This window comes from Macrotis lagotis, chromosome 3 (assembly GCF_037893015.1).
Source record: "Macrotis lagotis isolate mMagLag1 chromosome 3, bilby.v1.9.chrom.fasta, whole genome shotgun sequence".
Classification (NCBI taxonomy): Eukaryota; Metazoa; Chordata; class Mammalia; order Peramelemorphia; family Peramelidae; genus Macrotis; species Macrotis lagotis.
This window is the reverse complement of record NC_133660.1, coordinates 194,639,474-194,711,562: the sequence shown is the minus strand read 5'-3', so window position 1 is coordinate 194,711,562 and position 72,089 is coordinate 194,639,474. Positions and strand designations below refer to the sequence as shown.

The 72,089-nt window shown below is 37.4% G+C and overlaps 1 protein-coding gene across 1 annotated transcript; it reads left to right on the top strand.

The window, feature by feature from the left end:
• Positions 1-41,608: 41,608 nt before the first annotated feature.
• LOC141516379 (heterogeneous nuclear ribonucleoprotein A3-like) lies at positions 41,609-43,217 on the top strand. Its single transcript, XM_074227485.1, is given in 4 exon segments — positions 41,609-41,680; positions 41,682-41,765; positions 41,767-42,691; positions 43,136-43,217. Coding segments are annotated over 4 exon segments (1,149 nt in total). The 3' UTR covers positions 43,204-43,217.
• Positions 43,218-72,089: the final 28,872 nt, after the last annotated feature.

The following is a 72,089-nucleotide window of genomic DNA, read 5'->3' as shown; positions in this document are numbered from 1 at the left end:
ATTCAAAAATCTTACAAAAATGAAATTGAAAACTATCTTTATATGTAATTGGAAAAAATAAAATACTATTAATTGAAAAAATACAAGAAATCCTTTTTACCTTTTTTTTCCAGGAAATGAACAGCAACCATTACAGTTCTTTCCACATAGTAGGTTCTAACTATATGTTTATGAAATTAGAATTGAATTTATTTGAAGTAGTAATAGATTGCCTGTGAAAGTGAGAGCCTACCTGTGTATATGAGAGTCAAGAATGTATTCCAAATTTTCTAGCCCATTGGGAATCACTAAAAGTTTCCATTGTAATATCATCAGGGAATGTTTCATAATGATAGTCAAAGAGCTGTGTAGAGGAGGTGGAGCCAAGACAGCTACAAGAGTGGATCATGTCTTAGGTGCTCTCTCATAAATCTTTGAAACTAAGGACTTTAACGAAATTTTCGAGAGACATAACCCACAGAGGGCCCCAGTGAGGCAGTTCTCCTACTCAAGGTAACCTGGAAAAGAGCAGAAAGGCTCTGCTTCCCAGGTTGGAGGGGTGGCCTGCTGGAGGGGTGGCCTGCCAGAGCAAAAGAACTTCAGCCTCCTGGAGGCAGCCCCAGGGCACTGGGAGCTGCGGCTCACAACAGCGGGGCAGTTTCCTGTGCTACGCCCCAGGGAGCACCGGCAGATTGGGGGAACAGCGGGTGGAGGGGGGACCTCTGCCAGAGTGAGCACATGGAGCCCAGTCCTCAGGGCACACAGAGAGCAGTGTGGCCAGCACAGCCAAGTTCCAGGAAACAGAAGCAGGTGGAGCGGTAAGCATGAGCCCCCAGGGCATGAGCCCATTGAACCTAGGGAGGGGAGTGAAGAGAGAGAGACTGCTGAGCTCTGTCCTCTGCCCCTGGAACAGGACTCTGGGGCTCTGACCACATTCAGATCCTGATCCCAGTCTAGGCCCCCCAATAGAACAGCAGGGCCCCCCCCCACATCAGCCCCTTGGCAGAGGGGGGCGCTTATGGTCATTAACAGACCAGGAGGGAGGACAGAGCCTCACACACTGAGACCCTTGTGGGAGTGTCCCAAAAGCTCAAGAAATACCCCCAAAACAGGCTTAGGCTGGGAAAATGAGCAAGCAGAGAAAAAACAGGAACACCGTTGAGAAATATTTTGCCTGTGAGCCCAAGAAGGATCTAAACACTCAGTCTGAAGATGAAGAAGCACAAGCTCCTGCATCTAAAGACTCCAAGAAAAACAGAAATTGGGCTCAGGCTATGACAGAGCTCAAAAAGGACTTTGAAAATCAAATGAGGGAGTTAGAAGAAATACTGGGAAAAGAAATGAGAGAGATACAGGAAAAATATTAAAATGAAGTCGGCAACCTAGTCAAGAAAATCCAAAAAAATGCTGAAGAAAATAGCATGCTAAAAACCAGCTTAGGTCAAATGGATAAAACAGTTCAAAAAGTTATTGAGGAGAAGAATGCTTTAAAAAGAAAAATTGGCCAGATGGAAAAAGAGATAAGAAAACTCTCTGAGGAGAACAAATCCTTCAGACAAAGAATAGAACTCAGGGAGATTGATGAATTTACCAGAAATCAGGACTCGTTACTTCAAAACCAAAAAAATGAAAAATTAGAAGAAAATGTGAAACATCTCATTGAAAAAACAACTGATATGGAAAACAGATTTAGGAAAGATAATTTAAAAATTATTGGAATACCTGAAAGTCATGATCAGGAAAAGAGCCTTGACATCATTTTCAAAGAATTACTACAGGAAAATTGCCCTGATATCCTAGAAGCAGAGGGCAAAATAGAAATGGAGAGAATCCACAGATCCCCCCAAGAAAGAGATTCCAAAAAACCAACCCCTAGGAATATTATAGCCAAGTTCCAGAGCTCCCAAGTCAAAGAGAAAATATTAGAAGCAGCCAGAAGGACACAGTTCAAATATCATGGAGGTGCAGTCAGGATCACACAGGACTTAGCAGCAACTACATTGGAAGCTCGTAGGGCTTGGAATATAATATACCAGAAGGCAAAAGAGCTTAGAATGCAGCCAAGAATGAACTACCCAGCAAGGCTGAATGTCCTCTTCCAGGGAAAAAGATGGACTTTCAATGAACCAGGGCAATTTCAAAGGTTCCTTTTGGAATGGCCAGAGCTGAACAGAAGGTTTGATCTTCAAATACAGGACTCAGGTGAAGCATAGAGATTGGAAGAGAAGGGGAAAATAAGAGGGACTTAATGATAATGAACTACATGTATTCCTGCATGGAAAAATGACACTGATAATACTCACATGAACCTTCTCAGTTAATAGAGCAGGTAGAAGGAGCTTTTATAGTTGAAACACAGGAGAAAGCTGAATTTGAAGATAAAATATGATGTAAAAAATGGAGTCAATAGAAAGAAAAGGGAAATGTGATGGGAGAAAGAAAAAGGAGAGGGGGGAATAGGCCAAGATATTTCATATAATAAGATTTTTCTTTATTACAATGAGCTATTGCAATGATAAGGAAGGGGGGAAGGCAAGGGGGAATGAGGGAATCTTCACTCTCATCAGAGGTGGCTGGGAGAGGAAACGGCATATATACTCAATGGGGTATAGACATCTGGAGTAAGAAGGAGAGTGGGGGACAGGGGGGAAGGGGTGGGGATTTGAATGAAGGAGGAGAGGATGGACCATGAGGGGAGAGTGGTCAGATATAACCCATTTTCTTTTTCATTTCTTGCAAGGGGCTGGGATTGGATGGCCTGTCTGGGACCATAGGGCCAGGTAGATGTTGGCCCTAAGGGGTGGTATGGGAGCTCAGGGCCTCTTGGCCCCAGAACCAGGGATCTGTCTGCTGCACCACTCAGCTGCCCTACAGCAGAGTCAGAGTGAAAGGAGAGAGAAAATATAGTACATGGTAGTGGAGAAATATGAAACGAGGGAGTTGCGATCAGCAATGGCAATGGTGGAAAAATATGGAAGTAACTTTTGTGATGGACTTACCATAAAGAATGCCATCTACCTATGACAGAGTTGTTGGTGTTAGAACAAAGACTCAAGCACATTTTTTATTATTATTTTGGGGGGGGTGCAGGGCAAATGGAGCTAGGTGGCCTGCCTAGGGCCACATAGCAGGGTGATCTTTGGGTGTCTGAGGCCAGATTTGGACCTGGGTGCTCCTGGCTCAAGGGCCAATGCTCTGTCCGCCACCCAGCCACCCCTACTATTATTACTATTTTATTTTATTTTGGGTCTTTTTTTTTCCTTTTTTTTTGGTTTTTGCAGGGCAGTGGGGTTGGGGTGGTTTGCATGTCACACAGCTGGGTGATTGTTGGGTGTATGAGGCCGGATATGGGCTCAGGAGCTTCTGGCTCCAGGGCTGGTGCTCCATCCATTGTGCCACTTGGCCATACCTACAATTACTATCTTTTAATTTTAATTTTTTCCTCTCCCCTTTACTTTATTGCTCAAGTGAGTCTATATTTTTTGGGGGGAGGGTGTATTTTGTTTACTCTTAAACAAGAATATTTTATTAATGTATGAAAAACATTATTTGTAAAAAAAATGTGCATACCTTTTGATCCAGCATACCACTCCTCAGTCTATACCCTGGAGAGAGATGATGAAAAAGGGTAAAAAATCACTCATACAAAAATATTCATAGCATCCCTGTTTGTGGTGGCAAAGAATTGGAAATCGAGTAAATGTCCCTCAACTGGGGAATGGCTTAGCAAACTGTGGTATATGTATGGAACACTATTGTTCTATTAGAAACCAGGAGGGATGGGAATTCAGGGAAGCCTGGGGGGATTTGCATGAACTGATGCTGAGTGAGATGAGCAGAACCAGAAAAACACTGTACACCCTAACAGCAATATGGGGGTGATGATCAACCTTGTAGGACTCACTCATTCCATCAGTGCAACAATTAGGTACAATTTGGGGCTGTCTGCAATGGAGAATACATCTGCATCCAGAGAAAGAACTGTGGAGTTTGAACAAAGACCAAGGACTATTACCTTAAATTTAGAAAGAAAAAAAAACCCTGATATCTTATTGTCTGATCTTGTTATCTCTTATACTTTATGTTTCTTCCTTAAGGATATCATTTCTCACTCATCACACTCAATTTGGATCAATGTTTACCGTGGAAACAATGTAAAGATTGACAAACTGCCTTCTGTGGGGGTGGGGTGGAGAGAAGTAAGATTAGGGGAAAAAATTGTAAAACTCAAAATAAATAAAATCTTTAATAAAAAAAAGGGCTGTGTAGCAAAAGTTACCAATGACCCATCATGAATCTCTTCATTGTTTGTGGGCCTCTGCCAAGTGTTAGGACTATAATGAGGACTAGATAAGAACTTGGTTCCTATGGGGGTATTATGGAAGTAGGGAAATGGGAGAGTTTATTTTGAATGGTGAGATCAGGCCCTTCTCATGTTTCTTATTGCTCTATTTCTTCAGTGACATATTCATTTAGAATCATACTTATAGAATTTCCAGACTGGAAGGGACCTTTGGGGTCACCTAACTCAACTCATACATTTTACAGATGAAGAAATTAAGTCCCAAGAGATGGAATGACTTATTTACCCAAAGGTGACAAATTCAGCATTAAAATCCAAGTCTCCTTTAATTATTCTCTCTCCACTGTATCACACATTTCAATATCCATTCCAAAAACTATACAATGAACAGAGTTACAATTTAAGGAAGTTACCTTGAATGGCATTAGAACACAGTCAAAAATAATAAAAATCTCCCCCCCCCCCCCGCTCTGGAACTGGGAAGTTGCAGTAGTCTTCAAAAGTCTTCAGGCTCTTGCTCTAAAACTATGAATTGTCTCTTTAACCATGTGCTTATTTATTTGTTTGTTTATTTGTTTATTTATTTATGGCAATGGGATTAAGAGTGACTTGCTTAAGTTCGCATAGCTAGGCAATTATTAAGTGTCTGAGGTCAGATTTGAACTCAGGTCCTCCTGACAGGGTCAGTGCTCTATCCACTGTGCCACCTAGCTGCCTCCATGTACTAATTTTAAAAAAATTTTTTCAAAAATTTAAATTTTCAAAAATTCTAATTTAATTAGTGCCAAATGTCTAATTAAAGAAAAGTAGAATATGTACTGATCTGGATGTCAAAAGACCTATCTAGTTGTCCCAGCTCAAGCAAATCATTTAACTTCTTTTGGATCTTCCTGTTCTCATCTGAAAAATGGATATCATGATAACTGCCTTCCTAAGCTAAGGGTTTTTGCATGACAATATAACACAAAAGCATTTAGTAAAGTTGGCTTTTATTCTTGTGATTACCGTCATTGCCCACCACCTACTGGCTACTCTCATACTGCCCACCCTAACACCAGGAATCTGCCCTCTGCTGACCAGAAGAGGGGCAGTGAGAACATTTAGGCAGCATGGCTAATAGAGTAGATGGGTATGAGTCTAACAGAGAGAGACTAAGTTAATAGTGAATGAGTACTTGAAAATTATAAGGTATAGTTTATAAATTAGGCGAAAAAAATGGGAATATAGATTACAATGATTTGATTCCAAGTTCTTAAGCAGTTTTAAATAAACACAATCCCAATCAGAGAGGCACAGCCTGTTTCCAGGAAACAACTAGAGTTTTTTAAAAATTTAAAAGTCAATTATTACAGATTTACACTTAGCCTGTGCATGACAGCAAACAAACATTTTGGGCCAGGATTAAAATAGTGCAAGCAGGTGTGGATAGCAGTGTCTTAAGCCCCAAACCAGTTCTGCCATGTTTTTCCACCTGTGTTTGCATCTCAAAGCCCTCTGGATGATTCTCAGTGAACCAGCTTTATAGACACCTAGATTTAAAGCTGTAATGTATCTTAGAAGTCATCTAGTGAATGCTGTCCCCTTTTAGAGATGGTGAGGTGGTGTAGTGGATAGAACATCAGGAAGATGAGGTCAGATGTGGTCTCACCTATTGACTAGCTGTGTGACCCTAAGCAAGTCATTTAACCTCAAGTGGGGATGACAATAGAATCCTCATCCCAGAGTTGTTTTGAGGTAATGACTGTAAAAATGCTTCTTTTTACAGATTGAAGAACTGAGTCACAAAAGGATGAATGAATTCAGAGGTTAGAAAACAGCATGGCATAGTGGGTAAAGTGCTAGCGCTGTGTCAAGTTAGGAAGACTCAGATGCAAATCCTAGAAAATAGGTGGCACACTAGATTGATGTTGGATTTTAACTCAGGATTCCCTGACTCCAGACTCAGAACTCTGACCCTTAGTAGCTGTGTGACCCTGGGTACACCCTGTTTGCCTCATTTTCCTTCCTTATTTGGAAAAAAGAACTGGAGAAGGAAATGTAAAATAAAATCCCAAATGGGTCATGAAGAGTCAGATTGAAACAACTAAACAACACTGATTCTTAATTTTTCTGTGGTATAAATAAAGCAGGTGTTCTTACTCTCTTTTGTATTATGGACTCCATTGACAATTTGACAAAGTCTTTGAATCCTACTCATGGACAAATGTTTGTTGCCCACAGATGTATCTGAAGGAAATGCTAGTTTTCAGTTAGGAATTAATAAAAAAATGAAGTATTTTTTTCCCATCCAAATTCATGGACCCCAGAAATGTTTCTGAGTATCTGCAGACCCTACAATAATAATTTGTAATTTAAAGAAAGATAGATAATGCAGGCATGGGAAAAATATTTGGGATCTTATGTTTGAAAATGTCCACTCGATATAGACAGGAGTGAAGAACTGATATCTTAAAAAAAAAATGTTCTCGTTTTTTAGACTAATGCTTACAAACCAAATTGGAAATCTTACCAAAATGAAGTATTTGATTTGCAATTCTTATTTATTTAAAAAAATATTTAGGAACCAATTTCTGTGATTCCAAGCTTTCTTGAGAATTCACAGAGTTCTCTGCTTTATTGGGTTCTGATTTTTTTCCTTAGTCTTATAAGATTTATTCATAAAAGTCTGGATCCTTTAAATTGATCTGGAGGGTATATTTCTTTCTGTTATTAACATCTTTCCTCTTAGTTTAGCCTTCTACTTAGTGTCTTTTAATTTTCTTTCTCCTTAGATGTTTAGAAATTTCAGTATTTTAAAAAATGTTTATATTCTCCTATTGGTCACTTTCTGATTCTTTCCCATTTGATGGTGGTTTTCCTGGGGCCAAAACCTCAAGGTCCTCATAGCCTCGTACACACTGAGCAATTCACCTTTCACAGGCCTCAGTCTATGTCCCAAATGACTTCTTGGCATTAAATGGGTGCTGGGCATTTTCCCAGTCTTAGAGGAATACCACAATTACCACTACTCTCTCCCACCCTGCACACCCATGTACACACCACACACACACACACACACACACACACACACACACACACACACACACGCATTCTGCCCCAGTTTACTTTGTTCCTTAGTTCTCTGCCTTATTACAACATCTGTTGTAGTATAAAGTATTGATAAGATGCTACACCATCCTTTGCAAACTTTTACATTTTGAATTTCAGAGGCCCTGGGAAGAGGGTCTGAAGTTGAACTCTGTTCTCTGGATGGGCCTGTGCAGTCCTGATGCTGGAGTGTGATGAATGGTGGGGGAGTAGGGTTCCGAGTGATCACATTGGTAAAGACTATTTGCTGTCTCTATTGTTAGTGAATTAAATTCTTACCTCATTTGAGTTCTTGGTGTCCTAGACCATGGAGACAGCTGAAATAGATTTCTCTCCTGTGCATAATTTTGAGAAGTTATGAGAATCACAGAAAATTATGTCTAGGCCTCATCTTGTTGATCATGTGACTAGGTCTCAGAAGGATTCAGTGCAAATCAATTCAGCAAACTTTAATGATGCCGTTACTATATAAATGCAAGGCATTGTGCTAAAATGAATAAACCTTCCTCCCCAAGGAGCTTGCATTCTAGTAAGAAATATAAGGGATGTATCCAAACAAAAGGGAAACTAGATAATACTGTCATTAGAGTGGCAGGCTTGGAGTCAGAAAGACTCATCTTCCTGTGTTCAAATCTAACTTAAGGCACTTACTAGGTGTGTGACCCTGGACAACTCACTTAACCCTATTTACCTCAATTTCTTCATCTATAAAATGATTTGGAATGACAAGCCATTCCAGGATCTTTGAAATTGGGATTCTGAAGAATTAGACATGATTAAAATAATTGAACAACATCCAGATAAATATACTCCAAGAGGGGTCATATATAAGCTCTTGTCTTATGAAAGGAAAGGAGAAGTCTTGGAAGGTTTAACTCTTGATTACATGCCAGACCACATACTTGGAGATGAAAAATGCAAGTAGTCACAATAAAAAAAAAAGAACTAAGTTTTGGCAAATTGGATTGAGTGAGATAGGCAGCATAGAACAAGGGAAAAAATACTGACTGAAGGGTGAGAGGTTCAGTCTTCAAATCCTACTTCTGATACTAATGCGGTCATGGGCAAGAAACTTAACTTTCTTGGATCTCAGTTCCCTCATATTTTATATAAGCAGGTTGAACTATGAATCTGTTCAGGTTTCCTATATCTAGAGGTTAGTACTCTTTATTCAGGCTGGGACTGCTCTCGTTTTTTTAAATTTATGCTTATTGTGTCCAAGCTTGGACTCTATTTCCTTTTTCCTGGTTGATGATTGCCTTCTCTCACTGGGCATCTGCCCAATTATTAAAACACGTTGACCCTGTTGGACAACATACTGTATGGCACAAGTAGCTGAAAAAGTTATGTTGGATCAAATTCATTGCTAAGCTACCAAGTTCTGTCTCTATTTAGTAGGTAATGGAAATGAGTACTCCCAACCTCCACTCTTTTCCCTATCTTCTGATTAGCATTCATGCTGAAGGATTCAGAAAGACTTCAAGAAAATTTATCACTTCTAGTTTAGTTCTTGAAACCACTGGAGAAATATTATTCATCCAAACCTCAAAAGACATTTGGTTTAAGTGGTTGCAAATTAGATTCTCTGGGGGTAGAACAAAGGTCATGTTTACCTCAGAGGTTTGCCAAGCCCAAGTTGACCACATTACCTCAACATGCCATTCTTTCATTGGCTGCTGATCAATTCAAGAAATCATTCATGGCTTACCTTCCTTTTTCCTTCTTTCATGAGTCCTGAATGGTAGTAAGTATATTTAACCTGGGATTCACTCTAAACTTGTAATTCACTTTATGTAATTTTTTTAGAAACTGTATAACAGGACTCTGGAGAGATTTCCGGATGAACTCTTCAAGTAAAGTAACCTCTTCAAACTGCCCAGGGACAGTGGGTGGGTTTCTGTTGATCCTTTTCTTCCTCTTTCTTCCCACTCTACCCTTAACTCTCAACCCTTCATCCATAGATTCATAGCATCATAGAATCTCAGAATTGGAAGGGATAGCATCTACTATGTCTCATAATTGGAGTGGATGAGAAGAAGTGCAAACAAACATGGAGGAAGGGGAAGAGATGAGATGACTGAACCAGATAAAAGATTGAGCACAAATATGTAATACATAGACACACACAAGGAATTTGTATAATAATACTTTAAACTCATCAGGGAAATAGACAAATGGTCTATATGCATGTGTATCTGTACTTGTCTATATATGCAGGAATATACATATATGTGTATTTGCATACATATAGTTGTGTTTATACACACACACATATAGATGTATAGTTAATCATTATTCATAGACTCTGTACTTATGAGTTCTCCTACTTGTTTAAATTTATTTGTAATCCCCAAATCAGTACTTTCTGAGCTTTGGCAATCATTTGAAAACGTGCAAAGAGCAGAGGGAAAATTGAGTTGCCCAATAAACATTCCCCACTGAGGTCAAACCAGATGACACTCTACATTCTTGTTTCAGCTCTCACACTGTAAACAAGTGTCATTTTTCAGTCCATTTAGTGCCATGTTTTCCACATTGTTGTGCCTTTTATGGGTGATTTCACTGTTTAAAAATGGTCTTCAAGTGTAGTATTGAAGTGCTATCTAGTTAGAAGGTCAAGATGTACCTTATGGAGAAAATACATATGTTAAAGGAGCTTCATTGAGGCATGAGGTATAATGCTATTGGCCATGAGTTCAGTGTTAATAAATCAACAACAGGAAACATCCAAAAAAAGGAGAGGAAATTTGAGACCACTCCAGAAAGTGTTCAAGGAAATGTTATACCTCGAGGCTCACAGGAACCTAAACCTTTATTTCCTCTTAGGAATAATGACTCAATATTCACTAATTTTGGTATTCACTGGGACTTGGTAGAGTATAACCACCACAAATGATGAGAACAGGTACTCTCTATGGATAGATCGATCAAAAGATACATAAAGATATCTATCTATGTATCTATATACAATTATATATACACCTATTGTGTGTATATACAAATATATACACATACCACTCTGTATGTATTTGTATATATTGAGGATATGAACAACACAGAAGAAAATGTATATATGTGTGAAAAATATGGCAATATTTACACTCAAAAAAGCTTTCTAGTTTACAATGTGAGAGCTGAAACAAGAAAATGGAGCATTATCTGATTTGATCTCAACTGGGAATATACATCAGGTGACTCAAATTTTCTCTCTGCTCTGTGCATGTCCTCAGTCTGTGTGTGTGTGTGTGTGTGTGTGTGTATTGTAAATATCCACACATATGCATTGTATATATCTAATTGTATAATTTTTTGCACATTGCCTCATCCAAAAGAATGTGAATTCCCAGAGACCAAATTCAATTTCTGCCTTTCTTTGTGTCTGTGGCACTTATTACACACAGCTTGGTGCATAGTAAGTATTTAATAAAATGCTTGCAGTGAAATAACCCATAAAAAGCACAACAATGTGGAAAACATGGCACTAAATGGACTGAAAAAGGACACTTGTTTTCAGTGTGAGAGCTGAAACAAGAATGTAGAGTGTCATCTGGTTTGACCTCAGTGGGGAATGTGTATTGGGCATCCTCATTCAGAGGATGTCTAGTCCAGCTGTACCTGAACCTTACCAACCTGTACCATTTCCAGGAAGAGGTCATCCAGTCTCTGATTGCACTCCTCCAGTGAAATAGAATCTACTACCTCTTTTAGGTAACCCACTTCACTTTTAGACTGCTCTAATTCTCAGGAAGATTTTTCTTTACATAGAGCCAAAAACTTTGTCTTTTTCTCACATTATTGTTCATACTTCCCTCTTCTGCCAAGTTCACAAGTAAATTTCAAAAATATTTGAAACTATCTATCCATATCAGTCTTCTAACTCTTTCCAGTCCCTGCCAAGCCTTTTCTTTTCAAGGGGAAACATCACCTCTTACTTGGACCAGTCCTCATATGACATGACATCTAGACTCTTCACCATAATGGTTACCCTTCTCTGAATGAGCTCCAAGTTGTCAGTGTCCTTCTTAAAATGTGGTACTGTAGTACCATGGATGCTATCTGACCAGAACAGAGTATATTAAAGTTGTTATTTCCCTCCTTTTGCCTCTCATCACAGGCTAAGATTTCATTAGTTTTTTTTTTTTTCTGGCAGCCACAGTATAATGCTGATTCATCATGGAAACTATAATCTATGGCTGCATGCCTCTCCTGCTTGTGCGATTGATTTTTTGAACCCAAATGTACAACTTTATACATGATAGTTACAAAATTCCATCTTATCAGATTTAAACCTCTCTTCTATACTAGCCAAATATTTGTGGAAAACAGAAAGCCTCTGAGATATATTTGAACTCTCCTGTTCAAAGCCAGGGATGTGCAGGTAAATGTTTAACAATAAGCTACATACACTTTTAAGTTGAATCTGCATTCTTAGCTTTTTCTCCATAACTTTCTTAAGTCCAGACAACAAGCAAAAAAATAAAGTCTTTATTTGTAAGTAATTTCTAAGCTGTGGGTGCTTACACTGAATTTAATGATCACCGTTCCTGAGATGGTTAGAGCTGGTTCCAGCACACTTCTGCTCCCAACTTTATGTCATACAAAAATACAACAAGTATGCCATCTATACCTTTATCTAAGAAATTGAAAACAAAATTAATAATAAAGGACAGAGCCTACTAGGGACCCCCCTCCAAGTTGGCTATTAATCTATTAATAACCAGAATGCTAAATTCAGATTTAGGGAGACCTAGATTTAAATTCTACCTCTAACTCTTACTAAGTATCTACATGAAAATCCCTTAACCTCTCTGAATCTCAGTTTGCTTATCTCCAAAATGGGGCTAAAAAATATTTGTGTACTCTATCTTAATGAAATTGTAAGATTCAAGTGAGATAATGTGCCTAAAGGTCTTTATAAATCTGAAAGTGCTTTACAAATTTCTACTAATGTTAACACATGGTTCTAACCATTAACCAGTTTCAAATCCACTTAAATATATTATCATCTAACAAATATCTGACTTGTTCACATGATTTTATGAAAGGTTTTGTTTTATAGCATTCCATTGATCTTCCAATTCTAAGAATCCTGACTTTTAGTCATCACGTCCTCCTTTTATTTTTTTTAGGTTTTTTTTTTTGCAAGGCAAATGGGGTTCAGTGGCTTTCCCAAGGCCACATGGCTAGGGAATTATTAAGTGTCTGAGACCAGATTTGAACCCAGGTACTCCTTACTCCAGGGCTGGTGCTTTATCCACTGTGCCAACTAGCTGCCCCTACCTCCTTTTCTTAATACACATAAATATTCCTATAATAATAATATGGTCTAGGGGGTGGGACACTTAATAATTCCCTAGCCATGTGGCCTTGGGCAAGCCACTGAACCCCATTTGCCTTGCAAAAAAAAAAAAAACTAAAAAAAAATAATATGGTCTAGAATTTTACAAAGAAACACATTCAAAATTACCAGGCTATAATTTGTGGACTGCTTAAAAATTAGTCCTGTGGTCCCTTTAATGTTCTGCCACCTTTCAACAATTATTAGCAGTCTAGAGAAGCAAAGACTTAAGGGACATCTCAAACTTTAAATATTTGAAGGATTAATTATTCTTCTTTGCCTCAGGAAAGAAGAATGAGTACAAATCCAGTGAAAGTCATATTGGTGAGAACTTCAGACAGGTGGAAATGACAGTTAATGAAATTAGCCAACTTGGGAGGTAAGAGTTCCTCATTACTGGAAATGCAGGAGAGACAGGATGATCACTTGTAAGCATATTGTAGAAAGGATTCCTGTTCTTTTAAGGATCGGAGACCTCTTCTCCAAAGGTAATATTCTATGATTTTTTTTTTCATTTGTCTTGTGTTCTTGCTACACTCAGCTTTAGGATAGAAAGTCAAGAGGAAAAGTCATCACCCTATTGCAGCCTTGTGATTGGGCATGGTATAGCCAAACTCCAATAGTGTTTGAAACTGGAGGAAGCTGGTGGTTCGATGGATAGATCACTAGGCCTGGAGAAAAGAAGATCTTGAGTTCAAATCTGGCTTTAGACTTTTATTAACTGTATTACCCTGGACACAATCACTTAAGCTCTGTTTTCTTTAGTTTTATCAACTACAAAATGGTGATAATAATAATAATGATATCTACATCATAGGGTTGTTGTGAGGTTCAAATAAAATAATATTTGTAAAAGCATTTAACATTTAACAGATGCTCCTTTCCCCCCCTTCTTTAACTGTCCTTAACCTGGAGCAGGCTCTCTGGGTTGAGCTACACTTACATAATCTTAAAGAAAAAACCCCTCTCTTGTGTTATCCATGTCTCCTAACTTTCCCTATCTTTAGGATGACACTACAATTCTTGTATCCTTTGCAGATCATAAAATCGTACAGATACATTCTGTAGGGGAGTGATCCATCATTACAAGAAGGGCAAGGCTATCTACCACTGGAATTAGTTTGAATGCCAGTAGATAAGAGCTGGACCTGAATGGATTTCATCAGAAAAGAGGATAGTTCTAAATCCCCAATCTTGTCTTTAGTGGGGGACACTTACTTTTGGTCAGATATAAACATGTACTTAGTTATTTTGAGAGTATTGAATTAACCTTTATCTCCTGCAACAGTATTTACCTTCCCTTGTGTATTGATATCTTCATCAGTCTTAAAAGACAAAATTCATGAAATAACTGCAATGAAAACTTTGGGGTGCTAGTCAGGCATTGCAGTGCTTTATGTAAAATACTAAAGGGGAAATATTTCTAATGTTTTCTCTGATTTTCATCACAAATTATATGAAAACACTTCTTCGAAAACATGGAGGCCTGAAAAGACAAAGCTATGTGGAAAGTTGTAAGCAGCAACTTTTTGTACCCAGAGTTGAGTAATAGCAGCTGGGAGTTCATCTGTCGTGTGGTTAACTGGGTCAGGAAAAAGACATCCTAATCTCCTGAATCATAAGGAAGTGCTATAAGCCTTCATTATGGTGGTATAAATGGGAAGGAAAGGGAATTGGGATGCTGTTGCCTACAGATTTGGAGCTTTGGAACAAAGTTCCAGGGACCATCCCCTAGTTCCTGATCTGACCATGTTCTGTATAATACTTGCCAATCTCTAAGGAATACACACTGTCCCAAGCTATTTGTCACTGCTCTCTCCCCAATCCAAGTAACTTGGGGAAATAATTTGTTTCTAGCAACATTTCAAAAGACATACATTGTTATGGGTGATGCTGGTGATTGGAGAAGATTAAAGAAACTGGAGAGGAGAAAGTGGAATGGTTTGTAGGCAAAGAACAGCTGCATAAGTAAGAGAAGATTCCATGGGTGTGTTTTTTATTGATTTTTATTTTTTCTTTTCTTCCTTTTCTCCTTTCTGGTGCTCATGGAGTTTCAGGATGGCTCCAAGTTTTTAGGTCAGGCATGACTGAATTTCTATTCAGTTTCCCAGTCTTATGAGATCATTATCTTACACCAGGGAAATGGAAATAAAGAAACCTCACTTGCCACCACACTGATCTTGTAACACAGGTATAAACTGGGACCAGTCAGTCAAGACTGCTAAGCTACAGGCCTTATGTCCATGGAAAGATCTTTACCAAAGGACTAAATTATAGAAAACAGGTGGCGTTGGAGATTTACACAGATCTCTGGAACTGATGATGACTCATTGAAATATTTCCATTTTGTTTTGGGAAGGGAAAAAGGAAAGGGAGGGAGGGAGAAAGAAAAGGGGAAGGGGAAAGGGATAAAGAAGGAAAAGGGAACAAAGAAAGGAGGCAGGAAAGGCAGGGGAAAGGGAAGAGAAGGGAGAAAAGAAAGGGAAGGGAAAAGGAAAGGAGAAATGGAAGGGGAAAGAAAGAAAAACAGAAGGGGAAAGGGAAGGGGGAAAGAAGGAGAAAGGGAAAAGGAAGGGGAAATGAAAGAGAGGGGGGAAAAGAAAGGAAAGAAAAGGGAAGGGAAAGGGAAGGGGAAAAAAGTTTTGCAAAATTGTGAACTATATGCTTGCTAGTAGAAAGCTTATCTTAATATATTTTACAATGTACCAGGTATATATTTCCCCAGTTTTTCTCACTAGTGACTGACCAAAAGGGTGAGAAGGCGCCCTAGCATATATTTGGACCCTTCCTGTCATAGGCTACTAATTGATGCAAGGGTAAGAATAAATTCAATTGTTTGCTGGACTCAGATTAATCAGCTCTGGAGAGCCAGTTGTTATAGTTTCATTTATACCTCAGAAATTGGCAAGTTATAAACCAGGGTTTAATTTATTGTTTTGTTCATTTCTTAAACTTAAGATAGTGATGGATACATATTAATAATTTAAATCAAAGTTAAATTTTTCTCTTGGATACTTTTTTTCCAGAGAATTGGTTGTTAAACATTTAGGAACCTGCCCCCTAGAAGCATTACCAATAAGATGAGGGATGAAACAAGTGTGCCCCATTATCACTGCTATTATTTAATATTGTATTAGAAATGTTACCTTTGAAAAAAAGAAATGTTAGCTTTAACAATAAGAGAAGAAAAAGAAACTGAAGGAATTAGATTAGACAATGAGGTAATAAAACTCACTCTTTGTAGATGATATGAAAGTATATTTAGAGAATCAAGTAACAAAACTTGAAACAATTAACAAAACTTTAGGAAAATTACAGGACATAAAATAAAATCACATAAATCATCAACATTTCCTTATATAAACAACAAACCACAGCAGCAAGAGATAGAAAGAGAAATTCCATTTAAGTTATAGTAGACAACATAAACTATTTGGGAGTCTCCTTGCCAGGATAAACCCAGAAGCTAAATGAACACAACTATCAAACACTTTTCACACAAAGTTAAATCTAAGAAATTGGAAAGATGTCAATTGCTTATGGGTAGACCAAGCTAATATAACAAAAAATGACAATCATACCTAAATTAAAATATTTATTCAGTGCCATACCAATCAAACTACCAAAAATCATTTTACAGAGTTGGAAAAAATAGTAACAAAATTCATTTGGAGGAACAAAAGGTCAAGACTAGCAAGGGAATTAATGGAAAAAAATGCAAGGGAAGGTGACCTGACCATAGCAGATCTAAAACTAAATTAAAAAGCAATAGTTATCAAAAGCTGGCTAAGAAATAGAGTGGTAGATAAGTGGTACAAAAGAAATGACTATAATAATCTACACTTTGATAAACTTGAAAAACTCTAGCTTCTGGAATAAGAATCACTATTTGACAAAAACTGCTAGGAAAACTGGGAAATAGAATGGCAGAAATTAGGTATAGACCAATATCTCACAACCTATACCAAAATAAGATCAAAATAGGTATCAGACTTCAACATATAGAGTGATATCATAAGCCAATTAGGAGAATCAGGAATAGTTAGTCAGATCCAAGAATAGGGCAGGAGTTTGTGACCAAATAAGAGATAGAGAACATTTGAAATTGCAAAATGTATCATTTTGATTACATTAAATTCAAAAAGCTTTTTGTACAAACTCTTTTTTGTAGTGGCAAAGAATTGGAATCTGAGAGTATGAAGAATGGTTGAACAATTTGTGGTATTTGTATATGATGGAAGACTATTGCTCTATAAAAATCACAATTGGTTGGACTTTAGAAAAGTCTGGAAAGACTTGCATGAACTGATGCTGAGTGAAATGAGCAGAATCAAGAGAACATTGTGAGATGATCAACTATGATGAACTCAGCTCCACTTAGCAGTTCAATGATTAAGGACAATCCTAAAAGGCTTGTGATGGAAAATGCCATCTACATCCAGAGGGAAAAAACTATGGAGTCTGAATGTAAAGCAAAGAATACTGTGTTCACTTTTTTAAAACTTCTTGCATGTTTTCTCTCCCTTTCTAATGGTTTTTTTCCTCCTTAGTTCTAATTCTTCTTTCAAACATAACTAATAAGGAAATACGCTAGCCACAATTGCACGTGTACAACCTGTCAGATTATTTGCTGTATGGCGAAGGGGAAGGGAAGGTGGTAGAAAAATTTGGAATTCAAATTGTAAAAAGATGAATGTTGAAAGCTATCTTTGTATGTAATTGGAAAAATTAAATAACATAACATAATAAAAGAAAACAATAGAGCTTATCCCCCCAAAAAACCCTCTAAATCCAGTTCAACTCGCACTCAAGACATCTACATTTCCTCACTAGCTTTACCCACTTAAGAATGACTCTGTCCTGGGGCCTGATCTCCTGATCAGTGAGCCCCTGGTCTAGATTCTTATTACTTTAGAAGCCTCAGCAATGCTCACTTCATTCTTAGTTCACCCAGCCCTGCCCCACTCCTCATTTTCAATTCCCTTTGATGTATTATCTTCTCTCATTAAAATGTAAGCCCCTCAAGAATAAGAACTGGCTTTTGGCTTGTATTTATATTCCCAACATTTAGCAGAGTGCCTAGTATACAGTAAGTAATAAATGCTTAATAATGCTTTATCCATCTATCCATCTATTTTCTAGTTGTGTGCAAGTCTGAAAACCCTCCTTGATTTTTACCTTGAGTTGGTTTTAAGCCTAGGATCAGAAGAGAATTTTCCTGTCAGAAGACAGCCACCAACCTGAGCAGAGAGAAAAACTGAAAACACTCAACTTTCAAGATTATAGATCATTCTTTACCCTCCATGACATGAAAGGGCCAGATGGGAAAACTGCATCTATTCTCTGTACCAGAAATAGCTGCACACTCCCTGTAGCTTACAATCTGAGAAAGAACAATTTTTATAGTTTACCCCAAAGGAGAAGTAATAGAATTCATTAATAATGTCTTGTTCTATGTTTGGAAATTTAAAAATCAAACACACACTCACACACAAACACACACACATAATCATAGGCTTTCATCCTGATCACTTTTACTTTAATATTTCTAAATTCAATTATTATAATTAGATTTTGCCAGAAAACCACAGAAATTGGTTGTCTTTTCTGCTTTAGGTGTAGAGTGCTATAAGATTTTTCTGACTTACAAACAAATAAAATATCTAAAACTCTGAAGGACTGACCAACTGACTATCCCTTAGCTGATTTTCTTCTACTCCACACAATGCATGTGTCCTACTTATGAGAAATGATGCCAGCCCTCAGGGAAGTCTCCCTGTGGAAACTGGTCTCCAACAGTGAAAAAAGTCAGGTAGAAATTAGTACTTGGTTGACTGACATGAACAAAGAGGAATTAAATTGGAACAAATTCAAAGTAGTGATAGGTGACTTTAACCATGCAGACATATGGTAGAGCCCCAACTTCCTCCTCCCTTGGTTAAAAGGGAAGTTGATAGATTCTTGAATTGCTTTAATGGCAATTTCATTCTTCAAAAGTGGAGAAAGTCACAGGTGAATTGTTATTCTGACTCTGGTACTGACTAATAATGACTAACTTGCTACAAATGGCAAGACCATCAGGAGGAAGAGATGATGGAATATTAGAGTTGGTGATAGAGTAAAAGGGAAGGAGAAAGTTAGTTGAAGGATAGTCCTAGATTTTCTAAGAGTGGAATTAAGAATACGGAGTAAGAGAGTGTAAGATCCTATGGTCTGAAATTTTTTGAGGGGGAATCAGATCTAAAGACGGGGAAGCTCTCAAGGGAGTTCTGAAGATATAAACACAAACAACTTCCAAGAGAAAGAAAAGGAGTAGCTTCTTTTTTTAATTTTTTTGGGGTTTTTTTTTTTGGCAAGGCAGTGGGGTTAAGTGGCTTGCCCAAGGCCACACAGCTAGGTAATTATTAAGTGTCTGAGGCCAGATTTGAACTCAGGTACACCTGACTCCAGGAGCTCCATCCACTGTGCCACCTGGCCACCCAGGAGTAGCTTCTTAAAGAAATTGGTATGAATAGAAAGAAACTCATCCATCACCTGAGATGGAAAAAAATTACAAATGATATAACAAAGACAGAGAACTGACAAAGAATCCAAAAGTGTTCAAGGGTCCTATTAAAATGGTATCAGATATGTCAAAGTTCAGAAGGAATTGATAATATTGAGGAAAAATAAAGATGACCAAAAAAAGTTTGTTTTTTTAACTAGAGTTAGATCAAGAGTACTTTTTAGAAAGGATAGAACTATTCCTAGGGGGAGATGGAGGTATTAACAAGAAAACAAAGAAGAAAGAATTATTCACCTCTTAATTTGTTTCCATTTTCTTTGCAAGAGACCAAGTCTCTTTTCTAAGAACCAGCCTACCTAAGTACAGACAAGGTCATCACCAGAATTGGCTGGCCACTTGGTGATGAATTCTTTAGCAACAAAAGAAAACTACAAAATGCCCTTCAATCTTGTGTGGAATTGCTCTCCTTTTCTACTTACACTATAAATAGAAGGCAGAGTGATGTTCCCCTTCTATCCCAACAACTAGTCTCTCATTTTCTCCATCTTCATATTCAGTTGAAATTCTCAGCATGGGCATTGCTATATTCTTCCTTCTTCCAGAAAGAAGAGGGATTCTTGCCCTAGAATGAGAAGAAATAACCTTTGTATGCTCTTTCAAATTCTTTGCTCCAAGTCCAAGATGTGGACAAGGCCTTCATGGCAAATGAACTGGAAACAAAGTAGATATTCATCAATCAGAGAATGACTAAATAAGTTGTGGTGCCTGAATATAATGGAATGTGCCTTGCCATAAGAAATTATGATTATGATTTCAGAGAATGTAAAGATATATTAACTGTGACAAAGTTAAGTAAGGAGAGCAAGGAAAACAATATTATATGACCACATCAATGTAAATGGATAGAACTACAACAAAACAATTTAAACTGCTACACAATTATAATGACAAAGTTTAGTCCCAAAGAAGAGAAATAAGAAACCAGTTTCCTACTTTTGCTGCAGAGGGGAAAAGAGATATATGTGTGTGACCCAATGTAGATAATGTTATACTTTATTAGTGTGTTGGTTACTTTTACTGAACTTCTTTTCCTCATTTGATTCATTGTGATAGGGATGGTTCTGTGGGAGAAGACTGTGGAAGATGAAGGAAAAAACAAACATATAAATAAAAATTATAATGGTAAAGTATTTATTCCAATGTCTGGTATATAGTATGAATAATATTAAAATATTTATTAGTGTCATGATTATTAATATTATGCCAAACTAATTTGATTTTTTTATCAAGATCACCAGACTATAATCTGGTGATCAAGGGGATATCACTGATTTTTGCAGGATGACAAAGTCTCTTGTGATGTTTGTAAGGACAAGAAAAAGATAACAGAACTGGAACAATGAACAAAGCCAAAAAATCATGAGTGTCAACTTCAATGGAGGTCTTCAATGGAGAACCTCAGAACTTTTGTCTCTGTTCTGTTAAAAAAAAATAGCAGTGGATTCTGTGCTTATCAAATTTATTGACAGCAAAGAGCTGAGAGGAATATCTAATATACTGAGATTCAAAAAGCTCTTGACAAGTTATTACCTCTAAGGTTCTTTTTAACTGGGATTCTAAGATTTTATAAATGACTATCTGTTTATTTCTGGTTCTAAAGGATATCTACACATACCTTCTTTCCATAAATTCATTCTCTAGGGTAGGGGGTGATAACATTATTTTGTTCTTTTCTTTCACAGTGCCTCTCTTGTGCTGCATGCCTGCCAGGTAAATTAGATAGACATCAACCATTTCTTTCTTTTTAAGAAGGTACTGTACAAAGGTGTGTTTAATTGGGGATGTTTCTCTTTAGCTTCATCAGAGTGAAGAAGAGCTGAAATGAAGAAGAGGATGAATATCCTGCTGTGGGAGGTTAGCACATCTTGTCTGAATGAGGACAGCAAGTCAATCTATCTTGAAACATTAGGCATGGGGTACTGCCAGGGGGGCAGGAATCCTACTGTTTAAATACATGATTCTCTTTTCCTTTCCATCCAAGGATACTTAGTTGATATCAAGCAGTTCTGAGAAATCTCATTGCTTCTGTAAAGTAAAAGAGAAGTGATTTTGAATCTAGGAACCTTTAAGAATATTCAAATATTGATTCACTGTTCCCTGATTGGGACCAGAATTCCATGTTATATTTATAAGCTAGGCTCTTTTGGTTCTTTGACATATGGGGTGGGATGGGGCACAAAATGTAAAGAGATTGGAAAGATGAAAAGAAGCAAGGTTGTGAATACCCTTAAATTACAGATGAAAGAATTTATATTTGACCACAAAGGCAACAGAAACCCTCTGAAGTTTATTAAGTAAGGGGTCAGACATGAACTTTAGGAAAATCCATGTTATTTGATGTGTGGAGAATGAATCAGAATGAAGAGAGATTCAAGGTAGAGAAACTAAACAAGAGCCACTTTGCAATGGTTGTTGTCCCTTGTGCTTGAAGAGGACCAAAATAACATCACCAAATAAAAATGGTAAAATGGTATGGATGATTTCTTTTGACTTAAGTATAAATTAGATTTAAGTGAGGCAGAGGCAGTTTCATGACATCTTCAGTCTTATTCTCTCTTCCAGAGCAATTAAAGTCCAGTGGCAAGACAAGATCAAGATGACTAGTGATGGCTCAGGAAGCAGAGGATAACCTTGGCATCTTTAATGTATGACCAAACTGTAAGTTCAGGCTTCAGTAGCCTTTATGGCTGTGAAGATTGCCCCCATAGCACAGTGTCTTCTGTTACATAGTAGGTACTTAATAAATTTGATTGAATATTGGAAATCTATATCATTGATTTCATGATATACCTCTCCCATCCTGAAGTGAAGTTTCTCTTGTAACAAATATTGTTAAGCAGCAGGAAAAATATTCTGTACCTTTAGTTTCCCACCTTCTCTATCCCCTAGATCAAGATTTTGTTAAAATTAAATCAGAGATCAGTTGCTTTTCAATATATTTTCCTTTCTATTAGTGGGGTAGGATAGAATATTCTCTTGGTTTTGCTTAATTCATTGTCCATTGGTCTATATAAGACTTCCTATGCTTTTCTGAATTCTTCATATTTATCATTTCCACTACATTTCTGTGGAATTTAAAATTCTACTACATTTATACGCCACAATTTCCAGCCATTTTCTAATCTACAGACCCCTGCTTTGCTTTGTTTTGCTTTCTTTGGAGGGAGGGGAAGTTGCTGTTTGATTTTTTTCTTTTATTATTATTATGTACTTCATCAATCAACAGTTAAAAATAAACAAAAACAGACTATATTGAAACTCTGAATTTCTGTTATATATAGTTCTTTCCTGTTTCAAACAAAAAATTCACTGAAGGCAGAGTATATTAACTACTGGTAAATATTAGGTAAGTTTTTGCAATTTCATTTAAATGATTACTAAGAGAGAAAACTGGTAACTTGAAATCACATTTAACTTGATTAGCAAGTCTATTTTATCCCCAATATGTACCAGAGTTGTTTGCATCTGCTTTTATTAAATTATTTACTTTAACTAAAGCCTTCAACTCATATATTATGTTAATTAGGTACTGCTTAATCTCATTTGATTTAGTCCCTTTAGAATTCTACATCCACAGATTCTCATTAGAGCATCTTTCAGATGTTAGCCATGGCTTTTCTAGATCTCACGGTGAGTAAACTGCCGTGGTAAACTGCTTCTTTCCCAAAGGAAAATAATGAAATCATATCTAGGGAGCACTTCCTTTGGATATAGAGACAGAATTTCTGAGAGGAGAGGAGAGGAGAGGAGAGGAGAGGAGAGGAGAGGAGAGGAGAGGAGAGGAGAGGAGAGGAGAGGAGAGGAGAGGAGAGGAGAGGAGAGGAGAGGAGAGGAGGGGAGGGGAGAGGAGGGGAGGGGAGGGGAGGGGAGGGGAGGGGAGGGGAGGGGAGGGGAGGGGAGAGGAGGGGAGAGGAGGGGAGAGGAGGGGAGAGGAGGGGAGAGGAGGGGAGAGGAGGGGAAGGGAGGGGAGGGGAGGGGAGAGAAAAAAAGAGAGAGATAAGGAGAGAGAGAGAGAGAGAGAGAGAGAGAGAGAGAGAGAGAGAGAGAGAGAGAGAGAGAGAGGAGGGAGGGAGAGAAGCTCCTATGTGTGCCAAGTATTGGGAATATAAATGCAAAAAACTAAGCTGCTCATCCAAGATTATCTAAGTTACAGTATTATAGAATATCGAACTGAATGGCACCCTAGAGATAATTTACTCCAAAACTCCTCATTTTATGGTCCAAATCTTCGTAGTCAAGGAACAGAAGTACAGAAGTTTTGTGACTTTCTCCACTCCACTCCCTAACTCCACCTACAGCAAGTAATCTGTGAAATAGCCAGGATTTACTCCCAGGTCCTCTTACTTCAAGTCCAACTCTCTCTCTCTCTCTTACTTGTACCACCCAAGACTAGAATTCAGTTCTATTCACTCTCAGATTCCTTCCATAATTACTAGGGTGGCATGCTTACTTGCTCTGAGTTCATTTAGCTAATATGCCTTTTTTCTTTTTGTTTTTTTTCCCCTTCTATCTTTGGAATTCTCATTTCTCAAAGATGTCAGGCCTGTTGTAGAAACAATGAAGAATGGACCTGAAAGGGAACTTTAGACTCCTCTTAGTGTAAAAATAAGGGATGCTACACATGTACCCAGGTACAGCTCCATCTTAGATATCCAGGCTACAGAATAAATGTATTTGGACATCACAGATGTTGTCATTATTAGGAGGGGAGGCTAGGATCTTGATCCTTGATAACTGTCAGATCAAGTTTCCTATCTTGCTACTCTCCCTTATGAATTAATTTCCACCTAACAGTCTTTATTCTCTACTATTGCAAAGAATCAACACTGTTTCTTTTCTTAAATCTAAAGGGCAGATTTACATAATATTTTCATACCTCAGTTCCTTATCCTTTGTGCATCACACTAAGTTCAGGATATGCTGAGAATAGCATGAAGATCTCTGCATGTCCTTCATTGACTTAACCAGAGCCTTTGATCTACCTGTCATCCCAGGCTCTGCCAATTGTTTAAAAGGTTTGATTGCCTGTCTGGCTTGAAAGTGGATGGCTTATGGTCTAACCCATGCCTTAATACCCACTGAGTGAAGCAAGGTCATGAATTTCCCTTTGATAAATTTTACTTAATGATGTCCAAGGACGACTGTAAAAGTTCATTATAAGTTATATGCCCAATGCTCTTGACAACTCTTCCATCTCTATATTTGGGGGATCACCCAGAGTTCTAAATATAGTTCATGAGCTGTCAAATATCAGTGACTGGGCTCTGGGAGTATACTCTTCAGAGTGCAATACACTCAATAGAGTAGGTTATTGAATTATAATACTTTCTATTTGTGCATTGAGAGACAGCATTACATAGCAGATAGGGAACTAGCTTGAATCTAAGAAAAGTTCAAGTCTCATCTTAACACACCTTGGTTGACTCTGAGTAAGACACTTATGAGCCTATAACTAAGCTCCACGTAGTTCTAAGTATAAGTTGTAGAGAATGTGCCAACCTGTTTTGGGATTTCCTCATCTGAGAGTTCATAATATCAATAAAATCATGGACCCAGGTCCTATTTGCCATATTTGAATAAAGTTCTTCAGTTTCCAAAGTACTTTTACCTACATCATCTCATTTGATTTTCTTCACAAACTTACAAGGATTGCATGACAGATATTATTACTACAAAACAAAAATAAAAACAAAAATTGAAGACCAGAGAAGTGTCTTTAACTTGCTAAATGTTACAAGACAATGAGTATAAGTGATATAGCTGAGATGGGAATCCAGGTTTTTTGACTTGTATTCATTAAATGGCTTAAGAAAACCACTACTTCAGCCCTCTCATGATATTAAACTTCTAGTTCTATATGTACTGAAACTCAGTTGGGCAGATAAGGATGTGCTAAAAAGTTCATATGTTTTTTTATAAACACACACATATGTATATCACATGCACATACATAAGTACAAACAGAACCTGTTAAATGGTGATTTAAGATGTGGAAAGCATAGCAAAAAGAATACAAAAACATTGCCATGAAAATTTATTTAAAACAGCTAGTAAGATGGGAGGAGTGTTGAAGGAAAGCTTGTAGGTTGATGTTGTTTGTCCTTCAAACTCAACCCTTGATGTTGGGGTCAAAGTATAAAGTGTTTGACTTTGACTAATCAGTCCAATATAAACTCAGAAACTTTACCACAGATCAGTCACAAATAGTCTATTTGAACATTTGGGAAGGAAATTTCTCTAGATTGGTGCATTTCATGTTTCCTTTGTACTGCTTTGTACTTTGATTCTGCTTTGCTTGTGGAGCATAGTGCCATCTTTGATGTGGGTATCCCATGCTGCTTGGTCTCATGCCAAGGTCTTCCCTTTCTCACAATAGATACTAAAGTTTTTTGAAGAGACCTTGAGAGTGTCCTTGTACCACTTCTTCTGATCACTGTGTGAGTGCTTGGCCTGTACAAGTTCTCCATAAAATAGTCTTTTGGGTAAACATGCATTTGGTATTCAGGCTAGGTGGCCAGCCCATCAGAGTTACAATCTCAGTATGTGCAACAATTTTAAAAGAAATAAGGCCTTATCACTTTAAAGAAAATGTAGGAACTAAAACTAAGCTAAAGGATTACCCAATGAATGTTCTTGGGAGTTCTGTTTTAATGAATATAAAAAACTAACTTGTAATTAGCAAAGTGGTATCTTGGACATATATATACAGATATGTATATATATTTAAAGTACTTGAAGATATTAGGAAAATTTTCTTTCTTATGTAACTTAATATTCTCTCTATAGCTTAGTTTTTGCTACTGGTACTTCTATGAACTATGATTCTACTAGAGAAGATATGATCCTTTGGCTGCCATTTTGTTTCAAGATAGCAGATTGACATGCAAATTGAGCTTAAGGTCTATCTTGATGCCCTTTAGTGGTATTCCAATTGGAATCAAATCAGTCACCTTTTTCAAAGGTGATAACAAAGCAAACAAATAGACATGCAGACAGATGTGGAATGCAAGCAGCCAAGTTGAAACAGACCTTACTTTATTTGGTCAATTAATTTGCTCAGCAAAACTCTTCATGGGTTGTGCAAAGATAAATGTCAGCTCAGCTCCTGCCCAAATTATGGCAAACCTGTGGCAGTTTTACTGCATAGAAAAACAAAATTTCAAATGATGGAAAATAGTTATTGGGTTCTAAGAAGTAACAACAAGCAGATAATCATAATAGCTTGAGAGTCTACTAGGTGCAATAAAACATAGGCTTATAGAATTCAGCACTGGTCAGGAACTTAGAGATAACCTAATTTTGCCAATGAGTAAACTGAGACTTAGAAAGAAAATCTGGTGTGACCAATACCACACAGGTAGTAAAACAGATTTAAATCTGAAGGGATATTGGGAATCATCTAGTCTAACTTTTTCATTTTCATAGATGAATAAACTGAGGTCCAAAAAAAGTGTTCTGGCTTACTCAAGTTCACATGGGCAGTAAGTGGAAAAACAAGAATTTTTGAACACAAATTCTTCTGATTCTAAATCAAGTGCTCTTTCCATTCTGTAAAATACTGTCCAATTACCTGGAGCTACTGGATTGCTCCATTAGGAGCTCCCTCTTCCTATTACTCATCCTCAACTAAGGACTCTGGTATTGGGGACATCTCCAAATCTACCTCCCTGTTCTCTTCTTCTCATCGCAATCTTGTTGGGTCCCATAAGAGCACATAATTAACCAAATTATTTATTAAGTATTTATTTTATACCATGGACTGTTGCAAGCTCTAGGGACGTATATTTTAAAAAGCAACAATAGTTCCTGTTCTCAAAGAGATTAAATTCTAATGAAAGAAATAACATGCACATGTATAGTATGCAAAAGATACACACAAAGATGTAAGTAACCTTAGAAGGGAAACACTGGCAACTGAAGTGATAGCAGAGAGAAGACAGAGAGGGGTCTCTCTTAGAAAATGGTACTTGATCTGAATCTGATATGCTTTCATTTATTATGATAGAAGTAATAAGCCTCCTTGAGTAGAGTCAATGCATTTCTGGAATCCTTGAAACTCAGACAAGTATATTTCCATATCTCTAGGGTACTTAGAATTCTTCTCACCCTGTGAACTTGAAGGGTCATAGGGATGAAAATCCCCCAGGATGCCATTTCATAGAAAATAAGAGAGGCCAATCAAGTTGGTCACATTGTTATAAGAACACATTTTTAGAACTAGAAGGGACCTTAAAGTTTTCTAGTCAACCTTTCAGTTTTCTCATTTGTAAAGGAAGGGACTTGAACTAGATAATCTGCATCATCAGATCATAAGATAATAGGACATCAAAATGGAAGAACCCTTTTATCCCATTATAGCCCAATGTCTTTATTTTATGGATGAGGAAACTGAGGTTTATAGAGTATAAGTGAAATGATCAAGATCATATCAGTAATAAATTAAATACCTACTGTTTGAATTCAAGGAAAATAACTTCAGGGGCCTTTTATATTATAAATTCAAAGTGATAAGACCTCAGGAATGGCCAATGACTGTAACTTTTATCAAAGTATTATCTTTTAAGTCCAAGGATAGTGCTGTATAATTATTTTTTGGTGTATAAATTAATTAAAAGTTCATTCATTTCTAAAATGAAGCAAAATTAAGAAAAAAGTCATTTCGTTTCAGAGAGGTAGTTTAACCTATAGTACACAACATTCTTATTTTTTAAAGTATCAACATACTTTCATGATCAACCTGATTCTCTTCTCTGAAGTATGAGATGACATGCCACACACTTCTAATGGGCTCATGTCAATGAAGTTTGATTGTCAAATGGAATATTCCCTCTGGAAAAGGTGTATAGGCATTTGAAAGCTATAAAAAGAATAATGCATGAAAGTTGATTGAGTGGGTGTTTCCATAACCAAAGATGCTCATTGCAAGGGGTTGTATTTCCATAATGATTAGAGCAAAAGGGTTACAACAAATGATAGGAAAAATGTATAAAATTAGAGTTTGATGCACCATTTATAGCAAATGATGTTATAATCACTGCACATAAAAGTTTGATCCACTTATATTGGCTAGGAAATCTATGTTTATCCAGCATATTAAACAGGTAATCACATTGCATTCTGTCACAAAGTCCTTTGAACATCATGCATAATCATTACTGCTTGGTTATCATTACTTTGGCTGATGTTTATTAAGGCTATAAAATGTCTCGTATTATTATTCTAGTGCCTTCATTTAATAGAGCACGCTTGATTCTGACAAATTAAGTAGCAAAGAATATTTTCCAAACTAATAACCAGACTTTTTGTGAAGATTTTGTAATCTAATTGGTGACAGGAGCCTAAAACTCCCTATTTTCTTTCCATTCACTAGGGCTCAAAAAAAGACAGGTGGTAAGCTAGATTCTTCAACAGAAGAAAACCAAATTGTAAGCAGACCAAAAATCACTTTACAGTCTTCAACAAGGGGACTGGGACTATATCTTCCACAAGGCCTATATGGAGGCTTTGTAAATATTGTATCTATAAATGAGGCACCCTCCCTTAGGTATCAAATATTTTTATATCCTTTGTACACCCACTGTGTATCTTCAGAATATTTGCCAATGCAAAAAGACAGTCTTACAATCAATTATATTCCATTAACTTATGACTTGAGATGTTACTTTAACTCATTGTAATGAAACTACAAATGTGGAATTCCAGGCATCTGACTGACAAGGCCAAAAATGACATGTTTAAGATATGAGAGTTATCAGTAAGAACATTTCTTGGGGACCTTCCTCAAGCATCCTAAGTGGATGACACACCATGGTATTGAAAAGTCTTTCTCCACATTGAACATCTAGAGGTTTCTTCTTGGTCAAAGCTTTCTGAAACCATATAATAGAGAGTTCAGCTTCAGGAGACAAAGAGTTCTCTGAGCCAGAACACAAAGAACAAGAACAACAATAACAATAGAGTTATATAGAACATAAAAGTTATAAAATATTATCTATATGTGTATATGTGTGCGTTAAATCTTTTTCCTTACAACAGCCCTAGGGGGTAGGTGCCATTTATCCCCATTTGACAGATGAGGAAAGTAAAGACAAGAGAGGATTTGACATGCCCAACATCCCTTGGCTAGTAAGTGCCAAAGGTAAGATTTAAACTGAGACCTTCCTTACTCCAAGTCCAGCACTATTTTCTGTACCACCAAGATACCAAGAATAAATTGTTGAGATGAACAAATGGAGTTGCAAATGGATATGCAGCTTTTCCTCCTATTCTACTCAATGGGACATTATCAGATACTACCATTAAGTACCTGAGGAGATATATCACCTTCATGGATATTATAAACCTTCTGAGGGCAAAGCCTTTGTAGGCTGTAAGTGTAAAACTAGCTGAAGTTTCACCAATCTACCACAATTAAATTTTCACCAGCATATCATAATGAAGGTCACTTCTGCAGACTACCATGTTTCAGTCAACAAATATTTGTTAAGGACCTACTATGTCTCAGACACTCTGCTAAGTCCTAGAGACACATCTTTTGGCACTGCTTTTAAGGCAATGTCTTTACAAACACCATTGAGACAGGCATTATGTTAAGCAACTGGTAAACAAAACAAAAACAAAAATAAAAGCAGTCCCTGCTCTCAAGGATCTCATAGTCTAATGGCAGAAACAATGAACAAACAATTATATACAGGATAAATTGGGGATAGTCACTAAGATTTGAGTAGCACTGGGAGAGATTTCTTAAAGGAGTTGAGATGGAAAGGCAGCTGAGGAAACTAGGAGATAGAGGTGAAAAAAGAAAGAGCTCCAAGAGTCAGAAAAAGCAAGTGAAAATGCTCAGAATTAGAAGATGCCAACTCGATTGTCTCAGGATGGTCTTATCAAGTCTGACTTACCTAAATTGGAAGGCTGACTCATCCAATGAGGGGCAATAAGTATAAACATGTCATATAAAAACCCCAAAGGAAGGGGAAATAGACACCAGGCTACTCTGATTGCCTTCCCTAGGGCTGGCATACTTGAAGGAACACATAAAGAAATTGTTATGTTAAGAAAAGCTTCCGAAATATCAACAAAACCTCAGAACTCCAAACCTGAATTCTGGAGACTCATCTGAATCTGAATCATTCTACAACAGAAACTAGTTCGTTATTTCCAGCAGTAGGTTTCACTCTGCCTTAAACTCCCTTCTATGTGCTTGTCATTTTTCTGCATTTTGTGTTCCCCCTCTATGAACTATATTTTGTTGTCACCATGGCCATTGGTAGGGGTGAAGGTAAGAACTTAGCCAGGGGTACAATAAGGGACCTCATGCTCTTCCTGGAAACCCACAATGCCAACACTCAATTGCACACTTCGTCCCTATCCCTTAGCATTGTGCTGACCGAGATTTTACTTTACCCTTACCCCTGACCATGGTGCTGATAGAATATTGGGACTCGTAGGATTCCAGGAAACCTTTCTATTCCTATGTAATTGCTTTTCTATTCCACAGGGGCTATTCCAAACATACCCTTCTCTTCTCAAGTCTCTCACAGATCTTCTTCCCACAACACATTCAGTTAAGGACTTTAACTCATACATTGCTGAAAAAAATTGAATCTTTTCTCCCTCATCTTTCATCTTCCATTTCCTCTTTCACTCTAGCCTCGGCCCTTCTCTTTGCCAGGGAACCCCCCCCCCCCCACACACACACATGTGCCCTTGATCCTATCCCATCCCATATTCTCCCACCAGCATGGCAGGTAAACAGACAGACAGCAAGCTTTTGTCACACACTTCCTATGTGCTAGACTTGGGATACAAATGCAAGTAAAAAAAAAGAAAAACATTCCCTGCTCTCATTCTAATGGATGAGGCAACACATAAAAAACTTGAAAACCATAGGTAAGAGTGGGAGAAAACCCCTCAGAAAGGGACAGAAGTGAAGTCCAGATAGTCAAAACTGCAACTAGAAAGGGAATGAAGTATGGTTGGACAAACCTATCTCCAAAATGAAGGAACTCAGCATTGAAACTGCATACCTCAAAAAAGGAATGTACCAATGGGAGAAGGGGACAGCAAGACAGAGGAATGCTTAAAGTTGAGAAGGCCCCAGGTGAAAAGAGATACTCAAGGGTGAGAAAGCAGATGCATAATCTACCCCTCACTAATCTTCAGTCTCCCTATATATCCTGGTTCCTTTCCTGCTGTCATGCTCAAGAATTCCCAATCTGTAAAAACAAACAAAAAACCCCAAAAGCAGAGATTCTACCATCTGTACTTACTGTTGTATCAACTCTCCTTTTTATTTTTTTAAATTTTTAAATTTTTCAATATATTTTTAGGCTTTTTTATTTTTTTGCAAGGCAATCACACAGCTAGGTAATAATATTAAGTTTCTGAGGCCAGATTTGAACTCAGGTACTCCTGACTCCAGGGCTGGTGCTGTATCCACTGTGCCACCTAGCCACTGCACCCCCATCTCTCCTTCTTATATAGACTCCTTGAAAAAGCTATCTATACTCAGTGTCTGGACTTCCTTTCCTCTCACTCTATTCTAAAACCTCTGAAATCTTTATCCATCAACTAAAATGGTTCCCTCCACAGTTTGACCTCACTGTTACAAATTGACATTGTTGATAACCTTCTGTTACTGGATATTCTCTGCTTCTTGGGTTTTCATGACACTTTCTCTCTCTCTCTCTCTCTGTCTCTCTGTCTCTCTCTCTCTCTCTCTCTCTCTCCATATATGTATGTGTATTCTCTCAGTTACTGTTCTCCTCAGGCTCCTATGGGTTCAATAATCATTTTGATGCAGATGACTCCCACATGTGGAGATATGGTCTTAGTTTCTCTAGCGAGCTGCCATTGTTCATATTCCCATATCACAAATTACCAATTAGACATTTAGAACTAGATTCCTGTAGGTATTTGAAATTTAATATGTCCAAAATAGAAGTCATTATATTCATTACACTATATATATATGTATATATAATTTACCTTATATAGAATTCATTTATTCCTTATATAATTTTTTTACTATCAAGAAAAACATCCTACCTCCATTCCAGAATCATTACAGTGTCATCATCCTAAATTCCCCACTCTCATTCATTTCACATATCAAATTATTTAACAAATCTATCTTCAACAAATATCTTATTATACATACATACATATATATATATATATATATATATATATATATTGCAGCCAACCACCACAATCCTGGTTTGAACTCTCATCTTGCCTTTCCTGAACTATTGCTACAGCCTTCCTATCTAGTTGGTCTTCCTATCTGGTCTCACCTCACTGCACTCTATCCTCCACAGAAGTTCCAAAATAATTTTCCTAGAGCACAGGTACAACCATATCACCCCTTTATTCTACAAATTCCATTGGTTCCCTATTACTTCTAGGATCCAATATAAACACAACCTAGTCCCTCCCAATCTTACCAGTATTCTTATATAACATTCTCCTCCATCCAATCTACAATATAGCCATACTGGCCTACTTACTGCTCCTCCCACTGGACCCTCTAATTCCCATCTTTATGTTTATGCACTGGCTGTCTCTAATGTCTGGAAATCTCTTCTTTCTCTTCTTCATCTCTTAGAATCTTCTTTCTTAAAGACTAACTCACATGACACCTTTTATTTGGACCCTTCTACCTGCTAGTATCTCCCCCTTTAAACTACCTTGCATCTGCTTAGTATATATATATATATATATATATATATATATATATATATATATATATATATATCATATATCTGCCTATATACACACACACACACACACACACACACACACACACACACACACACACACACATATTATCTCTCCCATTGGAATATAAACTCTTCGAGGGCAAGGATTGATTTTTATATTGTTTGACATCCTAGCATTTAACATAGTACTTGGTGCATAGTAAGTGCTTAATAAATGCTTTTTAATTGTCAGATTGATTAATCACAGGATCATAAATTTAGAACTATAAAAGTCATCAGAAACCATGTAATTCAATTCCCTCTATTTCTGTGTCAGGCTTAAGGGGGAACTAATTGGAGGGAGGCTTTCCTTCCTAGTACCATTTAAATCTCACCATATTTAAAACCCCAACTTGCTTCCCCAACTTAAGGGGGGAAACCAAAATGTGACATCTAATAAGTATTCAATGTAATAATAGTCCTTTTTCTCTTTACTTGAAAATTATACTTTAATTAGTTCTCTAATTCCCAACTCAGCAATTGCCTCTTCTGTTTTCACCATTAATAGATTTTCTCATTTATTTTTGGTACACATTATTCAACTAAGTCACATGTTGTTAATAAATCTACTGGTCCTATGTCATTATTGGGGGAAGAGATGCTTCTTCATAAAGGCATAAATCTTCTCAAGATTGTCTGAAGATTTGATTTACGTCATTGTTTCTGCCCTGGCTTAAGTCATGTAGGTAGTGAACAGTGACGTAAATGAAGCTTTCAGATGATTACAAAGAATTATGTCCCCATTACTGGCACAGAATAAATGAATTCCTAACCAAAATATCACTCCACTGAGTAATGTGTACCAAGAATAAACTGGAAAGATCATTAGAAGTAGAAATAAAAGAAGCAATTGTTCTGAATTTTTAAAAAACTTATGCAAGATTTGTGAATGAGGCAGATGTCATTCTAATTAAGAGGAGGAAAAGCATTCTCATAACCTAGAATGTATGCTGGATTTCTAGCTGGAATTCCAAATTAAAGTTTCCATTTTACTTTAGAGAGTAAATACAGCATTGCTTTGAAAGTCAAAAAAACCTGGGCTCCAACTCTAGATATTTCCATTTATTAGTAATAGAGAGATACTTATAGAATGTGAAATGCTTTATGCACAACTTCCATCTGTCCATGAATAAATGAAGGTGAACAGAGGTAAGTAATTCACTTTAACTCTCAGTCTTAGTTTCCTCATATGTAAAATAGGAGCAATTGATATTACATACTTCATAGAGGAAAAAGTGCTTCATAAAAAGCTTCATAAGCTTATAAAATGCTTGATAATGTGACTTCTTTATTTATTAGGTGAAATAAACAATGGACTTGGAGGAGGACTCCCTGGTTGCAAAAAAGAAATACTCTCTGCAAGCCAACATCTCTAAATAGTGCCACATGAAAGATTTGTCCTTAAAAGATATGATCTTGAAAAAGTCATGCCACTAAAATTGTTATAAACTGAATACTTGAGTAAATTGCTCAACATTATTCTCCTCTAAAATTTTAAGTTATAAGAATCAATCATAGTCTTAAGAGTAACAAACAAACACACATCATAGAGTTTACAATTGTGATTAAACACAAAATTACCCTGACTTTTAGTTACCAAATCCAAAACTAGGGTGAGGTGATTAAAGCTTTGTTCCAGGGCAAGAAATTTTGAGGGTGGTAATATTTGCAGTTCAATAATTAGTTGAAACAGAACACTACTGGAAAGACACAGGGATAAAGAATAAAAAGGCAACTGTTTACAGAGAACAATATAGATGTACAAGAAAATATATCACTTCAGAATTTTTTAAAAGTCATTTATAGGGCAGCTAGGTGGCACAGTGGTTAGAGCACTGGCTCTGGAGACAGGAGTATCTGAGTTCAAATCTGGCCTCAGACACTTAATAATTACCTAGCTGTGTGGCCTTGGGCAAGCCACTTAACCCCATTTGCTTTGCAAAAACCTAAAAAAAAAAGTCATTTGTAGTATATGGAAGTAACAATATGTAACAGCAGATGTATGTAAAAATGTAGCAGCGTCCTGTGGGAACAATGTCAAAAGTGCTAAAGCTCAAAAAGATCAATATGTTTAATAAATCTAAGGATAACCAAAAAAAGTGGTTTTAAAAGTATGTTGGTTATTGGTTGTCCTGTCAACAAAGGGTTAGACTAAACTTCGAATGGTTAAAATGATCACAGATAACAGAGAGAAAATAATGGTGCTAAAATTTGGGTTTGCTTTGTTTCTCTATTAAGAAAAGTAGTCTTTGAACTGCAAAGGATAGAACAAAAATATAGGAATAATGGGAAAATGATACACTACATAAGTAGGGAGAACTTAAGAGAAAACCAAATTGCTCTTCATGAGTTTAAATCAACAAACTCAGATGAATGACATCCTAGGGCAATGGAAGAACAGGCAGTTGTAATTGAGCCACTGTGAGTGATTTTTCCAAAGACAGAAGAAAACAGGAGAGATACCATAGTATTTGAGAAGGGAAAATGTTTCAATTTTCAAAAAGCAAGGGGTGGGGAAGGAATAGAATATACAAGCTTTAGGCCAATGAAATTTACTTTAATTCTTGACAAAATTAGAGAATGCATTATTAAAGGAATAACTATTATTTCCATAACCAGCATGGACTCCTCAAGGACAGTCATGCCAGATTAGCCTCATTTTTGATAGGTTATTAGCCTGAAAGACCAAGTAGAATACCATAGGTATAGCTTACCTGAATAGCAAGACATTTGACAAAATTTTTCATGCTATAAGGATTGACTTGTCCCAGGGAATTTTAAGGCAAATATTTTTCTTCCACATGTAGGGCGAATAGACTATGCTGAGACTTTTTTCTCCTTTTCTCCCAGAAATGCCAATATGAAGTGGTATAATCACATCGATTCCATTTCATCAACTAGATACTTCTTGTTAAATGAGAATCAAATACAGAATATATTTATTTCTCTGGATCTTTGGTTTTTAAAACCAAAACTTTTATTTATGTCTTTTATTTATATATCAAAATCATATTCATATAGACTAACCTAGCAAATCAGTGAACTTTTCCTGGTACCTAGGAAAAAAAATCAATGAAGTAAGCTAACACTGTCCAAATAGTCTTTGCAATATTTTATATTCAAAGTACCACATGTCCTCTCAAAAGGAAAAAGCCATACTTCCTTATATATTTCTCTAGAAACATGATTGATTAATACAACTACATAGAATTCAGCATTATTTACACCATTAAAGTTATTGTGTATATTATTTTGCTGGTATATAAGACTTTTTCTTCTTCCAGGAAGTTTAAATTAGTTATGTTTTTCATTTCTTTTAAAATTTAATTAATTTTTTGTTACATTTTAAATTCTAAGCTATCCCCTTCTCTCCCTCCCTATCCTGCACTAGAGAAAGCCAACTTAATGCAGATTTATAAATATACAAAAAAAACCCATTCTATTTAACAGTTCTTTCTCTGGAGGTGAAGGTTCATTTTCCTTCATAAGTCCTTTATAGTTGCTTTGAATATTTGTAGTACCCAAAATGATTTGGTTGTTCACAATAATTCTTCGAACAACATTACTAAAACTGAATACAAAATTCTCTTGGTTCTGTACTTTTCACTTTTCTTTGTTTTCATTCAAGTCTTCCCTTTTTCTAAAATCAGCCAGCTTCATTGTTCCTTACAACACATTAGCATTCCATCACAATCATATACCACAACTTATTTAGTCATTCCCCAGTTGATGGGCATATCCTCAATTTCCAGCTCTTTCTCACCTCAGAGAGTTGCTATAAATGTTTTAGAACATATAAGTACTTTTCCTTTTTCCTGATAACCTTGGGAAACAGATTTAATAGTGTAATAGTGGTAATCCTGGATCAAAGGGTTTATACCGTTTTATAACTCTTTGAACATAATCTCAGACTGTAAATAATGAAATCAATTCATAGTTCCATCAATAGTATATTGATATCTCAATTTTTTCACATCTCCTCCAGTATTTGTCATTTTCTCCTTTTATCATTTTAACCAATCTTGTTATCATTTATTTAATAAAATTGTGCTGGTTCTATGTTCTTTAACACACTCATTTTTTCAAATTATTTAATCTCCTGTTAATTTTTAATCTGTGTTTCCATGATCACTGTTAAATGTAATTTTATTGCATTATGATCTAAAAGGATACATTTAATATTTCAGCTTTTCTCCATTTAATTGTAAAGTTTTTAAAGCTCTAATATATGGTCAATTTTTGCAAAGGTACTATATACCATGAGATAAAGGTGTAGACACCTTTCTATTCCTATTCCTTTCTCTCCAGATATCTATCATATCTAGCTTACTAAGATTCTGTTCATATCCTTGACTTCTTTCTTACTTATTTTTTTGGTTAGATTTATCTAGTTTTAGGAGGATAAGATTAAAATCCCTCAATTTAAAGTTTCGTTATCTATTTCAATCTGTAATTCATTTAGTTTTTCTTTAAAATTTGAGTGCTATAGCATTTGGGGCATAGAAATTTAGCATTGATATTACTTCCTTATCTATGACAACTTTTATCATAATATAGTTTCCCTTTTTATCTTTTAATTAAATCTATTTTAGCATTACATTTGTCTGAATGTTACTATACTTTTTGTTTGTATTATTTGAAGGATAATAAATTCTACTATATTCCTTTGTTTATTCTATGTGTATCTCCTTTTTAAATGTGGTTCTTGTAAAGAGCATATTGTCAGATTCTGTTTTATAATTCTCTACTATCCATTTCCACTTCAGGGATGAGTTTATCCTATTCACATTCAAAGTTATAATTGCAACTTTTGTATTTCCCTCCATCCTATTTTTTTTTAAAACTTTATCCTTCTCTCCCTCTCTTTTTACCCATACCCTTTAAATGTCTAAGTGACTTCGAATCACTGCCTCCCCTATCTATACCTCTTCTAGGAAAGCCTTTCTTATTGTCCCCTTATCCTCCTCTTTCTTAATCCACCCACCTTCCTAAGAGTCCCTCCCCTATTCTCTGCTCACCTTTAATTATTCCCCCTTATCCTTTCCCTTTACCCACTACCATATTACCCTGAAAATAAGACGGGGCCTTCTATTATTTTTTGCTCCAAAAGACACATTAGGGCTTATTTTAAGGGTATATCTTAATTTTTTCCTCAAGTACAATAATCTATATTTATTCAGTCAAGCCATCTTTTTTGGAATATTGTCATAATACTCGAAACCCTGAATTCCAGTCTGAATTTCTTGCAACTCCATTTCCTGTGGAACCATTGACCCCAATCTCTCATGTTCAGCAATAGAGCCCTCCTTAAATAACTACTTCTTGATTATGTAGCCTGTTCATAGTGCATTGGCAACATAGCTGTCAGTGATTTTATCCCCTGAATTCTTCATCCAAGTCATGACCTCTTGCAGGCTTCACAAAGTTTCCACACTGGTTTCTTTCCATCTGATTTTCAATGTAGTCATTGATTTCCATGCACAAATGGTCCTTGAATGGCTTGTTTATTGCAATATCAAGGGTCTGGAGACAGGCAGTCATTCCTGTGGGAATCATTATTTGATCTATTCTCTCTCTGCAAGGAAGTTCTTCATGTCTTTAGCGTGGTGAATGCTGGCTGAATCCCAGATGAGCAGACCTCTTTGACCTCGCAAAACAAGTGGCAGCCTTAAAGTGACTCACTTCCTTATAACTGCTTGTGGGCACTAGGTTCTTTCAGTTTCAAAAATAAAAATGCCTGAAATATTTTCAGTCTTATCTTTCTTGCCCTTAATGATGATTAGAGGTGAGTCTTTCTTTTCATCCAGACATTATCAAGTACACACATTATTTCATGCATTGTGTCTGTACTCCAAATGGTCATTAGGCAATAAGTTTTTAATTCATCTCTTTAAATAGGTATTTACCTCTCATACAAAGGGGCCTGCTTGGGTAGTTTACAAATACTTCATCATAATTTATATTATCATTTATTTTAAGTATTAATGTCAAGAATATTTACATTTAATTATATATTAATATTATTTTACAGTTCAATACTTCTGTCATGTGCTTCAAAAGATGTACTAAATGCATCTATCTGACTGATGATCTTAACTGGAGTTCATTTTGGGGGTAGGCTTATATTACAAGCATCCTGAAAAAAATCATGCTAGAGCTTATTTTAAGGGAAATATAATGCTTATTAATTTACCTACCCTTTTATTTGCCAGATGTTAACACTTGGCACAGTGACTGACACTTAGTAGGTGCCTGCTGATTAATTCATTCATATTAAGTGTTAGGGATCCAAAGGCAAAAACCAAAACTTTTCCTGTCCTTTTGTTGTTGCTTTGTACTAACCACTATTACTTGCCTCTTCTTCCTCTGACCCTTACTAAATGATCTCTCATCTGGCGGCTCTTATGGATTCTCATCACTATTACTTGTAGATGATAAAAAAAATTTCACAAATAACAATACTCATTTATGGGAAAAAATTATAAACTTAATGGGATCATTTTAGTATCTTAAAAAAAACTACCAAAAACCAAAAGCAAGCATCCTACTGGAAATAGATTCAAGTAAATATAAAAGTAAAACAAATATGTCTACTCTCCTTACTATTGCTATCAAAATTCTAGCAGTAGCAATAACACAAGAGAAAGAAATTAAAAGGGTATAGATAGGCAAAGAAGAAATAAAACTACTTCTATTTGTTGCTGCTTAGAAAATTCTAGACTTCTAGGGGCAGAGCCAAGATGGCAGCAGGAGAACAACCTTTTTTAAGAGCTCTCTCAAAAAATATTTCAAAAAGCTTAAAATTATGACTCAAAATTTTCAAGAGACAGAACCCACAGAAAGATCCAGTGAGGCAACTGTCAAGCCCAAGGAAACCTGGAAAATAGTGGGAAAGCTCTGTTCCATGGGATTGGAGGGGGTGGCAGTGCACTGGAGCAAAGGAACTTCACCTTCCAGGAACAGCCCCAGGACTCCTGGGTCCCTGGGAGCCCTGGCTCCCAGCAGCAGAAGCAGTTTCCTGAACTGCCACACCAGTGAGGACCAAGTACAACTTACAAGATCAGCAGGGAGACCTCTGCCAGAGTGAGCATGAAGTCCACACTAGTGTAGCCTTCCTCAGAATGGCCAGGCTGCTCAGCACAGCCCAGATCCCAGGAAATGGAAGCAGCCCAGCAGGAGCCTCCTGGCAGCTCTTCCACTCAGCCCAATGAAGGCAAGGAAGTGAAGAGAGGTCTGTCAAGGTCTGTGCTCTGTCCCTGGGACAGGACTCTGGGGCTTTGACCATATAGGGTAGTTTACACAGTCTGGGACCCCCATAGAGCAGGGATCTTCCTCACAGCCTCGGGGCAGAGGAGTGTGCTTGTAGATATTCACAGACCAGGAGATCAGTCAGAGCCTTTAATAAGAACTTGAAGAAACTGAGGTCCTTGCAGGGGTGTCCCACTAATACTCAAGTGCTCAGGAAGCACCCCCATACCAGGGCACAGATTGGGAAATTGAGTAAACAGAAAAAAAAGGAACCTGACCATAGACAATTACTTTGGTCCCATGGAAGATCAAAATACACACTCAGAAGATAACAAAGTCCAAGCTTCTGCATCTAAAGACTCCAAGAAATATAGAAGTTGGGCTCAGGCTATGACAGAGCTCAAAAAAGATTTTGAAAAATCAAGTAAAGGAGGCAGATGAAAAACTTGGAAGAGAAATAAGAGAGATGCAGGAAAAACATGAAAATGAAGTCAGCAGCTTAGTCAAGGAGATCCAAAAAATACTGAGGAAAAAATAAATTGAAAACCAGTTTGGATCAAATGGATAAAACATTTCAAAAAGTTAATGAGAAGAATGCTTTAAAAAGCAGAATTGGCCAGTTGGAAAAAGAGATAAGAAAGCTCTCTGAAGGAAAAAAACTCCTTCAAATGTAAAATGGAGCTAAGGGAAGCTGATGACTTTGCGAGAAATCAAGATACAATAATTCAACACCAAAAGAGAAAAACTAGAAGAAAATGTGAAATATCTCAATGAAAAAAACAACTGATGTGGAAAACTAATCCAAGAGAAAAAATTTAAAAATTATTGGGCTACCTGAAAGTAATGATCAGGAAAAGAGCCTTGACTTCATTTTTAAAGAATTTCTAGAGGAAAATTGTCCTGATATCCTAGAAACAGAGGGTAAAATAGAAATTGAAAGAATCTACTGATCTCCTCCAGAAAGAGATCCAAAAATAAAAAACCCAGGAATGTTATAACCAAGTTCCAGAACTCCCAAGTCAAAGAGAAAAGATTACAAACAGCCAGAAGGAAACAATTCAAATATCATGGAACTACAAACAGGATTACACAGGACTTAGCAGCAACTACATTAAGGGCTTGTAGTGCTTGAAATATAACATTCTGGAATGCAAAAGAGCTTGGAATACAACCAAGAATAAACTACCCAGCCAAACTGAACATCCTCTTCCAAGGGAAAAGATGGATTTTCAATGAAACAGGGTAATTTCAAATGTTCCTGTTGAAAGGACCAGAACTGCTCGGTCCCATATTGAACCCGAGTTGGAGGCAGCAAGTCTGGTCTCAAAATGGAGGTAAAACAGCCCCCCTGCCACCCCCAGCCCGACTCCGGCTGCCCCAGCTGCCACAGGGGGTGGATTGGGGGGGGGTTATGATCCAAAGGAACCAGAGCAGTTGAGAAAACTATTTATTGGTGGCTTGAGCTTTGAAACTACGGATGATAGTTTTAAGAGAACACTTTGAAAAATGGGGCAGTCTCACAGATTGTATGTTGATGAGAGATCCCCAAACAAAACGTTCCAGAGGCTTTGGCTTTGTGACTTATTCTTGTGTAGAAGAGGTAGATGCAGCAATGTGTGCTCAACCACATAAGGTTGATGGGCGTGTAGTGGAACCAAAGAGAACTGTGTCTAGAGAGGATTCTGTAAAACCTGGTGCACATCTAACTGTGAAGAAAATTTTTGTTGGTGGTATTAAAGAAGATACAGAAGAATATAATTTAAGAGACTACTTTGAAAAGTATGGCAAGATTGAAATTATAGAAGTTATGGAAGATCAACAGAGCGGAAAGAAGAGAGGATTTGCTTTTGTAACTTTTGATGATCATGATACAGTTGATAAAATTGTTGTTCAGAAATATCATACTATTAATGGGCATAACTGTGAAGTGAAAAAGGCCCTTTCGAAACAAGAGATGCAGTCTGCTGGCTCACAAAGAGGTCGTGGAGGTGGCTCAGGCAATTTTATGGGTCAAGGAGGAAACTTTGGAGGTGGTGGAGGAAACTTTGGCCGTGGAGGAAATTTTGGTGGAAGAGGTGGTTATGGTGGAGGTAGTGGTGGCAGCAGAGGCAGTTATGGAGGTGGAGATGGTGGATATAATGGATTTGGAGGAGATGGTGGCAACTATGGAGGTGGTCCTGGCTACAGTAGTACAGGAGGTTATGGTGGAGGTGGTGGACCTGGATACAGAAACCAAGGTGGTGGATATGGTGGTGGTGGAGGAGGATATGATGGTTACAATGTAGGAGGAAATTTTGGTGGTGGTAACTATGGTGGCAGTGGGAACTATAATGATTTTGGAAATTATAGTGGGCAGCAGCAATCAAATTATGGACCTATGAAAGGAGGCAGTTTTGGTGGAAGGAGCTCAGGCAGATGTGGGTACACAAGCTATTCTAACAGCCATGACACAAATCATCTCCAAGTAAACCGCCACCTGGACAGTCTCAGGAGCTGGCTTGCCACCCTGAGAGATAAGGTGAGCTGGAGTCCTTGGGAGCCAGAGTCCTTGGGAGCTGGACATTCCGCCCCACTGTCCAAGGGCACTAGACACAGCCGTACCTTATCATCTCCTCCCTAACATACCCTCCTACCCTGTAATGCAAGAAGCTGCGTATACACATTGCTTGCACCCCTAACAAATACCTCATTATTCTTTGTTCTACCCCAGAAGACCTAACAGTATATATGTAATAGCTAAGCAATAATAAAATTGAGCTGGAGGCATAAGGCAGTAGTGGCTTGACTCCTCATTCTCAGCTCCCCTCCTGGAGGGAGGTCGCCGCTGTGGGCCCCAAGGAAGCAAGCCACAACAGGCAGTCCTTATGGTGGTGGTTATGGATCTGGTGGTAGAAGTGGTGGATATGGTAGCAGAAGGTTCTAAAAACTCAACAGAAGAGGGTTACAGTTCTTAGCAGGAGAGAGAGTGAGGAGTTGTCAGGAAAGCTGCAGGTTACTTTGAGACAGTCGTCCCAAATGCATTAGAGGAACTGTAAAAATCTGCCACAGAAGGAACAATGATCCATAGTCAGAAAAGTTACTGCAGCTTAAACAGGAAACCCTTCTTGTTCAGGACTGTCATAGCCACAGTTTGCAAAAAGTGCAGCTAGTGATTAATGCAATGTAGTGTCAATTAGATGTACATTCCTGAGGTCTTTTATCTGTTGTAGCTTTGTCTTTTCTTTTTCTTTTCATTACATCAGGTATATTGCCCTGTAAATTGTGGTAGTGGTACCAGAAATAAAAAAATTAAGGAATTTTTAACTTTTCAAGAAAAAAAAAAAGAAAGGACCAGAGCTGAACAGAAAGTTTGATCTCTAAGGACAAGACTCAGGTGAAGCATAGAGAGAGTGGATGAGAAGGGTAAATTATGAGGGACTTAATGACGATGAACTACATGTATTCCAGCTTGGAAAGATGATACTGATAATACTCATATGAACCTTCTCATTTAATAGAGCAGTTAGAAGGAACATATGTAAACAGGGCCCAGGAGGGAGCTGAATTTGAAGGTAGGCTATATATTGTAAAAATGGAGTCAATGGGTAAAAGGGAAAAGTACTGGGAGTAAGAAAAAGGTGAGGAAAACTAGACTAAGATGCTTCATGTAAAAGAGATAAGAAATAGCTTTTGCAATGAGGTGGAAGAGGTGAAGGTGAGGGGGAATGAGGGAGCCTTGATTCTCATCGGAAATGGCTCAGAGAGGAAACAGCATACACACTCAATAGGGTGCAGAAATCTAGAAGAAAAAGGAGAGAAGTGGGATGGGGGAGTGAAGGGGTGATGTGGATGATAGAGGAAGAGGGTAGATAATAGGAGAGGATAGTCAGATATCACTCATTTTCTTTTTTTACTTTTTGCAAGGTGGTGGGATTGGGTGGCCTGTCTGGGACCATGGGGCTGGGTGGTTGCTGGGTCTCTGAGATGTAGGCATGGGGCCTCTTGGCCCCAGGGCCAGTGCACCACTTGACTATCCCACAGCATATTTTTGAAGAGGGACAGAGTGAAAGGAGAGAGAAAATAACATAGATGGTACTGGGGAGGAATGGATGGAGGGAATTAAAGTCAGCAACAGCAACTGTGAAAAAATATGGAAGTAACTTCTTTGATGGACTTAGGATAATGAATATGAACCAGCCCATAAACAGAGCTGATGGTATCAGAACACAGACTAAAACACATTTTTTCCTCTTTCTTTCACTTCATTTCTCATGAGATTTTATATTTGTGTGTGTGTGGGGGTATTATGTTTATTCTTACAACAAGAATATTTTAGCAAAGTGTAAATAAATTAAAAAAATTTAAAAAAAGAAAATTCTAGAAAATCAATAAAGATACTGATTGAGACAATAGCTTCAGAAAATTACAGGCTATAAAATAAATAACTATCCAAAAGGCAATTATATATAAATATATATAATATATTATATATAATTATATTATATATATTATATATACATATAAATATAGTATATATAAATATATAAAATAGAATATAGAATATTTCATTCAAAAAAAACTACAAAATGGATAAAAAATTTGGAGATCAATCTACCAAAACACTCTTCCTTGGAGGACAATCTCTTTCTTTCTAAAAGATTCAATCTCCCTTCTCTTTGGGAAGAATCAGAGTTATCTACTTCCCGAATTCTCATTAGTCCTTATCCTTTTTCAAAAGTTCTTTGTGTCACATTTTTTTAGCCTTCAATATTCTGATGAAGATCAGGACTTTCCTGTCTCTTCAGATGCTTCTCTTAATTTGTTTTTACATTGAATCTCTTCTAACAATTTTAAAGAAATTTATTGAAAATTAGCCATTATCTATGGGAAATGTTATTCTCTCTAATGACCTGGGAAATAAAGACATTCCTCAAATATGGTCATAGCAGAAACAATAACCAACAAGAAGTATACATTCAATGTAGGGGCTCATAAAATTCTCTTTGGATTTATACTTACTGGAAATATAATTCTTAGTCTTTTGTCATTCTTGCTTATGGGTGTTCAAGAAAACTATTCTGTATGAGTATTGAGTGTCCAGAATTGCTAACACTAGCATAGCTGAGACAGAAGCAAGACTGCTTAGAAATAACATGGAAAGTTATTTAGGCTCCAATTAATTTTTAATCTCTGTTTCCATGCTCAAATTATACCATTAAACTTCTACCATCAAATGCTGTTCTTTGAAGGACTGTCACAAATGATTCCATCTTGAAAGGTTTGGATTGTCTTAAAGTTGATCGGCTCTTTTGTTTCACTTAGAGGATAATGGAATGATGTGCTTCTGGTCAGTTGGGCTTTCTAAAGCTCTAGAGGACCCTTCAGGATCTATTTTGGATGGATGAATTGAGAATCTCAGACATCGACTTTATCCTTGTGGCAAGGATTTAAAAGATCAGAAGTGGGAATTCTGCCCTAGACCCTAAAAATAGAACACCTAAAATGGAATGTCATTGAATAAAAGAAAAAGAAAAAGAAAAGAAAGATTAAAACCTAAAAGAACAAACTTTGCCACCAGCCTGTGCTACTTGACTTCATATTCATTGACTAATAAAATTCCTATTCAAAGATGACCCTAAACATATTCTTCACCTCAGGTTTAACAGGAATTATGCTCCCTGACCTACTAATGGTGAACTAACACTGGATCTCTAAATCTTATCATATAGATTATCCAGCTTTTGAAAAACTGTTAAACATGATTTAAATATATCTACATGTTTAGCATGTAGCCTATTTTAGATTGATTTCTGGCCAGGTGTGGGGAGAGGAGAGGGAAGGGAGGAAGGGAGAAAAATGTGAAACTCAAAACTTGAAAAAAATGATTGTTGAAAGCTACCACTGCATGTAATTGGAAAAATAAATAAGTGAAATATTAAGTTAAAAAATAAAAATGAAATACTATGGAACAGGGATTTGACATATTGCTTACCTAAGACAGAAGTACCCATATGGGAGACACCACAGACCTGCTTCTGGAAGAAGACATTCTATATTGCCCTACCAGATATGAGAGGAAGATACTTCTTTCTATTGCCCTCAGAATTGTAACTCACTATGTCTTTAAATTTATTTGATAGAGGAATAGTCTTGCTCTCTTTTTGATGGTGTTCAGAAGTAAATGTCTCATTCACCTTTGATCTGGACAACCTGCATTAAAGTGGGTGGGACAATGGCCACTTTTTTCTCCTTTCCATTAGAAAGGCTCTGTGGCCCTGAACAACTAGTTTGGTTTGTTTTATGTGTCCTTATCATTTCTAGGTAGTACAGTGGGTAGAGCACCGGCCCTGGAGTCAGGAGGACCTGAGTTCAAATTCAGTCTTAGACAGTTACTTACTAGCTATGTGACTTTGGGCAAGTCACTTAACCCTGATTGCCTAGCATCCTAGACCATTTTCATCCTGATTCATATCTGGTCACTGGATCCAGATGACTCAGGAGGAGAGAGTGAGGCTTGGTGACTCCACACAGTTCCCCCCTCAGTCAAACCCAATTCAGGGGCATGTCATGCCATCTCTTCCCTGATGTCTTCTTTGAGAAAAAAGGACAAACATTAACAAGGTGCACATGGTAGAGTCCCTATTGCTGCCACTCAAGCCAGCTTTATGTAAACTAGAATCTTGACTCCATAGTCCCTAAGGCAGATTAAAAGAAACAATCAGGTTCAGCTACAAAATTGATGGAAAGGGTCTGATCCCACTCACATGGTGGGAGAACTTAGAATGTCTTCTCCGAAGAGCAGATCTTTGGCAATTCCCGTATGAATGCCTTCATCTTTGGTGATCTTGGCATGCCCCTAAACCCTGTCTAGTTGAAAGGAACTCTGCATAATATGAGGGGACCCAACAGGACTAGGTATGGTTGAGAAGATGAAATAAAGGAAAGTTCTGATCTACTCAGGGCTGGGCTGGTATTTACAACAATACAACTAGGAATTTATTCCCCCGGGACAAAAAAAAAAGGTTAGGAGAAGGGAATAGAAACAGTATAAAGGACATCTTAATTGTGGGTGTAGTTCTAACACAAATAGGGAAAGTCCATCCCTCAGAATTTGACCCTTACCTAGTATCAATGTATTACACACATAGTTGATGCAATGATGGCCTCTGAGATCATTTACAATTCTGAGATTTACTCCTCAAATAGATAATCAACAGTCATATTTGCATTAAGGAGGTCTGTATGCTATAGATTGGTAGTGTCAAATTCAAATGGAAAAGATCCCTGATTGACTTAGAAAAATACAAATTAATAATATCTATGTTATTTTGTATCATTGATTAATTTAAACATCTCCCGATTACATTTAATCTGCTTTGGGCTGTGTTGTGGGCTAATTCTGATTTTCAAGTTTCACACGTCTATTATAGGTGACTTTTAAGATAACAAACATCAAGTGCAACTTGATTACCTTTTATCTTTTTATTTCCCCTGCTTTGCTATATGGGAAATGCTAATAAGCAAGCAAAGGACTAAAAATTAAAGAGAAATAGGAATAAATTGAATCATAAAGACCTAGATAATTAGACCCTGAATAATCAAAAGTCCCCATAAACTGAAAATGTAGCGATATTTTCATACTCATTTAGTTGATAGCTCTTATCTATGCTTAAAAATAGTCTTAGCCCAGGTGCTCCTGGCTCCAGGGCTGATGCTCTGTCCACTGTGCCACTGAGCAGCCCCTATTATTATTATTATTATTTTATTTTGTTTTGTTTTGTTTTGACTTTTGCAGGGCAATAGAGTTGGGGTGGCTTGCCCAGGGTCACACAGCTGGGTGATTGTTGGGAGTCTGGGGCCAGATTTGGGCTCAGATGCTCCTGGCTCCAGGACCAGTGCTCTGTCCACTGCACAACCTGGCTGCCATTATTATTATTATTATTATCATCATCATCATCATCATCATCATCAGTATCATTATTATTATTAAATTTTAATTTTAATTTTTTCTCTTTATTGCTCATGAGGGTCTATTTTTGGGGGGAGCATTATGTTTACTCTTAAACAAGAATATTTTAGTAATGTATAAAAAGCATCATTTGTACAAAAATAAATATAATAAATAAATTTTTTTAAAAGAAAAAGGTCTTCGGAGGAAAGAAAGGTGAAAGAAGAGGGAGGGAAAGGAGATGGATATAAGGGGGGGAAATAAGTTGGAAGAGAAATAAGGAGCTGAGAAAAAAGGATCAAGAAAGAGAAGATGGAATTAAGAGGGGAAAAGAAAGGGAAAAGACAAAGGAGAAAAAGAGGAACAGAAAAATAGGAGAAGAACATGGAGAGAGGGAGATGGTCAGCTCCTTCCCTTCTAACATCCCCATCTGATGAAATAGACTGAGGCTCCTTGGTCTCTCAGATTGTGTTCCAACTATTTCAGAGGAAATTGCCTTCCCAGTAACATGCTGATTAAACTGTGATCTCTGGGGATGTGGCCCAACTCTCAGCCAGGTGCTGGAGAGATGTGCCAACACTTTCCCAATATCCTGTCTATCATTGCTGCTCTTTCCTCATCCTTCTCTTACTCCTTTTCAGCTCAGAGCTGTAACTAGTAGAGTGTGAACTGAACTTTGCCCCAGAGTGAGGGCCTCCAGCAGGGACCTTCCTCCCCAAGAAGGAATATTTCTCCCCAGAAATCAATGCTATCTCTATACTTCACCTTGGGATCTCCCATTGGCCCAACCCACGGCAAAGCACAGCTGCCCAAGATTGCTTACTCCATGATTCTATTATCTCAATACTCATTTTACAATCTAGTCACCACAAGATATGTACATCAATATAATATGAAATAGAATAAAATTAGTATATGAGACAAGGAAAAAGAACAGGTGAGGAGGCTCCAGGTGCAATTTTTTTTATTGGTTTTTAGTTATAAAAATGTAAAACTAAAAAGGATTGTAGAGAAAGAAAAGATTGTGAGGGCATGGAAGCAACTTGTTCCAAATCATATGGGATGCTAGAACCTAAACCTAGAACTTTTCATTTGTGTTCTCCCTAATTAGATTCTTTTTAAAAATAGAAACATTTTAGTGAGCTCACTTTCCAACTTCCACTCAGTGGAATCTGTGCTGAAGAAGTAGGATTGATTAAGGATGACAAATCAAAGCATTGGCCAACTTCAATTATGGCTCCTTCTCCACTTCCTATCTACCATTTCTCAGTAGAGAATGGAGAGGCATGCCTTCCCTTCAGTCCTCTGAAGTCATAAAGGATCACTGCACCCTAATTAGATTCTTAGCCCCTGGAGAACAGAATCTTACACATAACTAGCATCCAATAAAAATTTTGTCTTGGTCCCCATATCAGACATGCAGAAATAGCATAACTCCTTTCCAGTTTTTTAAAGGGCTCGGGAAAGGATGGTTGAAGGTGGGGGGGTGGGTATACAGCAGGAAGGGGGTGAAATGGGCAGGAAGAACATTTGCAAAGCTTTTCCTGGGGTTCCTGAATTTCAATTGACACCAATGACCAGAAGCTTTATCTGCAATGATCAAATCCCCATCTGTCCCTGGTACCTAATTCTAACAAAACCAAGTAGATAATAGAGGTGACGGAGGGTTAATTGCCAAATTTCAGTAAACTGTGAGCACTTCTGGCATCTTAGCCCCTTTAGTCAACAGGCTGTCTGCTCCTGCACTGAAACCCTCAGTCACACTGAAGGCGGCCATGGCGAAGCTTCTCCCCACTTTTCCTCTTGAGTACCTAACTGATGCTGAGCAGCTCATTCCTTCATCTGCCTTGCTCCAGATGGGGAAAGACTTGGCAGCAGCAGCTAGGTGGATTGCTTCTGCTGAGCTGTCTTGCTGCCTGCCCTTACCTCCATCACGCCTGTGCCCCTCTGGAGGAGCAGCCTGTCTCCTTCACACTACATTTGTAACGAGCCTATTTCCCCTGCATGCCTAATGACAGCCGTGCCTTGGCTAATAAATTCTCCAGTCTCCGGCGATGCCTGAGAGGGCAGCCTCTTCAGCTGCTGAAATAATTAACCTTTAAACTGAGAGCTCTCATGGATGGACACAGCTTTCACAGCTCCCTTCTTCTGATGATGATGATAGAAGAATTTCACAAAAGCATATGGAGATCCGCCATGGACTCTCTCTGTCCCACCCAACACACATAGAGATTAGCTTTGTAAATGGTCAAAGATAAAATGTATAGAACAAGGGAGGAGGGACTCCAGACAAGGAGTCAGGATATCTGGGATTTAATCCTGGCTCTAATCTAAACTGTCCAGGTGACCTTGAGCAGGTCATTTTATATCTGGAAGTCTCAGTTTCCCCTTCTTTTTTTTAAATTGGTTTTTGCAAGGCAATGGGGCTAAGTGACTTGTCCAAGGTCACACAGTTAGGTAATTATTAAGTGTCTGAGGTCAAATTTGAACTCGGTCCTCTTGACTCCAGGACTGGTGCTCTATCTGCTGTATCACTTAGTTGCCCTCAGTTTCCTCTTCTGTAAACTGGGGTTTATTGGATTAGATAAATACTAAGGTCTCATCTAGTGCTAAAAATCTGAGATCCACTAATTATGTTTTGTATAATTCCCTCTGTATAATTCAGATAATAAAATTTTCATAGTTTCTATAAATAAGTTTTTGTATAATTTATGTAATTCTATAATTGTGGATTGTAAACTTCTTAAGGCAGGATACCTATCTCATTGATCTCTCTGCAACCCTCAGGGTCCAGATCAATATACTACCCATAGTAGATGCCATGAAAGCTTTTGAGATCACTTCCAACCCTGAGACTAATTAGATGAATGACTCTTAGTTATTGGTCATACTGAGGAAGGAGATATGTAGGCTACCTTTACTAGACAAATGCCAAAAAGCATTCAATTGACCTTTATTCTATTACTTGCTTGGTTATGGAGAAAATACTACTACTAAACAGGAAAAATTGTAAAAATCAAGGAGATATAGGAACAAATAAAACAGTAAATCTTGGATAATTAGATTCTGAACAATCAAGAGCCCTGGAGACTGAAAACATCATGTCAATGTTTTCATATTTGTGAGGGTGATAGATTCATTATCTATGTTTGAAACTACTCTTAGAGAACCCCTGCTAATTGTTTTGGAAAACAATTTGATCTTATGAATTTTTATTATTCTTGTCTGATTTATGTAAGTTATACACACACACACACACACACACACACACACACACACACACACACACAGGGTCCATGTATCAAGACACCATACACAACTTAAATACCAGCAGAAATCAAGCCCTGGATGCCATGGGCACACTCTAAACTAAACACAATGATGACTTGGGGAAATGGACAAATTCACAAACTATCATTCTGTTCATATTCTAATTTGAAGAGCTGATTGTTTTATTATATTTTAGGTACTCCCTTGATGAGTTATACTACTCTCTGAAAGTCTTGACTGAGCTTGGCTTTCTCATACTGAAATAAGTTTGAGGTTTGTGAAATTCAAATATAATTATGAATCTAGAGTACAAGGATTTGTCACTCTCCCTTGGCTACCAATGGATCTAATCAAAGTATGATTTAAAATAATTAGCCTTAGCAACAGAATATAAATTAAACCACAACTTGTGATTGAATAGTCCTTTTTAAATGTTAAAGCTCTAAGTAAATTCACAGGATGAAGATGAAAGAGAAGGAAGAAGAGGATAAATTTGCTATCTGCTGGGATGATCTGATGGGGATCCATCAATATCTTTGGCCTTCAGTTGATCATGACAAAAGCCTGTTTCTCCCCCATAGATGAGACTTTTGAGGTCATCTAGACAAACTTTTTCATTTTACAGTTAATTGCAAAATGGGGCAGCTAGGTGACACAGTGGATAGAGCAACAGTCCTGGAGTCAGGAGGATCTGAGTTCAAATCCAACTTTAGACACTAATTGCTTAGCTATGTGACCTTGGGCAAGTCACTTAACCCCATTGCCTTAAATAAAAAAAAAATTAAGTTAACTGCAAAATAAAGAAACTCAAAAAAGGTGCAGTAACTTGCCCCAGGTCATACACATAGTAAAGGAGAAGAAAACAGAATTTAAATCCAAGTCTTTTGACTCCAAACCAACATTCTTTCCACCTTTCTTTTGTCATCATTTAATTCTGGCTCTAAATTTCCAGATGGTACAGTGGATAGAAGTAGGTTTAGAGTCAGGATTGATCTTCCTGAGTTAAAATCTGGCCTCAGACACTTACCAGCTATTGACCCCAGGCAAATCACTTAACCTTGAGTGAACTGGAAAAGAAAATGATAAACCACTCAAGTATCTTTGAAATTCCCCCCAAAATAAACCCAACCCAAATTTGGTCATGAAGAGTTGGACATGACTGAAACAAATGAATAATAACTAATTTAGAAGAAATATTGACAAGATTGAAAGGACTGAGAATATTGGATGTGACTGAAAAACGACTGAACAACTAAATTTCTGCTGGTCATCCTCAAATGACAACTTGCCAGTTCTTTCAACACTTTTCCTTCCTGCCGTCTCTGTCTTTAAAGTCTCTTTGGCTTTCAAACTGAGTTTGAGTTGAAATAGTTAGTAGGTGCATTTCAACTCAACTAGCACTCACTGGTCCACATGCAGATGTCTTGTCTCCCCCAATAGAATTAAAAGTCCTTTGAGGTAAGAGATTGTGTCTTAAATTTCTTTTGTATTTTTAGAGGAATAATCACCTTGTCCCAAATCTCCTTGCCAGTGCCTCCAATCATAGAATTCTTGAATCACTGAATTTTAGTTCGGAAGAGATCTTTAAAGGTTATCTAGTATTCTTACATCTCATCTTTTTTACAAATGAAGAAACTAAGTTCCAGAGAAAGAAAGAAAGTGATTATCTTGCTACTTGGAAGAAAAGAAACTAGGTCTTCTGAGGCTCATGTCAAAATTCTTTCTAGTAATCCCACAAAGTTTTCATTATATGAGTCTTTTTTAGTGGGGAAGAGGAAGTTAACATTTAGAAAGTCAGAAAATGGAAACTTTCTCCTGGCTTCTGGAAGAGAGAGAGAGAGAGAGAGACAGAGAGAGAGAGAGAGACAGAGAGAGAGAGAGAGAGAGAGAGAGAGAGAGAGAGTCAGAGAGAAAGAGACAGAAAGAAACAGAGATAGAGAAATACAGAGAGACAGAGACTTTTAATATTTATTTTTCACAGGGCTATTGTAAATATCATAAAAGAAGGTGGCACATCTGATAAAACTTCTGACCTGGAGTCAGGAAAGTTTCATCTTTTTCAGACAATTACTCCTTAACTCATTCCTCCTAGGTGAAGTCTTCATAGCCTTGAAAGTGTTTAGTCAGACATCAAGACACCAAAGTCATCTACTGCAGCTGGTCATTGCCAGTTATCTTGACATTTGTCTTTTTGCTGGATTTTGATGACTCTGAAATAAAGAGACTGATGACTTTGTGAAACTGCCTTATTTAAAATCCAAATCACAAGTCAAGGCATCACCCCATAATGTATTGGTCCTCTTTGAAAATTAAGGGAAAACAGCAACAAACAGATACTCACTAGGAATTCTGTGACCTCAGGCAAGTCACTTAACTTCTTTCAGCCTCAGTTTCTACATCTGTAAAATGGTAATAATAACAGCATCTATCCCTCAGAATTGTGAGGATCGAATGAGAGAATAGATATTAAATGTTTTGTAATCCTCAAAGTGATATATAACTGCTAGCTATTATTATTATTATTGCGTGGAGTATTTTATAAAGTCTAAACCACTATAAAATCATCTGTTATTGCTACTTAAATCACTTTCAGATCTCTGCTAGTGCTATGTAAATGCTAGCAATTATTGTTGTTAACAATAGCTGAAATCCTATAAGAAGCACGAAAGAACTCAATAGAACCAAGGGTTATTAACAAATATTAACATTTTGTGGAATGACTAAATCATATTTGTAGTACACTATTCAGACACTGAACAGGTAGACAAAAAAACCACCTCATAACATGTGATATGAAAGCTAGGTGCTTCAGGCACAACTTCCATGACCCCGCTTAGTTCCTGATTCCTCAATGAAACCTTCTTCTCCATCTGCTCCATTACTATTCAACACCCCTTCTTGTGCCCTCCTTGAGTGTTCTTGTTCTGTAGTTCACTTCATAGTCCTTACTCTGGTATTGTTTTCTGTTGATTCAGTTTTTTTAATTGATATTTTATTTTTCCAAATGCATGTTATGAAAGTTTTTTCAACATTCATCCATATACATGTATATATATACATACATATATATATATATATATATATATATATTTTCAAGGCAATGGGGTTAAGTGACTTGCCCAAGGCCACATGGCTAAGTAATTATTAAGTGTCTGAGGCCGGATTTGAACCCAGGTCCTCCTGACTCCAAGGCTAGTGCTCTATCCACTGCGCCACCTGGCCACCCTTGATATATGTATATCTTTAAGTTACAAAATTTCCTTCCATCCTCCCTTCTCACCCCCCTCCCCTTAGCAGCAAACACTCAGGTTAACATTGCACATAGATATTTTTGATAAACATGTTTACAGATTAGTCATTTTCAGTATGAGGAATTAGGATTAAGGGAAAGAGATACCGAAGAGATAATGTTGATAAAGTGTTCATCAGGTTCTGAAGGGGGTTTTTTTGGTTTTGTTTTTCAGAGACACTCTATGAAGCTCTTCAGAGAGCACTGGAATGCAAACCAGGAGACCAGAGTTTGAGCTGCTCTTCTGATGCTCCCTTCACAAGTCACTGGATCTCTTCAAGCTTTAGTTTTCTCATCAGTGAAACAGGGATAATAAGTTTTGCACTACTGCTCTCGCATGGCTATTTAGAGAAGAAGGAGACTGTAGATGTCACTGCTTCCTGTCACTCTGGTCAAAATGCTGCCTCATGTGTGTGGGACAAGTCCATATCACCTTCATCCTTTCTAATTATCCTCTCTCCTCTTGCCCAAGGGAGCCTCAGAAATCTATAATACAATATGCAACAGTAAAATATGTATAGAACCTCCAGTTCTGATATATTAGAGTCTTCTCTTCCTGTAATTAGAAAAAATATCTTTTCAGTACCCTTAAAGAAAAGGCTATTTGCAATTTTGGTGCCTTTGCAAGATGATTAGCCAGAGTCTTTTAGCAGGACAATAATCTAAGGGACATTCTTTGCATTTATCAATATTTCAATGACTGTGATCTCGTCAATGTGGGTACTCCCACCAACCTTGCTGATCTCACCCCATTTATGTCTGTCCATCCTGTGCAACTTATAGTCACAGAAATCTCGCACAAAGGATACACTCAATGTTGTGGAAGCTTTTCTGTAGCCTAGACCTTTTGTCTTTGCATAGATGCCAGTTTGCACACGTGCACATGTATATCCATTCCTTATCCTCATTCTCCCTCTCCATTTTTTTTATTCCAGTAGTCTCTTTCTTTAATGACATCCTTTAGGCAGCTTCTCCTGCACAAACTATATAAATGTGAGTTATTATTCATTCAACAGATATGTGTGACACATTGAATAGCCAATTCATTTCAACATTTATTAAGAACATTTTGCCAAATCCAGGACACTCGGGGCTGGACAGGGACAGGATAGAAAGACTAGTAGGATGTGACTCCCACACAAGCTACCCACAAACTAAGATGCTGGCTAAAGGGTGGGGTAGAAGGAATAAGTGATGTACACAAAGAACCACAAAACAGCTTAGAAAGTGATGGGTAAAAAAGAAAAAATAACTAAATACTTTGAGGTATTTGAAGAATCACAGAAGGCTCCCCCAAGAGGTATGATGTGCTGTAACTATGAGTAATAAGTTTGATCTCTTGACTAGACTATATATGCTCATCCTAGAGCAAGACATCCCGTGTCTCAACTCCAGGCAATTTCTCTGGCTGCTCCACTACCTCCCTCTCTCCTCATTTCTGCCTCCTGATTTCCCTGGCTTCCTTCAAGTCCCAACTAAAACCCCACTTTCTACAGGAAGCCTTTCCCAACTGATTTGATTCTAATGTCTCCCCCCCATGATTTCCTATCTATCCTGGACATCGTTTGTATGTATTTGTTTGTTTTTTTGGCTCCTCATAAAGATTATAAACTCCTTGAAGACCATGACTTCTTTTTTCTTTCTTTGTATCTCCAGTGTTTAGCCAGGTACATAGTAGGTGTTTAATAAATGCTTATTGACTAACTGACTGGTCAGAGTAAACACTATGCACTATTGCCCTTGAAGTCCATGTTATATTTTCTATTTACTTGCATCTTCATAATACCTTATAGAGTGCTGGGCCCAGAGAAGATGTTTAGAAAACCCTTGTTCAATGGTTGGTTTTGAGTATCAGAAAGATTCTGGATTATGAGATGTGTTGTCTAAACTCATCTAAATGAATTCATAACTTATTGATGTAGTATAAAGAGCATTAGATATGGAGTCAGGACCCCTGGTTCCACCCCAACCAGCTCTAGTGCTTCTAAAGAATGACTTCATCCCCCCGAGGCTCAGTTTTCTGGGTATTACAAAGAGGATACTAATATTATTCTTGGGCGGCTAGGTGGTGTAGTGGATAAAGCACCGGCCCTGGAGTCAGGAGTACCTGGGTTCAAATCCAGTCTCAGACACTTAATAATTACCTAGCCGTGTGGCCTGGGGCAAGCCACTTAACCCCATTGCCTTGCAAAAACCTAAAAAAAAATACTATTCTCATTACTTTTCTCAAAGAGTTGTTGAGGGTTTTTGAAAGTGCATTCAAGAAAAGGACTACATAAATGTGAGTTATTATTCAGTCAACAATCATTTATTAAGCATCCACTATGCTCCCAGCACTATATTAAAATTACTTGACAGAAGGACAAGGAATGAAAACAATCTCTACTCTCAAGGAGCTTCCATTCTAATTATGTCCATCATTATTACTTTCCAGGAGGATGACAGATTAAGGATGAGTTTTGAACTATGTTAAGTCATGTTCTCTTTCAAAAGGCCAATTCTGGTGTCTCATTCTAACTTCAAGACACTTTCAGGTTTTCATAGACTAGTTTAGTAGACTCAAAGTTCCTGGAAACTTTGAAAACCTGGAAAAAGGATTTCATACAGACTGTGTATTTACAGACCAAGAATCAACCCAGCTAAATATCATCAGAGAGTGATTTGGTAATTTTGTTCATATCAAAGCCATCTGATAGCAGAGGGAAGATACTTAAGAGTTAGAAAGACCTGAATTTGAATGCTGCCTTAGGACACTTCCTACTTCTGAGACCCTGGGTAAGTAACTCTCTAAAGCCTTGATTTCTTCACCTATAGAACAGGGAGAATAACTGAATTACCTACCTTGGGTAATATTTTTTTAGGTTGTTTTTTTTTTTTGCAAGGCAAATGGGGTTAAGTGGCTTGCCCGAGGCCACACGGCTAGGTAATTATTAAGTGTCTGAGACTGGATTTGAACCCAGGTACTCCTGACTCCAGGGCCAGTGTTCTATCCACTACGCCACCTAGCTGCCCCCCTTGGGTAATTTTTTTTGTGAGGTTCAAAGGAGAAAAGGAATGTATGTAAACCCATCATCATATAAATTTAAGGTATGCAATAGGTGCTTAATAAATACTTATTGAATTATTGGAATTTGCATCTGCAGAGGATGAGAGTAGAGTCCCTTGTGAAACTGACTCTTTTGAAGTATAGGAGGATAGTTTGTTTTCTAAATTAGTTTTTTTTTCCAGAAATCAGCCTGAATTTCATTTCATAAGCCTTAAAATTATTCAGTCTTTCACCTATACCATTGTGCTAACGGTTTCCTGAATTAGCTGAATTCTTGATGCTTTTGCCAAGAAAACTGTGGATTCTCTTAATTTCTTTTTTTTTATGTGACAATTTTGCTTCCTTCACTATGAAGCTTTATTTAAATGGGAGAAACTAGGAAAAAGGAGATAAGGAAATTCAACAAGTGAAAAATAAACCCACAATGGAAGCTAAATTAACAGACTTCAGCAACTCTTCCTTTAATGGCCTTGAATGTGGAGAGCTCCAAAGATCAATACTGAATGCTAAGTGCTTGGGGAATAATGGGCTTCAGAGAGGGGGGAGGTGGAGACAAGTCAAGCATCATTTCAATTTCATTAAAGACCTAGGGGTGACATCCTGATATTGATTTTTGTTCCCAGAACTTTTCACTGATTTAAATGAGAGGTCCCTTCATGAAGATCTATGACAGGAGTGGTCCGAGAGGAAGGGACGGAACTGTACCAAAGCCCTCATCAAAGTCAAGGCCTTTAGGTGATACCAGGTGCTTTCATCTTGTGAAAGAATAATTTCTCATAACTAGCATGTGATAGAAGATTAATTCCATTTAGAGAACACTGGCTTCATATGGGTCATTTTGCTCCCTAGTTAAAAATTAAAACTCCAAAAGTATCTCCCCTCATGTTAATCACAAATCTAGGAAGACAATGTTCAGGATGTAAGGAGACTATCCTACTAGGAAGTGACAAGACAAAGATGACAATCTTTGAGAAGTCATCTTGGGTAGTGATATTGTGCTTCTATATTTAGGTCACTAAGGAGGTTAATTATTTTCCCTATTCTCAAGTGGTAAAAAAGTCCAGTTTCTTTCCCAGTTTCATGTAGTCATTACCTCAGAATGGCCTCCACCTATAGATTTTGGATAAGATATTAGAAAATTAAATTTTAAAATGTCTAACCTATATTTTCTGTCATTTTATTTTAACCCTAAACTTTTAAGGTTCTTACAATTTCAGGTTTCATAGTGTAAATAGAGGGGAAGAGGCAAAAAATGAAATGGAAGCAAAAGGGAATCAGGATAGATGAACTGAGCCTTCTGATGCACTGAATAAGAACTGGTTTTCACTAGGGCCATAACTAGGAATTCTACTACCTAGGACACATTCAGCTGAGCAGGGGAGAGACTAAGGGAGGACCCCACAAAAGGTAGCCTTTCCCAGTCAATGATGAGAGGGAGACAGCAACTGGGGGGGGGGGGGGGATAACAGAGAGATAAAATCATTGTGACCCAGTGAGAGGGATGAAACTGTTGTGGTACTAGGCAACAAAGGACCAGCAGAATATCATGAGGTACAAAGCCAATAGACTGGAGGACAACCCAGTCACAATAACAATAAAATAATCTAAAAATATTATTTTATTATCATTATTACAAAGAGAGTGAACCAGAGGACCAACTCAGTAATAATAATAATATGATTAGAATAATATAGCTCTCATTATTATTAAAAAGACAGTGAACTGGAGGACCACCCAGAAATAGTAATGATAATAATAATGATAATATATTGCTTATTATTACAATTACAGTGATAATAATATAATATGTATGGCTTATTATTATTGCAAAGGCAGTGAATTGGAGGATTAATACAGTTATAATAATTATAACAATTCTATGTTACTTCTTATTACAAATATAGTGGACTGGAGGGTCAACCCAGTAAGAATAATAATAATATAATGCTTATTATTATTGTAAAAACAGTGGACTGGAGGGCCAACTCAATAATGATAACAGTAATATTTTTATATTATTATTATTAGGTTATTGTTATTACAAAGACAGCATATTGGAAGATCAATTCAGAAAGAAAGCTCACCCCTCTTCTCTTCTCTTGATCCAGTTGGGCCAGGTTCTCATTGATCCCACACTAATGATAGTTCCTGCCTCAACCACAGGAAAAGTAGGTCTCTAAAATGCTAAAATGGGTATGCTTTAAGAGATCTTGGAAGAGGTTTCCCCTCTCCAAGAAGCACCTTTTCCTTCCATGTTCCGACTTCCCCATTCCTCTGGCCTTGTATCTTATTAAAATGCAAACACCACTTGGAAGGATAAACCATCAAAAGCTTTTCTGATTTTCTGTTTCTCCAGTCTACTCTTTTTTTTTTTTTTTTTTTTACCCTTTCTAAGACTTTTTCTCTTTCAAAACTTTCTAGGAATCCCACAATTGGCAGGGGAAAAGAAATACTCTTTTCTTCCATAGGACCCTGACTCTTTCTCCTTATTTTTAACTAAGCATTAATGAAATTCTTCAAGCAGTTGACCTGCTATTGTGCATGCATGTATGATTTGTTGATGAAGGATAAGAAAGGTGCATTCTATTGAAGCACAGTAATGGAAGAGGACAGTGGAGCGGATGATATACTAAGGAGAGATGACATTATGCATAGACCCAGTTCAGCTGGATGACAGCCAATTGAGACCACCTTCCTAATGGATAGTGCAAACACCATTTGGGGACATTCACTGCAGAAACAGGATGGAATGAAGGTACTTAATGTGAGCAAAATATCAGCCTTCAAAGGTGGGAAACATTGTGTGGCAGAAAAAGAAACTGCTGGAGAAGTCTCTCTTGAAGGAAAGTGGTTGTGAATGTGTACTTGGTTGGACTGCCCTAACGGGCTCCTGGGAGGTTTTCCCCAGTGGCTCACTGGAGGGTTAGAGCAGCAAAAGAGAATTGTATGGAGAAGTAGGATGGGTAAAAGAACTAATCTACTTAATAAGAAGTCATGTATTTTTTTAACAGTATGCATAACACATTAAGATGACTTTCATTTTGCTTTATAAACCCAGAAACTAACATAGTACCCAGAACAAGATAGAGACATGATATTTATTGATTAACAGGCTCCAGAAATGTACATGGGAATATTCAGTATCATTTCCATCTTTAACTAAGTCCAAGCAGAGGTCTGTGCTTTCTTCAACAACTTTACTAAATGTGATTTCAAGCGTGATTGAGCTCTCCTCCAATAGGAGACAGATGTAAGCCTTCCCAGAATACATAACACTCTTCATTAATTGCTTGACCAAGACAAGGCATCACCTTGTGATGAACCCTATGGAGATTATTATCTTTGAAATTAGCCATGGCAGTGGCCCTTGGATGACAGACTGCTAGATTTGTGCTCAAAGAGATTTCTGCCTGACAGAGGTTGAGGTTGGAGTCCACTGATATACTATGACCCAAGGCTACTCCACCCTCTGATGAGGCATTGAAGTAAGATGTTAAGACCTTATTTATGGTAGGTACTCAAATATGCATATATATGTGTGTATGTGTGTGCATATGCATGTATACACATATATAAGTATTTATATATTAATATATAGGAGAAGACTGAATTAGGTGAGGAAGTATTAAAAAAAAACACATAGAACTGTAGATTTAGAGATGGAAGACCCCCTCATTTAGAGACACTTATCCCTTATTTTACAATAAGGAAAGTGGAGTCAAGAGAAGTTAAAGTGATTTGTCCAATCCCCCACAAAGAGAAACCCTAATTCCATGGTTAGACTCACTCTGACTTCAAATCTAGTGTTCCTCCCATTGTTCCCTGGTGAGACACCTAATGCTTAGATTAATTATTGTGGCTATTCAGTTGTTTCAATTGTGATAGACTCTTTGTGACTTTATTTGGAGTTTTCTTGGCAAAGATAACAGAGTAGTTTGCCACTTCATTCTCCAGTTCATTTTAAAGATGAAAAAACTGAGGAAAACGGATTTTGTTAAATAACTAGCCACATGGCTAGTAAGTATCTAAGGTCAGACCTGAACTAAGAAGATGAGTTCCCATCTCCAGCCCTGGGACTCCATCCACTCTGCCACCTAGCTTCCCCAGATTAATTTTAGATACAAATATCTGAGAAGATTGGGGATATAGTACACAATTCTCTTTCTTTGTGATTTTTAATCAAATATATTTACTTAAGGTCTTAGACATACTTTTGTTTATACAATCAGAACCTCAGAGCAGTTGATTTGTGAGAAGAAAAAGAAATGTCTACACCTTTTACCAATAAGACTAAGGAGAGCCCAGTCTCTCTCTCCCTTTGAGACTTCCTGTAACTGGCCTATAAAACAAAGCTAGGCCAGGTTTCTGGGCTGGTGTATATAAATTGACCTTTTATACAAGGAAATGATTATATAGTATTAGAGGAAAAAGTTGTAGAAGAATGTGAGCCCTCTTAGGGGTGGCACAATATACCACTGTAGTCTGGTTACTTGGGTGGCTCCTATATATATCTCTGTTAAAGGTATAGCAAACACTAAATAGACTATATATCAAAACTGTGACAGCTGGATTTTTTCAAATATCTTGAGGCCTTCCTAGTCTCAGGGCATGGTAGTGCTAGGGATCATGGGAACATAACAAGACTTTAAAAATGAAAATAATTTCAACTTTTAAAATCTCAGAAGTAAAGCAGTAAGAAAATAAACTCTAATGTATAATTCATATATTCTTGTGATTAAACTAAACTGTTATGACACTTTGCTTACATAAACTTTACTTTCTTCAACTGGCTCAGAGTTTTCCAAACTGTGAGGCCCCATCCCTGGAGTTCTATGATACCTATAGAGGGAGGGAATAGCAAAGCAACAGCTAAACTTATTGGATTTTTTCCCTCTAGTACAACTCTGGTATAAATTCCCTTTTTTCAATGAAGACAAAGTTCAAATCAAAGTCAACAAAATTGAGATCAAATAATATGGCAGATACCTAAGGGCTCCTTTAAGGCTAACTTAGAGGAATCAAGTTCAAACTGGCTTAAAGATTTCAAACACACAATAGGCAATTCAGTGATGGTTTGAGTTAAGCCAAATCTGGGTCATTCAGTCCCCTAAACAAACATTACAGAAACTTTCTTCCTTGCTTACTGAAAGCCTTGTGATTGAAAACCCTCTGATCTGATCATATCAGCATCTTCCTTTTGCAAAAACAGTTAGAAAAGGGAAAAGTAGGGGGGAAATGTTTTAGAAAGAGTGGCTGATGTCATAAGAGTTTTTAGAAAAGGAAGAATAAATAAGTTAGCAACATAGGCAAGAGACCTAGGACTAGTCACCTCATCCCTCTGTCAACTCATCTGGAAAATTAATGGATTGGACTCATTATTCACCCATATTCAATTCTTGGTCACTCCATTTGGAGTTTTCTTGGCAAAGATGTTGGAGTGATTTGTCATTTCCTTCTCCAACTCATTTTACAGATGAAGAAAATGAGGCAAACAGGGTTAAGTGACTTGAACTAGGAAGTGTCTGAAGCCAGATTTGAACTCAGGAAAATGAACCTTCCAGGGCTCTCCATTCACTGAACCATTTAGATACCTCTGAGCCACTATGATCTCAAAAGTCCTTGCCAGCTCTATCATTCAATTGTTTTCTGATGCAAATTTAAGAGTGCAACTGAATATATCCAAAAATGATTCTGAAAACTTGCTCTTTGCTCCAAAATCACTATAAATTTGCAATAGCTAGAGCTACAAAAGTAATGAGTTTAGGTTTTAATTCTACTTTCTAAAACAGTTGATTATATTGACTACATTGTCTATGCTACTTAATTCAAAAAGTCTGTTAGTAATGGTATTAATAATATTGGCACTTTTCCATTTAAATTAACACTACTCAAGAATCAGGAACAATTTAGGTTGTCTGAATAATTCTATAAGATGTCACATAATCTGGGAGATAAAATCAGCTATCTATAGAGAGATAAAACCATGTCCTGGGAAAGAGAATCCCAGACTCATCTTTGACTCATCACTGTCCTGTAACTAATCAATCAGTAAATGTATTGATTCCTCCCTCAAAAGGTCTTTTATAGCTTCAATCTGTCCTTTATACAGTAGTTGTGTTATTCTTCTGAAAATAGCACTTGGATCATTTCACTTTCCTGCACAAAAATTTCTATAGCTCCCCTGTTAGGTAAAGTCCAAATTTCTCAACTGGAACCTCAAGGTCCTTCCTGACTCCCCAATTCCCACCATTCTCTAACATGAACTTTCTAGAACATGGATGTCCAACCTTTTAGCTCTTCTGGGACACTCAACAAATACTCATCAAAGGCTGCTTATAGAATTTAGTCTTTATTTCTGACTAAAATGTAACCCATATTACCAATCAGTATAATAATAAACTGTAATAATGTCCACACGAATGGGCTTTGAGGGCAGCATGTGTTTGGATGTACCTCCTCTTACCTAACCTTAGTTAGCCTACTCTCATTGGCCCTAGGCAACACTCAAAGCTCACTCTTTCCTTCTTTCACATCGCAATGTCTTCCCTGTTCTTCTGTCTAAACCTCAAGTCTTAGCTACTGCATGAAACCCCCTTTACCTAACCCAATGTACATTGATCTTTCCCTCCCTGGATGCCTTCAGCACTTACTATCTATTTTATTCTTTTTTTTTTAGGCTTTTGCAAAGCAATGGGGTTAAAGTGGCTTGCCCAAGGCCACACAGCTAAGTAATTATTAAGTGTCTGAGGTCAGATTTGAACTCAGGTACTCCTGACTCCAGGGCCGGTGCTCTATCCACTGCACCAGCTAGCTGCCCTTATTTTATTTTTTATAGGATCATCAGTTTATAGTAGGAAGGGGCCTTAGAGGGTATCTGGCTCAATTCTTTCATTTTGTAGCTAAAGAAATGTAAGCCTCAAGAAATGAGGTGATTTGCCCAAGGTTTTATAGGTGCCAAGTTGAAGAAGACCTGTATTATTATCTTGTCTCATACATTTACTTGTTCTATGGCCCTGGGAAAGTCAATTAACTTCTCTCAAGCTCAGTTTCATCATTTGTAAAATGGGGATAATAATAGCCCTGCAGGTCTCCTTTGAAGATCCAATGAAATAAAATCTGTAAAGTACTCCATAGACCTTAAAGTGCTGTAGCAGTGTTACCCATTTTATTATTACTCAAACTTATGACCTATGATTCCAAATCAATGCTCTTTCTACTCATATTGGGAATCTTCCCTTTGTTCTTTCTCATAGGCTTCCTGATTTCTAGAGCCAGCTAAGGTGGCAATCAATGAGAATTTTCAAATTGGTTGATGAGCTGAAATTTTGGCACAAATGACTGAAGATATTTACAGATGCAATTTCATTTTCCACCCAAAAGTAAAGGATGATCAGCTGACGGGCACTGAGTATGAATGGCCTGTTTAATGGATTGAATTGCAGTTAAAAAAGAAAAGAATTCTCTAGCCAAAACATAGAGTAGGGGTGGTCATACATTTCAAATCTGGCAATCTAGAGCCACTGGGTTGGAAAAACCCAGTTAACTGCTGAGATGCCTATGTTTACAGGAGGCCAATGTTTTCAAACTCTCCTGTGTTGTTTGGCTGATGGTTTCTTTGGCTCCATAACAGCTTTTAGCTCTCAATATTATAGGTCTAAATGGAACAACAATAGAATTCAGAAGAAGCCAGGCCAGGAACCTTGCTGATGAATGTAGCGCTATAGAAAAAGCCTTTAATTTTAAATATGAAGACCAAGTTCAATTTCAGGGCAAGTAATCTCTTCAAATGGTGACAGTAGTAACTTGATCCCCTCCTTCCCCCCTTCCCCGCCCCCCCCGCCTCACATAAGGCTACGAGATCAAAGATGATAACCTACGTTTGGGTTAACCCTTGGGCCAAAGGGTTTTCTGAAGGGGATTACATAATTATAAAGTCTTTTACTTCCATTCTCAAAATTAACTGCACAGGTACAAAAAGGGAGGAAATGGTAAGAAAGGACTTAATTTGGAAAAATATTTAGAGAATAGAGAAAGGGAACAGAAGACATGTTACCAGCTTCTCAAGTTTGCCCATGACAAATATTGACTATTGTGAATTATTATACATTCTTACAGAGAAACAAGAAGGAACATAGAACAAAGTGCTTGGAGGGTTTTAAGAGCTATCAAATTCATTATTTGCAAACTCAATTAAAACTTGGAGTAGAATATGTTTCTCATCTAGGATTTTAGTTGCTAGATCTGAGCCCCCAGAACATACTATTTGGTGTCTTCAAATGCCCAGAAAACAAAGAGTGGTGTAATCATTCATTTTCAGGAGATATTCCCAATACTCTCACCTCTTGTTACTCCACCCTGTGTCCTAGTGTGATTGTGCAAAAACATTTTGGGGTTTGGTTTTCTTTCTCTAGGATCTACAGAGCTGATGTGGGAGAAGATAGTTCTGCTCCCCTCCCCCTACCTAGTAACCCACTCATTTTGGGGAAAAACTACATATGAAAATTTCCCCAAATTTTTCATCTTTAGCCCAAAGCTGTAAATGTTGAATAATTTTATAGAAACTACTCCCTAGGGTCTCTCCACATCAAAAGTTGGAAACCAATCAGATTTAACTGAGTGCGACCCCCTTCCTTCCCTAAAGAATCCCTAACCCTGGACTGTTTTGCTGCTGTCTCAGGATTACCTTTGTTTGCTCTAGTATGAAGGCTGCTCTAGTGCATATATGGTCCTTGGTTGGCTAATTAGTCAGCCCTAGCATGGAATGGGAGAGGGAGGGGTAGGAGAGGGATAAAGGGAGACAGTCAGCAAGTTCCCTGGAGGAAACCCAGGCGTTGTCTCACAATCTTAATATTAAGCCAAGATGATCCAAATGAATGAGAGAGAAATTCAGAACACCCTTCCTCTCCCTGCTGGGTCCTGAAGACCATAGTGTCCAAGGTCTGACTATATTCTTCCCGTTTTGCCCTGGCTTTGCTTCTCCAGACTCCCACTCTGAGCTTCTTCCCCTTAAACTTCAAGCTTTCCTTTCTATGAATTAAAACATGCCAAATAAAGATCTATTACTTTGAATATCACTGACCTGACTACTACAGGAAATGGGGATATAGACATTGGAAAAGCTCCAACTTGTTCTGGAAGTTGACCCTAAAAGCTCACTTATTTTGATTAACTGAATTTGTATGTACTTCCTAGACCTGAGGTTGATAAGCTTTCCTGAGAGTTCTCACTCATTTAAGATAATTCAGTATCTTAGGGTATCACAGAAAGTTCCTATCTAGCTTATGATACCTGCCTTATTTTTCTTACAACAAATCTCAAAAGGAAAGAAGACCTTTTCTTCTTTGGGGAAGATTTTTATCTTTGGGGAGTCAGTGGGGGAAACTTGATGGGGTTTTTTTTTTTTTGAGAAACTGGTTCAAAGATCTGTTTTTCTCTTCTCTTTCTCATTGAAAAATTTCCCTACAGGGAAAGCAGGCATCAGCATTAGAAAATAAATTTCTTTTTGTTGTTTTTGTTTTTGTTTGTTGGTTTTGGTTTTTTTTTTTTTTTTGCTGCCTTCAAAAGAGGAAGGATTTTTTTTTTTGAACTCCTATCTCATCAGAACTACTAGCTTAATCTGCACCCTGGTGGAATGCAGACCATAGCTGTCTCTAAAATGCATAAGCCAACTCTTATTGGTACTGAATTTTTACCCTTTGATTCTTTATCCTTCTTCTAATACCTCCCCCCCAATTTTTTCTTTCGGTGTCTTTCCTTCTGTGCTTTACTTAGCTCATATTTTCACTTAGCTTAATCTCTCTTATTCTCTTCCCTTTCCTTTCCCCTTTCCTCTCTTCTTCTTCCTTCCTCCCTTTTTATCTTCTATTGCTGGAAATAGCACAGCCTAATAGGAAGGATGGTGACTAAGGCAGAGAGTTAGAAGGATCTTTACAAGCAGGTACATCAGGAATCCAACTGACTGACCTGAAGTCATGGACCAGATGTCCAACTGCTATACGGGCTCTAAGTTGATAACAGGAAGGTGTGTTATTGGCTGAGCTTTGTAAATGAAAATCCCTAGAAGCTCAATAGCCCAAAGTCTAGAATGACCTATACTAGTGTTACTAATGCTTGAACATTTCCCCACCTCCCCTCCCTCAGAATGAAAGTTGCAGAGCTTCTTAACCTGAGATCCATGACCTTGGCTTTTAAAAAAAAATCTTCATAACTGTTTTTCAGTGTAATAGATTTCCTTTGTTCTATGTATTTTATTTTATGAATTTAAAAACTGAGATTGGGGTCCACTAGACTGCCACAGGAAAAATGGAGGGAGGGAGGAAAAAAGGGAAAAAAAGGAAGGAAGGAAGGAAGGAAGGAAGGAAGGAAGGAAGGAAGGAAGCAAATACGTATTTATTAATGTGACAGGCAACTTGTTAAGCTCTGGAAATATAAGATAAAAGCAGAAAGAAAAAATAGCTGGGGTAGCCCAGTAGACAAAGCAACAGCCCTGGAGTCAGGAGGACCTGAGTTCAAATCCAGTCTCAGATACTTGATACTTATTAGTTGTGTGACTTTGGACAAGTCACTTAACGCCATTGGCTTGCAGAAAAAGAAAAAGAAAAGAAAAATAGTTCCTGTCCCCAAGGAACAAATCTTCTAATGGAGGAAGACAACAAACACCCAAAAGGAGAGCTAAAAAGTGAAGAGGTGGAGGTGGCACTGAGAGACATTACTGGATGAGCCAGGAGTGAAGGCATTATTTTGAAATCTGAAAATTCAGGGACATATTTGTGAGAATGACTAAAAAAAAAAAATTAAGCCCTAATTTTGAAAATACACAGCTTTCCACAGCCCTGACAACCCTCTAAGTTAGAATGTCCTGGGAACACTTGAGGCAGGGTGATTTAAAATCCTCTTATTGCCTCAGAGAAAATCTTCAGTACATAAAGATGGGTAATGAGTTAGAGATTGGTACCTGACCAAGAAAAGAGTGAAGACAGTCCTCTCAGGTATCAGAAGAATTTCCAATCCTCACTCATAACTGAGTCTGGAATGGCAGCCAGGAATTCCCTTGAAGTGGGCTAGGGGCAGATTCCTGCTCCTTAGACAAGCCTCCACAAGAAAGAGATTATGTCCAACCTAGAGAAAGGCAGGAAAGAAAGAACAATGCCGAAGGGCCCTTGCTGTTAAAAAAAATAAGAGAGAAGGTAGAGAGAGACAGATAGACAGAGACAGAGACAGACACACAGAGAGAAACAGAGACAGATACACAAAGACAGAGAGACAAAGAGACAGAGAGAAAATTTAAAAGAAAAAAAAAACCCAGCAAATGGAGCAGTGCCAAGATAGTGAGATGCACCTGTGGGGAACAGCAGGGAACTGCAGAGGGAAAGGAAACTTCTGATCTGGGAATGGAAGTGACTGAAAATTGCCATAGACCTTACAAAATCAGTCTTAGAATTTAGATCTAGGGAGGATCTTAGAGAGTATTTATTCAAACCCCTTATTCTATAGGTGAGGAAACTGGGGTTTAAAGATGTAGGCAGGGGCCCAATGCATAGATTGCTGACCCTTGAGTTAGGAATATCTGACTTTGAAAATTGCCTCAGACACTAGCTTAGTGACCTTGAGCAAGTCACTTAACTTTCTGAGCCTCAATTTACTCATCTGAAAGATTCATTATAGTGATGGCTTCATGGAGTTATTGCTATATCAAATCAAGTAAGAGGTAAGTAACAGTGCAAACCTCAAAGTATTATATAATTATAATTATGATTATTGCCCAAGGAAGGTCATATAAATAGAAAGTAACTGAACTGAAATTTAAATTTAGGTCTTCTGACTTCAAATGCAATGACATATTACATCTTCTGGGTATGCAAAAGCAAGGTCATTGTTTACTTTCAGAGTTCTAGTTTGCTTTTTCCATGAAATTTTTATTTCTTTAATAACATCATTAATATCATATCAATTATATCTTTAATATCATCTTTAATATATTTACTAGTCATATCCTGAGTTACTCTATATCTGTATCCTGCAACACAGTGCATGAATTCTTCCAAATTCCTCAGGTATATACCTCACACCTCTCTGACTGGCCAATATGACCAGAAAGGACAATGATCAATGTTGGAGGGGATGTGGGAAATCTGGGACACTAATGCATTGTTGGTGGAGCTGTGAAGTGATACAACCTTTCTAGATAGCAATTTGAAATTGTGCCCAAGGGACAATAAAAAGGTAAATATCCTTTGATCCAGTGATACCACTACTGGGTCTGTATCCTAAAGAGATCATGAAAAAGGGTAAAAGGAAGGAAGGAAGGAAGGAAGGAAGGAAGGAAGGAAGGAAGGAAGGAAGGAAGGAAGGAAATATGTACAAAAATATCCATAGCAGATCTGGCAAAGAATTAGAAATCAAGAGAATGTCCATCAACTGGAGAATGGCTGAACAAATTGTGGTATATGTGCTGAAACACTATTCTATTAGAAATCAGGAGGGATGAGGTTTCAGAGAAGCCTAGAAAAACTTTCATGAATTGATGTTGAGTGAGATGAGAAGAACCGGAAGAACACTGTATACCCTAACAACATAGGGTGAAAATCAATCTTAATGGACTTGCTTACTCCATTAGTGCAATAATCAGGGACAATTTTAGGGGATCTGTGATAGAGAATACCATTTCTATCCAGAGAAAGAACTGTGGAGTTCAAATGAAGACTAAAGATTATTATCTTCAATTTTTAAAAAAGTCATCTTATGTATTATATAATTTTGCTCTCTCTAATATTTTCTTTCTTCCTTTTCTCTCAGCACATTCAATTTTGATATATGTATATCATGGAAACAAATGTAAAGACTATAAGATTGCCTTCTGTTGGGGAGCGGGGGGAGAGAAGGGGGAAAATGTAAAATTCAAAACCTTATAAAAATGATTGGGAGAAACTACTATTGTATATAACTGGAAAACAAAATATTTATATTAAAAAATTTCCCAGGTACAGGTTATGAGTCAGAACCATAAGAAATATTCCAAATATACTTAGATCTTTCATGTGATAATAATCTCTGGTTACATTAGTCCTATTTTTGGAGGAGCCAGACCTGTGATTTAATCAGTAGAGAATTTCTGGTGTGGAAACTCCCTCCATAAATGAAAAAAAGCTACTTGATAACTTACATTATTAGGGGCAGCTAGGCAATTTAGTGGATACAGTGCTGAGAGTAGAGTCACGAAGACCCAAATTCATATCTGCCCTTAGATACATTGTACTTATTAGCTGTATGACCTGGGGAAGTCACTTCTTTCCCTTAACCCACTGGAGAAGGAAATGGCAAATTACTCTATTATCTTTGCTATGGATAGTTTTATCGTGCTATGGTTAGAATGAATCAGAGGTGACAATTGAACCCCAAGGTCTTCCTGATCTTAGAGAATCAATTTTCTCTCTACCTCTTAGCCTTTCTTTTATCCTGTTTCTTTCTTTCTTCTTCTTTTTTTTTTTTTTTTGGTGAAGCAATCAGTTTAAATGATTTACCCGAGGGAGGGGGTGTCACATAATTAGTATGTCAAGTTCTGAAGTCATAACTCCAGAACAAAACAAGAGATATGGTCTCCTCAAGAGAAAAGAGAATATTAGGTACCAGAAATACTGGCTCCAATCAGTACTGCTAAAAAAATCTTTGGAGAGGGTACACTTCCACAAACTTCAATTCCTCAAGGATCCCTGGGTTTCCCAATGTAAGTGTTCTGTCTACCAACACAGACCATATTTAACTCAATTGATCTTCAGATAATGGTCCTATCACTGAACCAGGACTCAAAAACATTCCTTCTTTTCAGCTTGGTAGGAAGCAAAGCTTTCAAGAGCCTAGGGTCACTTCCATGTCATGATGAAACCTTTCAAGAGGACTTTATTGGAAGTTAAAGAAAGAGCTGAGGTTACAAGAAAGAGTAGGCAGTGGGCAACCAAGAAGCACACTAATCAAGTAACCAGAAATATAAGTGATCCAGGGTTTAGACTATTAGCTTACACTATTACTGCCTATTCTAAGACTTTAGGAAAATAAAGAGATGAGATGGAGCCAAGATGGATCCCCAAAAGAACTCTTAACAGCTCAGGATAATAGGAACTTCAAATCTCATATTCTTTCTTCTAGTTAAGGGATTCTCTTTTCTTAGGACTAGGAAGCTACTGCCTACAGGAAAAACTTCTGAACCTCTTCTCAGAATAATGATTTGTTCTTGAAAGAAATGCTGTTTCAGTTAGAAGTTAGTGAAAATAGATAGAATTT